A 72089-nucleotide genomic window follows, 5' to 3' on the forward strand; every position below is an offset into this window, starting at 1 on the left:
GAAAGGACAATTCTATTTTAAAGCCATGATGAAAGAGTTGAAGAAAATGGGGAGATGCAATTGGAGAGTTGGGCTATTTTTTTTGCTGGTGTAGTGGTGCTGACTCGATCGGAGATTTCAAGAAATGAGACCGAGCTTTAGGAAAGAACTCATAGAGGAGAGAACGACTTATGAGCATGAAGCGCCGAAGTCTTCCCATTTATAAAGTTGGGAGGATCACAAGTGGGATAAATGAAATGAACTCACCACATGCCAAGATATCGTGCATAGTTCCACGGCATTAATTTTGGGTATCTTCTTTCCCTAAACAAGCAAGTATAGATGTGAGCAATTGATGGAGTATATAATATATTGCTGGATGTATAAATGGGTTCTATTAATCCTCCTATGAACTGGATGTTTAGATGGATTTTTTTAACGCCGTGGAGGCCTAGAGGGATATTTTTTGCTGAAGAAGGCACACTATGAGGCAATTTTGCTTACAGATGGGTGAGAATCTAATAATAGATGTGTCGATGGTCACTATGGTTCTGTGAATTATGGAGCGTTGCTGTTCTGTACCAACGCGGTTGGCAGAACTATCACTGAGTGGAAGCAAAAGTTTGTTGCATGGTAGTTTGGATTCTTTGAACAATCGATACATGGTCGATAACGTCTACGGCATTCTTGTAACATAAACCTTCCTTCTTCTAATGTAAAGATACGCACTCTCCTGCGCATTCGCGAAAAAAAACTACTATGAGCTACGGAACTACTCGTACAAGGTTTTGTGTCGCAAGTTGCGACAAGTGAAACTGGAGAGCGCCAAATAGATTGCAGTCATCTACTGAAATTATTATTGAAAGTGCATGGCATCTTATAGAAGTCTTTAGCACGTCATTTTAGCTTTTGGGTTGGAGATACGTGACCAAAGATTTCCATTTTCTGTTTCCTCCTTGCGTTTTTCTGTAATTGTTTCCTCGTCCCTTTTATTTTGCTTTTCTTTCCCAAAGCATTCTACTACTTACATACTTCATCCGTCTCAAAATAAATCTACTCGTAAAATCCCAATAAGTCAAGCTTTAAAGTGAAGAATAACAGCATTTATGATACCAAATATGTAGATTATGAAAATATGTTTCTTGGTGTATCTAGTGATACGAATTTGATGAAATAAACGTTAGGTCCTTTTTTTCCTATAAATTTAGTTAAACTTAAAATAATGCATAGACGGCAACAGGCAACTATGTAGATCATCAGGCAGCTATAAAGAGCATCTTGATGTAGGACGATTCATGGACTCCAGGTACTTCTAGTTTTCCACAGTACTAACTACTAAATAATATTTCTATGTGGTCTTAGCAAATGTTTGATTTCTTAAGTTCTTTTTTTTTTCTTTTTCACTTTTCCTAGTTTGTTGCTACTAGATAGTAGAATGTACATTGTTGTTGCAAGCACGCTTTCTTTTTTACTCGACCAATATGGTTCCCAACTCAATGTGGTTCTAGATTGAGAATAGATTGAGTTTAAGTGTCGTTTTTCCTACAATTTGATTGACCAAAAGTCTAGAACCCTACACATTTATCTTATTGTAATCTTGTTCTAGATGAAAAATTGTTTTAGTTCTTTATTTAATGAAGGCTGTTTTAGTGAATTAATTTCATTATAAATTGCTTTACGATAGAACTGTCATGTCTGAATATTAATATAATGGACAAATTATCTGCTACAAACTGCATTCAAATTAACAGTGTATCACTTCATTATGGATGTTAAAAAGGCACCGTTTCATATCTTCTTATTGTAATATTGTCCTAGATGAAAAATTGTTTTAGTGATTTATTTAATGTAGACTGTTTTAGTGAACTAATTTCAGTACATTTTTCTTGTATGACAGAACTATCATATCTGAATATGAATATACTGGACAAATTATCTACTACAAACCCCATTCACATTATCACTTTATTATGGATATTAGAAAGGCATCCTGTATCTCATTATTTCTTTGTGTGTGGTACCTTTCAAATGCTAATCCTAGTAGGATTTTATTTGTTGTTAAGGTGGTTGTTTGATATGGTTCTGGTGTTGGTATTCAAAGGTTTATGGATACAAATAAACCTTGGCTATCTTTGTATTAGTGGACCTTTATATGATGACCTTTTTTGTTAGATATTACTCTGTAGTTACTTGAAAGGGAGCATATGGGTGTTCATCTGTAGAGTTTTCTTGTGAACAATATTTGATTTTGAGGATATATGATCAAGAAAGGCATAACATGATTGATAACATATTACAATTAATTATATCCATATATTTGATTTACTTTTTTGTTTTCTCCAATATTCAGTTTTGTTGACAAAAATAATTCCATAGATGATCTAGTTGGTGTCGTAGAGCACTGTGGTGGACCATTCATGAATGTTGGACTCTATGTCGCCTATGTCAGCACAAGAAAGATTGGAAATGTAACACCCCGGTGTTATGCCAGCATTTAGGCACTGCAAATCATGCATATCATGCATCATCAAGCATCCTAATCATACATGCCTAATCATGTAAATAATAACTGAAACCCTGCTTCGAAACATACGAAATATGCTTGTGAAACATGAATGTTGCATACACTTGTTTAGAGTTATTTTGCCCTAATTATACTTGCTAGGTTAGTAGAACTTGTTTGGCAATGATTGTAATCATCTAGAGTTATTTAGCATAATTTTTGGAGCAAAGTTTGTATTCAAATTATTGCCAAATTTTGCTTTAAAAATAATTCTCCAAAATTAGGGTTTTGAGTTAAAATTGACTTTAATTTTATAATTCAAAATCTAGATAGAATTGGACTTTGGTCATAAAAGCAAAGTTGTAGAGAATTAAATTCTAAGCAACTTTCATTTTTGGTACATTTTCAAAAGATGTCATTTTCTTGTTCAAAATGATATTTGAAAGCTGGTATTTGAATTTTTTTTAAAAATATAATTTGAAAAAGGTTTTTTTTTCCTTTCACGGGCTGTCGCCTCGTTTCTCGACCCACGGCCAAAGCCGGCCCGGCCTGCAGCAGCGCCCGCCTCCCGCGCCAGCCCACCTCGCCTCGGCCCAGCCCAGCCCCGCGCGCGTCTGGCTGCCTCCGCGCCGCGCCGCGCCCGTTCCCGCTCGCTGTTCCGACCACGCCAGAGCACGCCCGCCACGTGGCGGCCATGCGCCGGCAACACCCGCCGTGCATTGTAGCCAGCCTGCGTCCGCTCCCACGCGCCCGACTTCATCTGCCGAAGTCGCTACGCTCCTCTCCACTCAATCCCGCCCGCTCTCTCGCTCTCCTATGCTCGCCCCTCCTCTCGTCGCGGCAGAGCACAGCGCCGCAGTCGCTCTGCCGGCGACTTGCTCCTCCTCCCGCGCCTCACTCCTCGATTCCGCCCGCCAGCAGCTCCGCCTCACTCCCCGGCACCCAGTGCTCGTGGTTGTGGCGCCTTTGAGCCAAGGTAGAACCTTTGTGCGTGCTTCGCCGCCGTCAGCCATGGCGCCGCCGTGGAACTCATCCTTCCTCCCCTCCTCCACCCTTCCTAGCTGCCTGCTCAAGTTCAGTACTCGCTTGCGAACCCCGTGCGCTCGCCCGCTTGCCCTGAACCGGCCGGCAATGGCCGCCGGCCCGCTGGCAGAGCCGCGCCGCCGTGGCGTCTCGACGCCGGCGTGAACCCCCTTCGCCTCGGCCGAGCTGGGCCAAGTGGCCGTGGGCCGAAGCCCCGAGCCAGGACGCCGCACCCCCTTCGCTCGGTCTGAGCAGGCCGAGTGTGGCCGTGGGCCAGCTGGTTCCCACGGGCCGGCCCAGTAGGAGTAGGAAGATTTCGTTTCAGTTTTTCTTTTTATTATTTGGAAAGAGAAATGATTTAGAAAATGTTTGGATACTCAAATTTGCTCCAAATCTGTTGAAATAAATTTTTCTAGGTTCCTTGTCACCAGATCTACATGAGAAAATTTTTGCATGTCATTTTTGAGATACTTTTCTGTAGAACTTTATTTAATCCTTGATATTGCTGATAACTTAAAAAATGTGTAGAAAAACCTATAGGTTTCAAAAAAAATGATTTCCAAGTTTGTTAATCTTCTTATATAATGTACTTCCTAGGAAAAATATGTGTCATGCATGTGCTGTAGAAAAATTATGAGGTGTAGTTAAAGTACCTTTAATGGCTGATTTTTGTTATTTTTGCTAGAGAGCAAAATTTATATAAAACATGCATGTGATAATTTTTGTACAGTGGTTATTTGCTGTGTAGAACATAGGAAAAATATTTCCTCTATTGTTTGACATTTTTCACAATACAAAGTATTTTTTTATGTTCATAATCATGCCATAGCTTGTTATTTTTGTGTAGGATAATCCACTCATTCAAATACCATGAAAATCTGATGGTAGACTACTTAGGGTAGTACTGTGCTATGGTAATTTTCTAAGATTTTTCTAAGCAATAAAAATAAATGTTACTATTCAAACCTATTATTAATTAGGGTTTAATCAAGTGTTGCTTTATGTGTGATTAAGAAATTAGTGAAGCTTTGGTGTATCTTTGAAGCATTTAATAAGATGTGTTGACTTAGCATATTAGTAGTAGAAGAGGATGCAGTAGATGACATGTGCTTGTAGTATATGTTCTTGGATGATGTTGACTACCTTGCATTCAAGCATATCCATTGTATTCATCTCATCCGATGCACCGATTGCATAAGCACTTACGCACATTGCATCATACAGGATCGTAAACCGAGAACCCAGTCGTCATACCCGAGGAGCCTGAGGAGCAGCTCGAGGTGCAGCCACAGGAAGTGCCCGAAGCCGACGAGGAGGACGTTGAGGAACTTCCGGAGTGCCCCGATCACCGCCCAAGCTCCTTCGAGAGAGGCAAGCCCCGGAGCATTTTCTCCCGGTTTGCAATTATTAATTAAATGCTTTACTTTAATTGATGCATTACGTTCAGGAGTTATTTGCAACCGTTGCTGCATTATACCTTGTCTACCTTTGTTATACTATATCCTTGTTACCCTGGTATCCACAATCGAGTCAATGCTTAGCTGGCTTAGAACGGTAGAAGTCGGGTGATTTCCTGTCACCTGCGAGCTATAGGTGGTTAGCTGGATTTGCTTGGATAACTATGTAGTCATGATATAACTGAGTGTTAAATGAAGTTGAGACCGAACGGAGACTTACAGAGTTTTGGACTGTAGTGCTTTTCCGTCTGTGTCGATTAAGGACCGACCGTTGTTGGGCCTCGAGTCATGTTGAACGCATGCCTTACATTTAGCTGGCCGGATAAAGTACCTTCCGATCGTGAAGCTAGGAGATTATTTGGGCCGAGTAGATTGCCCACAGCGCACTGTGCCGGAGCAGGTGTGGTAGGACACGGGGGCGAGATGATAAGACCAAAGTGCAGTCGGTCGGCCTCCGGGTACATGTGGTTCATGGCAAACTCGAGTTTCCTGGATAGTTGACTCGGTGATCAATATCTCACTTTAGCGGGTGAGTAAGGTTTGTGTAAGGAATAAATCACCAGCTGGTTAGGAATCGATTCGAATCGCCATCGCTCCTGGATAGTGAGCACTTAACTTGAGTTACTTCATCGTAGTAATGTTAATGGAACACTTGGACAGTTATAATGAATATGACAATATGGAAGTTGTTAATGATCATTGGTTATCATTATTGGCTTAATCACATGTTTGCTCTAGTATAGGTGCCAATCTAGTCGACAGGTTATAAATAATTAATTTGGTAATAATGCTTTTGGAAAGGTTCTTGAAATGCTAAAAATGCTTCTTTTTGCAAATGAGTCAGCTACCCTACTATAAAGCACTTTATAATCCTTGGTGTCACTTATTTTTGGTTATGTCGGGTAAGTCTAGCTGAGTACTTTCTCGTACTCAGGATTTTATTCCCACTTGTTGCAGATGGGCAGATGTATTACGGCTACTGTATCAACTGCCTTTATCCTACGATGGGTGATGCTTAGGACCATGGGCATGGTCATTCCTTACGTCTCGTCTGATGCTTTTGTTGGAGATGATCATTAGCTGGCACTGTATTTGAAGTCCGTGTGAGTGTGTGTGGTTTGAACAAATGGCTTCCGCTACTTTTATTTGAACTCGTCTTGTAATAACTATGTTTAAACTCCGATGTATCTGTGATGCAAGCTTTTATGTAATATGTGATGGTGATCGCTAAACTTATTACAATCTTGGCTGGAATGGAAGTTGGTTTGAAATCCTTCGTGATTTCACGGACTACCGGGTTATACGGGCTTAAGTTTGCTAAATCGTCTGCTCTGGCGGATGATTTTCTTACTTAATTTCGTATAATTGGTCGGTTTCTGTTACAGCTGGTATCAGAGCATGGTTTAGCGTGTTACTGTTCACAAGTCTATTTAAAACAAAAAGGCATTTGAAAAATGTGATTTCCAAACTAAAAAGTGTGCCAGTGGTCATATCCTTTATGCCCAGTTAAGGACTTTATGTGGCTTAATTAAGTACTGACTTGGGGTTCTTGCATCATATTTCTCTTTCGTCGCTCATACGGCATGCTATTGTATGAGTGCCACTTGTTTGAGTGGTAATGTATAGATCATTTGCCTCTATGCCTCGGTAAGTGTGAGCTGTGAGAGCATGATCGGATACACCACCGATCTAGGGTGAATGTTTATATGATGCTGGAGTAATTACATATTCTACGCATGTTTTACAAAGGTACCTCATGTGTGGGTCTTCCGTCTATTGAGGCGATGCCGTCAATAGGACGATGGTTCGGGTAGTTACTACCGTTGTACACGTATCTGGGGATTCGTGTAGAGCGTGTAGATAAAATTTACTACTTTTATGCATTTATTGGGAATTGAGCTGAAATGAATCTTCTGTAGGTACATAACAACACTATCGTGTAGAACGTATTAGCTACGTATTTGAGAGATCATTTGTATGCCACCGAATTCATCGCTAGACTTATTTATTTCATAAGTTTGTGAGAACGTACGGCATGTACATACATCATATTACTTGTGCATTTCATTCATGTCATGCATTCCTCCCCTTATAAATTGATTATCTCATTTTGATAAAAGTTGTATCACCTAAAATGTGTTTCCCCGGGGTAATAAAAGAACTTTTGCTACAGATGGCCCGCACGAAGCAAATCGCCCGTATGTCCACCGGAGGAAGAGCACCTCGATGTCTGTTGGCCCTAAGGGAGCACCACACCACGGACACCTTCTTGAGCGAGTTTGGCATGCCGACCTTGCTTTGGAGAGTGCTCCATGATGTGGGGTACCCAGAGGGTCAAGAGCCGGTGTACTCTTGGAATGAGAGCCAGTTAGCAGAGGCTGGACTTTGTGACAGAACCGCCCAATTTATACAAGATCAAGTACGGTTGTCCCCGCTAACACGTTGACACATCCATACTTTCACTCATATAAACCCGGTAGTCCGCCGAGTGTCCCGAAAGACCTCGGTAAATCAACATCACAACCAAGATCGCGTGATTAAGCAAATACACATCACATACATTAGGTTGCAGCGGAAATAATATTACAAAGGGGTTAACAAATAATAGTACAAGTTTGGGTTTCAAAATCGCTTAGTGAAAACAACATAGCTTTCAAATGATTACATTAATATAAGTTCCAAATATATTGTTAGCATAGTGACATCATCCGACAAAAGCATATAGATGAGAAGTAAGTATAGAATCACCGAGCCCACCGGTGGTTAGCCACCATCATCAACAGGTCGAGAACATCACCTGCAACAAGGTGGGATAAACCCTGAGTACTCGAATGTACTCAGCCAGACTTACCCGTCGGAAACCAAAACAAATGACACCAAGGATCATGCAAGGCTTTCTTTAGTGGGCTAGCTGACTTGTTTGCGAAAAGCATAAGCTATCATGAAGCAACCATTTTAAATACTTTGCATCATCTTTATTATGGCCTATCCATCTAGGTAAGCACCTGTACTATAGCAATCACTTGATTAACCAATAACATCCAGTTACCAATTTAGATTTAGCATATCCCATACCATCCAGATAACCATCATTGTTCCATAATAATTACTACAATGAAGTAACTCGAGTCAAGTGCTCACTATCCAGGAGCGATGGCGATTCGAATCGATTCCTAACCAGCTGGTGATTTATTCCTTACACAAACCTCACTCACCCGCTAAAGTGAGATATTGATCACCGAGTCAACTTTCTAGGAATCTCGAGTTTGCCAGGAACCACATGTACCCAGGGGCCGACCGACTGCACTTTGGCCTTATCATCCCGCCCCCGTGTCCTACCACACCTGCTCCGGCACAGTGCGTTGCGGGCAATCTACTCGGCCCGAAAAATCTCCCAGCTTCGTGGTCGGAAGGTACTTTATCCGGCCAGCTAAATGTAAGGCATGCGTTCAACATGACTCGAGGCCCAACAACGGTCGGTCCTTAATCGACACAGACGGAAACTAACAGCACCCTAGAACCCTGTCTGGTTGCCTCCAACTTTTTCCGTCCGGTCTCCAATTATCCATCACACATGGTTAATTCCAGGATATCATTCTTTCCATAGCTAAATTCTTCCAGTAACCACCTATAATGTAGGTGACCGGATATCACCGATCGCTACCGGTCTAAGCAAGGCTAAGCAGTTATTCGATCCTGACCTAACAGGGTAAAAAGGTAATAAGGTAGGCAAGGATAGTAATAAATGCATCAACGGTTTCAATCAACTCCTATAACTTAATGCAACAATATATGACTCATATATAGAAAGAATTGCTTTTATAAATTAGGAGACTTATAATGCTCCGGGGCTTGCTTGGGAGCCGACACAAGTCAGTTCAGTTAGCTTGCACCATCCTGGTGACATCTCAGATCCTAGCACTCGCTTAGTCCTTCCATCTTCGGGACAGATCCATCGAACACCGTCTTCGGGTTTGGCTCCAACATCACGTCCTTCACGTGGTTCATCTAGTGTACCTAGATGAGATGCAATATGCAAGTGCATAAATATGAAGAATAGTACCATGAGGCACATCACAAAATAGCAAGCAAGACAAGCATAGTTTACACTAACACACTTAAGTACTTTGCGATGCTTAACTTAAACATCACACAATCTATCATGCTAAGATGGCAAAGAAGACGACAACACCAATCATGACACAAGTTTCCCAAGATCTCAAGTGCTCTAACTCAGTCATCATTCAAGGCATACGTCACACTTAACAATATACAAGCAAACACTATAATTAGAATCTACCAATTTCTGGACATGCAAACAGCAGCTACAAGATTTAGCTATAACTGGAGTTACACAAATCCAAATGACTTGCAAGAAGACATTATGGAAAGCTTATGAAATTTTCTACAATTCATCTTTAATCATCTTAGTATGATTCTCAAGTTAACTAAGTCAAATATATCCATTTACAGAAACTGGTCCACAATTGACAGAAAGCGGCCATTTCTGAAACCCAACTTTAAACAGCTATAACTCTTAAACTACTTGGCCAAATGACACCAAATTTTAATAGAAGCTAGATACATGAATTATCTACAACTTTTGTATAAACAAGTTTCACAACAAAGCACATTATCATGAAGAACTTTGCTAAGTTTCCAGATCTGTCCATAAACCACATCGGCAAGAAAATAATTATTAACTCACGTTGCAAACACATAATTGGGCAAGACCAACTTTACCAACATTTCACACATGACTAAAGAACACCAGAAAACCTAGTGTCCATGACCAAATAAATTCTTTTAATGCATTTCTTAATTTATTTTAGATAACAAGGTGACTTAATGAACATATACCAAAAGTGCACAATAACTTCTACAAAAATTACAGTGGCTCACATATCCTCTCAATAGTCTACTGTACAAATTTCACTTCATTTGGATATGTATAGCAACCTCTATGAAAAAGACAAGTTGCTAAAGCAAGAATTCATGTGAGAGCAAGATAAACCAATAACTCACTCATACTTCATCCAATACTCATGAAATTTTTACCACACATCAACTATCACATGAGTTTCATGCCACAAAAATTTCACTTCATTTGGAGCCCTAGATCTACAGTTATGAAAATAACAAATTCAACTAGCATTACAACCTTACTGCACAAATCTATTTTTACCGCAAAATATTTAAACTAAAACATGCCATATTATAGATCCACTGCATAGACAATTTCACAAGGATTCCAAAAAGTCTTCATTTACTATTTTACGAATTTCCTATGAATTACTATGAATTTCCAAAGATTCAGCAAATTACTACAAATAGGAGGTCCCTGATGGGATTTTGAACAGCAAATTACTACAAATAGGCACTATTCATCTGAGTCACTGACTTCGCAGTTAGAACCCTGACTTTCGTCGAATTTTTGTAGGAGGTCCCTGATGGGATTTTGAACAGGGAGGTCGTCGGGGCTCGCGGAATCCGGCCGGAGAGGCGGCAATTGATGGCGACGAGTAGTGGGGGAGCAACAGGGGGTCCTTACGCACCCGCCGGAGGCCTCGGCTCGGCCCGAGGTGGCCCACGGTGGCTTGGCCACGTGCGGGCGGCGGCTGCAGCGGCGGCGGCGATCTGAGCATGCAACACCGACGGCCAGGAGGCTCCGCGTGAGGTGGGAAAGGTGAAGGGAGCGGCGGTTGGAGTGAGCAGCAAGGCATGGCGCAGCAGAGGGGCAAGGCGGTGGTTGGGAGTTGGCAATGGCGGCCATGGCCATGGCGAGCAGCCGCGCGGCAACAGAGCGAGCAAGCGCGCAGAGGAAATGCACCAGGGAGGGCAAGAGCGAGGGAGGGAGGCAGGGAGACACCCGGGCGCTCGGTCTTGGAGCAGCAGGGCGTGAGGCGGCGCGTGGCACGGAGGTCGGACGCGCGGCGGCAATGAAACGCGCGCTCTGCTGCATGGCTGCCACGGCGCCCTTTCGTCGAACACGTGGTGAGCGTCACTGTGCCCGCCTTGGAGTCCGTTTTTGGGCCAGCTCTGCTCCGAACTGGGCTATGGGCCTTGAAGCAAAATTCTTCATCTTCTGATGCTCTACAAACTTGATTAAGGGTGCTCGGCCATTAGGCTGTTGGATTAGCAGATAATTAGTACTAAACTTGATAGTGTCAGTGATTTGACAGCGACAAGCAAACATCCAAAATTGATGGTCGAAATGAAATGCAACTGGTGCCATCTTCTTGTATGTTCTTCCCCCATCATGTAAGCTCCAACTTTTACATTTGGATCAACTGAAGTTGCTTAGCAAAATTTGGAGAACGCGGAATGCCAACGTCGTTGCTTAGCGAAATTCCAGACTTAGAATATTTCTAAGTGCTGAAATCAACAGCAAATTTGATCTTGTGACCTCGATTTGACTTGCTTCCAAGATGATCTAGCGCTTAGTCCAAAAACAAAGTTTGTTCTACATAATATGGACTACAACTTTTATTTAAGGTCCAACCTCAAAACTAGTATAGAACCTGTTGTTCTACTTTGACCAAAATAGGATCACGATGAAGCTTAAATTATCCTTTTTGATCCATTGGAGCATTTTCTTGGCATTTGCCCAACATGAACCTTTCATGACTTTTGTTGTAGAGTTCATCTAGAGTCATTTGGGCATGGTTGCAAAATTTGGTTGACGATCAAGAATTCCCTTCACTTTATAAAATAATTCAAGCAACGACATAACTCGTCATTTCATGTGACTTCTTGATTCCAAACTTCACGAAACTTTTCCATGAATCAATATAGGTGGTTATTGATGTGAGACATATGAAGATATTCCAATAACACCACCCAAGCATATATCTTGAAAAGGGGTCTATAGGCGAGCAAAGGTGCAATCTCCAAGTTTAGGTTAGGGCTCGTTTCTATAGGTTCGACCTTGACATCTTCATCATCACTTAATATACCATGTTTTAGCTCAAACCCATTGCTTAACTGGTGGCAAACACCTGGGGTGTTACAGCCCTCCCCCCTTAAAAGAATCGCGTCCCGAGATTCGATGCGAAAGACTTTTAAGGGAAGAGAAACATGTCATCCAGTTTCCAACATCAGCCATAGCTTTGGGCTACCTAGCTTCAAGCATAAGAGAGGCTAATTTGGTCAAGACACTTTCTGATACTTGTCCTTTGTAGTAAATTTTGTCTGAAGAATTTCCTTCGTTGGCCTTCATGATGTATTGTTACTTTGGGAGGAATCCAAGATAGCAATGTCCTACGTACTTCGTCCTCGATGTACAAAGAGTGATACAAACAGAGACTAAATACTTGTAGCATCTACTTCCCTAGTGGATACAACACATACCATATGGACTTTGCACTAGATCATAATCTTCTGAAGGATACTCGTTGCAATGGTTCCATGTGTGCAGTTCTCTTTCTCTGATAACAATATTGTATGGTCTGAGTCTGCCGAGTGAGTGGTAAACGTAATGGCTGACTCTGTCGGCTCAACGTTCTCGATGATCATTCCTTAGGGAGCCTTCGTATCCGAGTTGCAACAGTGATCTGGGTTGAATCTGATGCGACCTCTTGGGTAAAAACACATATAAGGTACCAAAGGCATGTCAGCATTGGAGAACCATTGATGTAGAAGGATGTTAGCGAGGCTTGGAGGACAACACAAGTTGCAAGTAATCACAAAACTAAGGACTAGTTTACTACCAAGCAGGTTGAGCACAATTTGCCTTCGTGGTGCAGTTGCACAGCAAGTTGGGTTGACTTGCATCGTAGCAAAACTAGCTTTCTTACTACGTTTGTCGTCGAGGCTTCCATTCTAAGGCCAATCAATATCTCAAAAACCATAATCCGAAAATCTATGGTTTAACACCCTTCCAATCTATTTTTGACTTGCAACGGCACAAGTTGACTTGTAGAACATCTTGACTGCTCAACTATTATCGATACGAGAGGACAAAGGTACGGCACAAACATGGGTGCAAGGAGTCTTGTCTAGGGCAGGGAGGGTTGTCTAACAGCGATACACCTACAAGTTGTAATTCCTTGGCATGAATTACAAACACAACCGTCTAATGCAAATGATGATCGCAGTCACAGCGAAATTGTAGATTCTATACCTTTTTGTTTGTTGTTCATAACTCACAATCTACAGCTCCCTTATGCATGAATTTTGGTAGGCATACAGATCCATGAGTCTTCTAAATACTCACCAAAATTCAACTCAAACGGACACCGTTTGACTATCCAAACAATTCATCTACCAAAACTGTTGTGTTCTGAAATGGCAGAAAACCGAGCCGACAAGATATCTCTTAAATCTGATGTTTTACTCAACCAATACTCAAACCAACTTAAGACATTGAAGGGCCCTAAGCAAGGAATGAGATCACTAAGTTTGGGGTCAATCCAACTTCATTTGAGTCACTAACCGTCGGCTTGAAGATAACCGGTTTAGTGTCACAAAATCTGGACAGATTTCGTGTCCTCTCTTTTCTTCGCCCCACACGTTGAGGTGTGTGTTTTGCACTCTAACTTTTCTCGTAGCAGCAGCAGTCTTTTCTCTAGCTGAGAATGGGGGCTAGAGTTTTCCTCACATGCTTCTCTGGTAATACTTTCCGCCGTTGATCTAGATACCAACTTGACGATGCGCAAGCATTGGACTGGTGGGCTATTTTTGTAGGGCACAATGCATACTCTCGTGGAGGGGTAGTCCTACATAATAAGGAAACGTCTCTGATTACCCTTCGGTGCTTCATCCCCTCGAATCTGGAACAATCCTTTGATAGCACCATATACATAATGATACAGACCGAAACTAGGGACGTGCTTTCTATAGCTCCTTACTTAGCTGATACAGCACCTTGCACTACCCATTTGATTGTCCAAGATGGAGTTGTCTTGATAGCACATTTGGAGAAGAAGTAGCACTTGCATTGCGGGGCCAGGTTTGCTATTTCCTTGATCAACATTGTTCTATGAGATCTGGCCTTCATAGTTACCAAATAGTCGTTACCTAACTGAAAACTAACTTTCCTACTGGTAACAACTCAGTTGTCCCTCAACACTAAAAAGGTTCCAAATCTTCACTCTTGACAATAAAAATTTGTGGTCGAAGCCTACAGATGGTCGCCATTGAAGTCAGCAGAAAAGGGGTCACACCAAAAAAAAAGGTTGGTTCGTCTATGTGATCCTTATGCACCTAAAGATTGAGAACTTGGACAGGAACTCATATATATCAGGTGACCTATTACAACACATAATCTCCTGGTCCATTTATCATCCGACTGATAACTTGTTCAACCTTAAGTGTGGTGCACCTTTCTGATCCAATGAAAATGACATAAGTTGCTCACTAGATGATCGACGTCATTATAGGGATCGTCAAGTAGAGTCACTTGTCTACCACCTCTTACAGTCTGATTATGTTCCTGTTAGTGACCTGTTCTTCAAAGGTTAACCATTGGACGACTTCACAAGGGAGTCCTATTGCATCTAGTTCGACATATATATCTCTTGACAATAAGGAGAGATAACCAAGGAAGAGCTCAAGTGAGAATAACATATCGGTGTAGTTCGGCAATGGATCATGACTAGAAACCTTGATACCAGCGTGTGCCGAGTAGCACAACCTTGCGTGCGCGCCCATAGGAGGCTCTCGGTTTCGTCACGGCACCGTAGATTGCTAATCGTGGCACCATTACTGAACATACAGCCCGCAAGAAATCTCACATGGCACAAATTGGGTTGCATAGGAGCAAGCACTATGCGAAGGAGGGATAGCAAACAAAGGTTGTCACAAGGTTAGGAGTCAACAAGCAGGGGATCTAAAGATTAAAACACAACGTAAGAGAGCATAGCTTAATTGCCAAAGACAACTGAGCAGGGGACTTCTTACCAAATTTTCATATACGTCTTGTGTCCACCAAGTGATTACCAAAACTTGGACGTGGTTCTAGGATAGCGCTCTTCAAAACTTGTATGCTTACCGAGGACAAAAGGGGTGATAACTATGGCACTAATTAGATAACAAGCATACATACCCACCACTTGGCTAAACTAGAGGACATTATAGGTTAAGCATGTAACCACAATTATTTCTAGCAAGGCTAAGCAAACACTTTTCTCAAGCACTTCCTATTCAAGCAACATGGAACGAGGCATTCTTATTTAACTCCACACAAGGAAGATAGTGCAATACATCGATCACAAGTTACTTAGTACTTAGAACAAAGGAAGGGAAGCATATTTATGCACAAGCACAATCATGATGCATGCTCGTCCTATTCGTCCTCACGAAATTGCCAGCCTAAGGTGGCAATCACGTTCTATGTCGGTGGCATAACACGTACTCTCTCGATATATAGCTAGTCGTCAGCTACATTCAATCTACGCATTCGTGGTTAGCGTACCTGCAGGCAAATTCATTGCAGCCCATCCCCACAAAGAGATAAATAAGCACATAATGAAAGCAGTAAACTAAGATACTTTCCATATATACATCCCCAGATATATATACTTCGGTATCCATAGCTACCCGGTAGATATACCCACAATTAAGTACCTTCATATATACATGTGTGTAACATGTAAATATTCCAGTAACCACAGCTAACTCTCCCCTAGACCGACAGTTGGACGGTCATACTCTCACAACTCACACTTACCTAGGCGTAGAGGCAATTGATCCATACATTACCATTCAAACGAATGGCATCCATACAATAGCACACCGTATGGACGACGAAAGTAAAATTTTCAATAAAGTACATCCCCCAAAGTTAGTACTTAGATAGCCACCTAATAGTCCTTAACTGAGCATAAAGGAAGATGTCGCTAGCATAGTTTTGCGAATAAGTTTTGACAAATTTGCTTGTAGCTGAAGTTTTAGTTAAAATAGACCTTTTAAAACCAAAACTTAGCTTTTAAAACTATGTACCTGACAGTATTATGCTTAATCTCGCTCTGATACTAGCTGTGACAGAACTGCCCAATTTATACAAGATCAAGTACGGTTGTCCCCGCTAACATGTTGACACATCCATACTTTCACTCATATAAACCCAGTAGTCCGCTGAGTGTCCCGAAAGACCTCGGAAAATCAACATCACAATCAAGATCGCGTGATTAAGCAAATACACATCACATACATCAGGTTGCAGCGGAAATAATATTACAAAGGGGTTAACAAATAATAGTACAAGTTTGGGTTTCAAAATCGCTTAGTGAAAACAACATAGCTTTCAAATGATTACATTAATATAAGTTCCAAATATATTGTTAGCATAGTGACATCATCCGACAAAAGCATATAGATGAGAAGTAAGTATAGAATCACCGAGCCCACCGGTGGTTAGCCACCATCATCAACAGGTCGAGAACATCACCTGCAACAAGGTGGGATAAACCCTGAGTACTCGAATGTACTTAGCCAGACTTACCCGTCGGAAACCAAAACAAATGACACCAAGGATCATGCAAGGCTTTCTTTAGTGGGCTAGCTGACTTGTTTGCGAAAAGCATAAGCTATCATGAAGCAACCATTTTAAATACTTTGCATCATCTTTATTATGGCCTATCCATCTAGGTAAGCACCTGTACTATAGCAATCACTTGATTAACCAATAACATCCAGTTACCAATTTAGATTTAGCATATCCCATACCATCCAGATAACCATCATTGTTCCATAATAATTACTACGATGAAGTAACTCGAGTCAAGTGCTCACTATCCAGGAGCGATGGCGATTCGAATCGATTCCTAACCAGCTGGTGATTTATTCCTTACACAAACCTCACTCACCCGCTAAAGTGAGATATTGATCACCGAGTCAACTTTCGAGGAATCTCGAGTTTGCCAGGAACCACATGTACCCGGGGGCCAACCGACTGCACTTTGGCCTTATCATCCCGCCCCCGTGTCCTACCACACCTGCTCCGGCACAGTGTGTTGCGGGCAATCTACTCGGCCCGAAAAATCTCCCAGCTTTGCGGTCGGAAGGTACTTTATCCGGCCAGCTAAATGTAAGGCATGCGTTCAACATGACTCGAGGCCCAACAACGGTCGGTCCTTAATTGACACAGACGGAAACTAACAGCACCCCAGAACCCTGTCTGGTTGCCTCCAACTTTTTCCGTCCGGTCTCCAATTATCCATCACACATGGTTAATTCCAGGATATCATTCTTTCCATAGCTAAATTCTTCCAGTAACCACCTATAATGTAGGTGACTGGATATCACCGATCGCTACCGGTCTAAGCAAGGCTAAGCAGTTATTCAATCCTGACCTAACAGGGTAAAAAGGTAATAAGGTAGGCAAGGATAGTAATAAATGCATCAACGGTTTCAATCAACTCCTACAACTTAATGCAACAATATATGACTCATATATAGAAAGAATTGCTTTTATAAATTAGGAGACTTATAATGCTCCGGGGCTTGCCTGGGAGCCGACACAAGTCAGTTCAGTTAGCTTGCACCATCCTGGTGACATCTCAGATCCTAGCACTCGCTTAGTCCTTCCATCTTCGGGACAGATCCATCGAACACCGTCTTCGGGTTTGGCTCCAACATCACGTCCTTCACGTGGTTCATCTAGCGTACCTAGATGAGATGTAATATGCAAGTGCATAAATATGAAGAATAGTACCATGAGGCACATCACAAAATAGCAAGCAAGACAAGCATAGTTTACACTAACACACTTAAGTACTTTGCGATGCTTAACTTAAACATCACACAATCTATCATGCTAAGATGGCAAAGAAGACGACAACACCAATCATGACACAAGTTTCCCAAGATCTCAAGTGCTCTAACTCAGTCATCATTCAAGGCATACGTCACACTTAACAATATACAAGCAAACACTATAATTAGAATCTACCAATTTCTGGACATGCAAACAGCAGCTACAAGATTTAGCTATAACTGGAGTTACACAAATCCAAATGACTTGCAAGAAGACATTATGGAAAGCTTATGAAATTTTCTACAATTCATCTTTAATCATCTTAGTATGATTCTCAAGTTAACTAAGTCAAATATATCCATTTACAGAAACTGGTCCACAATTGACAGAAAGCGGCCATTTCTGAAACCCAACTTTAAACAGCTATAACTCTTAAACTACTTGGCCAAATGACACCAAATTTTAATAGAAGCTAGATACATGAATTATCTACAACTTTTGTATAAACAAGTTTCACAACAAAGCACATTATCATGAAGAACTTTGCTAAGTTTCCAGATCTGTCCATAAACCACATCGGCAAGAAAATAATTATTAACTCACGTTGCAAACACATAATTGGGCAAGACCAACTTTACCAACATTTCACACATGACTAAAGAACACCAGAAAACCTAGTGTCCATGACCAAATAAATTCTTTTAATGCATTTCTTAATTTATTTTAGATAACAAGGTGACTTAATGAACATATACCAAAAGTGCACAATAACTTCTACAAAAATTACAGTGGCTCACATATCCTCTCAATAGTCTACTGTACAAATTTCACTTCATTTGGATATGTATAGCAACCTCTATGAAAAAGACAAGTTGCTAAAGCAAGAATTCATGTGAGAGCAAGATAAACCAATAACTCACTCATACTTCATCCAATACTCATGAAATTTTTACCACACATCAACTATCACATGAGTTTCATGCCACAAAAATTTCACTTCATTTGGAGCCCTAGATCTACAGTTATGAAAATAACAAATTCAACTAGCATTACAACCTTACTGCACAAATCTATTTTTACCGCAAAATATTTAAACTAAAACATGCCATATTATAGATCCACTGCATAGACAATTTCACAAGGATTCCAAAAAGTCTTCATTTACTATTTTACGAATTTCCTATGAATTACTATGAATTTCCAAAGATTCAGCAAATTACTACAAATAGGAGGTCCCTGATGGGATTTTGAACAGCAAATTACTACAAATAGGCACTATTCATCTGAGTCACTGACTTCGCAGTTAGAACCCTGACTTTCGTCGAATTTTTGTAGGAGGTCCCTGATGGGATTTTGAACAGGGAGGTCGTCGGGGCTCGCGGAATCCGGCCGGAGAGGCGGCAATTGATGGCGACGAGTAGTGGGGGAGCAACAGGGGGTCCTTACGCACCCGCCGGAGGCCTCGGCTCGGCCCGAGGTGGCCCACGGTGGCTTGGCCACGTGCGGGCGGCGGCTGCAGCGGCGGCGGCGATCTGAGCATGCAACACCGACGGCCAGGAGGCTCCGCGTGAGGTGGGAAAGGTGAAGGGAGCAGCGGTTGGAGTGAGCAGCAAGGCATGGCGCAGCAGAGGGGCAAGGCGGTGGTTGGGAGTTGGCAATGGCGGCCATGGCCATGGCGAGCAGCCACGCGGCAACAGAGCGAGCAAGCGCGTAGAGGAAATGCGCTAGGGAGGGCGAGAGCGAGGGAGGGAGGCAGGGAGACACCCGGGCGCTCGGTCTTGGAGCAGCAGGGCGTGAGGCGGCGCGTGGCACGGAGGTCGGACGCGCGGCGGCAATGAAACGCGCGCTCTGCTGCATGGCTGCCATGGCGCCCTTTCGTCGAACACGTGGTGAGCGTCACTGTGCCCGCCTTGGAGTCCGTTTTTAGGCCAGCTCTGCTCCGAACTGGGCTATGGGCCTTGAAGCAAAATTCTTCATCTTCTGATGCTCTACAAACTTGATTAAGGGTGCTCGGCCATTAGGCTGTTGGATTAGCAGATAATTAGTACTAAACTTGATAGTGTCAGTGATTTGACAGCGACAAGCAAACATCCAAAATTGATGGTCGAAATGAAATGCAACTGGTGCCATCTTCTTGTATGTTCTTCCCCATCATGTAAGCTCCAACTTTTACATTTGGATCAACTAAAGTTGCTTAGCAAAATTTGGAGAACGCGGAATGCCAACGTCGTTGCTTAGCGAAATTCCAGACTTAGAATATTTCTAAGTGCTGAAATCAGCAGCAAATTTGATCTTGTGACCTTGATTTGACTTGCTTCCAAGATGATCTAGCGCTTAGTCCAAAAACAAAGTTTGTTCTACATAATATGGACTACAACTTTCATTTAAGGTCCAACCTCAAAACTGGTATAGAACCTGTTGTTCTACTTTGACCAAAGTAGGATCACGATGAAGCTTAAATTATCCTTTTTGATCCATTGGAGCATTTTCTTGGCATTTGCCCAACATGAACCTTTCATGACTTTTGTTGTAGAGTTCATCTAGAGTCATTTGGGCATGGTTGGAAAATTTGGTTGACGATCGAGAATTCCCTTCACTTTATAAAATAATTCAAGCAACGACATAACTCGTCATTTCATGTGACTTCTTGATTCCAAACTTCACAAAACTTTTCCATGAATCAATATAGGTGGTTATTGATGTGAGACATACGAAGATATTCCAATAACACCACCCAAGCATATATCTTGAAAAGGGGTCTATAGGCGAGCAAAGGTGCAATCTCCAAGTTTAGGTTGGGGCTCGTTTCTATAGGTTCGACCTTGACAACTTCATCATCACTTAATATACCATGTTTTTGCTCAAACCCATTGCTTAACTGGTGGTAAACACCTGGGGTGTTACAGACTTGCAGTGGTAGAGATCACGGTTCCTGCTCTTGGTGATGCTCTTGATTGGGATGGTTGGCACTTAGAGTTTGAGGGTCGCACTCCTGCTGAGGGTGCAGAGGTAGCAGCCTTCCATGTCATCAGGGATATCATGAGTAGATTTCCCAATGAGCTTGCAGCGGCTCTAGCTGGCACTTTTCCTAGGGATGATCCTCGTGATGCTATTTGGGTTCAGTCTCAGGGAAGTGCCTTGGTTAGAGGTCCAGCTGAGGGATAGGCTAGCGACAATCAGGCTATGAGTGCTATGTTTGCCGCCATCAGAGCGTATAAGGGTCTTGAGAGTACCTACTAGACTTTAACTGGCTTGCATGGTCAGGATAAGCTCAAGGGGAGAAAGCAGAAGAAGAGACAGGCACGTGCTATAGCTAGTTTGTAGGAGCAGTTGACTGATATGAACTTACAGCGAGACCAGGCGATTGAGAGAGGTGATAGAGCTATGCAGCGGGTGCATACGTTGACTCAAGCCAACAACAATGTAGACCGCATGATTGGACAGTTGGTTCAGGAAAGGAATGAAGCCTGGGATGAGAGGGACCTTCTGCTGCAGAGGGTCGATGAGCTAGAGGAGTACAACGGCAACCTGCACGAGGAGTTTCACGCACTCTACAATAGGGTTGGCCCATATGCTCCTCCAGATGCCGCTGGCATGGACATCGACGACGACAATGAGGACAAGCCTATAGTTTCACCTGGGGGCGATGGTGACATCTCCGATCCCGACGATGGCCCCGAGGAGTAGGCTAGTTGCCTTGCGCTAGTATCTAGGTCCTATCACGATGACCTTTCTTTTGTTGGCATGTAACCTAATGTGTTTTGCTTCGAACTTATGAGACTTGGCATGTGGTTGGAACTTGATTAAGAATGCAATATCTGAACACATAAAAGTCTAGTGTATGTATGCTGGCAATTTGGTTGTATGGACGCGATGTTTGCTGTTGAAGTAATTTGATTAAGTGATGTTGTTTTAATTGGGATGCGATTATTGTGCCTCTGTTTTATTGTATGAATTTATTCTCTCTAGTAAATTCAGTACGGCATGATTTTTCCATCACTCGCGATTATTATAGCTTCACTCAATCATTACTTGTTGCTAAAATATGCAGATGACAAACACTCGCCGAACCATGTATGAGGCCACTGAGACCGGTGCTAACGGTGCGGGGACCGGTGGTGGTGGTGGAAACCACGGCAACAACAATGAGCCCCCCCATGAACCGCATTTGCCACCTCCTCCCCCGTTTACCCCCGAGATGTTCCTCGCACAGTTGCTCGGGAGTCAGCGCAACGCGGAACAATCCCAGAAGAACATGGAGGATTTTCTGCGTACCATCGCTAACAACGTTCAATGTGGTAACAATCAGGGTGGTGGCATTGGAGTGAACTAATATAGCAGCTTCAAAGATTTTATGGACACCAGGCCGCCAATATTCAAGGAAGCAATAGAGCCACTCGATGCTGAGGAATGGATCAACACCATGGAAGATAAATTTCGTGTGTTGAGGATGACTGGGGTGTTGAAAATGGAGTATGCTGCACTTCAGTTGCAAGGACCAGCGGGAATGTGGTGGAAGCACCATCGCACCACCTTCCCTCCAAATGCTCAGATTTCGTGGAGAGAGTTTGCTGAGGCCTTCCGTGGAGTTTATATTCCACCCGGGCTTACCAAAATGAAGTTGGGAGAGTTCTTGGTGTTGAATCAGGGCACCAAGACCGTGACGCAATATTTGCATGCCTTCAACAACTTGTGTCGTTATGCTCCCAACATGGTTGACACCGATGCTAAGAGAATAGCCAGTTTCAAGAGGGGACTCAATCCAAAAATGATGAAGCATGTGGGTACCAACAACCGCGTCAGATTCAATGACTTCATCAGTGACTGTCTGAAGCAGGAAAAGAACAACAACGCCATCACCACAGCTAAGACTCACAAGAGAGCCCTTGAGGGCGGTCTGTCCCAAGCAAGAGCACCTACGGGAGGTCATCCTCCATATCGTCCATCGGCATCTGGCGCTAGGTTTAGGCCACCTCAGCAGAGAAGTCAGAATTTCCGTGGACCCCAGAAGCCTTACAAGATGGCAGTACAGTCTAACAAAGCAGCCACAACCGCGGTACAAGGCAGTTCCAAGGGAGCTGTGGGATCTGCTGGGACAGTGAGGGGACCCTGCTATAACTGTGATCAACCCGGCCACTTCTCGAGGTTTTATCCTTATCCGCCCAAGAAGAAGCAGCAGACTTATAATGCTAGGGTGCATAGTACGACTGTGGATGAAATTCCTAAGGGAGAGCCCGTAACCGCTGGTAAGTTTCCTATCAACGAAAACCCTGCAGTTATTCTATTTGATTCTGGATCATCGCATTCTTTTATGAGTCAAGCATCTGCACAGAAACATGAATAACTATGCACAGAATTGGGTTATGGTTACCGTATAAGTTCAGCAGGGGCTGATGTTTTGACCAACCGGATGGTTCGAGGGGCAACCCTTGAATTAGGTAGCAGGAAGTTCCGAGTGAACTTGATAGTTATGCCTAAACTAGTTTTGGATGTCATTATAGGGATGAATTGGATGAAGGATTGGGGAGCAGTCATAGATACTGGAAGTCGAGTACTTACCCTTAAGGATCCCCTGGGTGAGGGTACTTTCCAAGTACCATTGCCTCGGAGAACAGACCTTATAAGTGTGACCTGTGCTACGGCAGTCATTCTTATTCATCAGATTCTGGTAGTGTGTGAGTTTCCGGATGTATTCTCGGATGAGCTACCTGGTCTTTCGCTGGATAGAGAGATTGAGTTTGGAATTGAGTTAATCCCCAGAACAGCTCTGATTTCAAGGAGACCCTATCGGATGCCTCCAGATGAATTAGCTGAGCTGAAGAGGCAACTAGAAGATTTATCGAAAAAGGGGTTTATCCGGCCAAGCAAGTCTGAATGGAGATGTCCCGCCTTGTTTCTGAAGAAGAAGAAAGAGGGCACGTTGAGAATGTGCGTAGATTACAGGCCACGTAACGCTGTAACCATCAAGAATAAGTATCCCTTGCCTCATATTGATGTTCTGTTTGACCAGTTAGCCAAGGCTAAGGTATTCTCAAAAATAGATTTGAGATCCGGTTATCATCAGATCAAGATTAGGCCACAAGATATACCAAAGACTGTATTTTCCACCAGATACGGGTTGTATGAGTATCTTGTCATGTCCTTTGGCTTGACAAATGCTCCTACATACTTTATGTTTCTGATGAATACAATTTTTATGCCAGAATTGGATAAGTTTGTGGTCGTGTTCATCGATGACATTCTTGTGTACTCTAAGAACAAGAAGGATCATGAAGAGCATCTAAAAATTGTCTTGACCAGACTTAGAGATCATCAACTGTATGCTAAGTTTAGCAAATGCGAATTTTGGTTGAAGAAAGTTCCTTTCCTTGGTCACATTCTGTCAGAAAATGGAGTTTCAGTCGATCCAAGTAAAGTGCAAGAGGTTATGGATTGGAAGGCACCGACCACAGTTCCTGAGATTAGAAGTTTCTTAGGACTAGCCGGTTACTACCATCGCTTTATACCAGATTTCTCAAAGATTGCCAAACCGATGACAAGTCTGCTACAGAAGGATCACAAGTTTGTGTGGACAGAGGAGTGTGAAGCAGCTTTCCACACTTTGCGGAAACTGTTGACCACTGCTCCTGTTCTCGCACAACCAGACATTGAAAAACCATTTGATGTGTTTTGCGACGCATCGAAAACTAGATTGGGCTGTGTTCTTATGCAAGAAAGGAGAGTCATTGCTTATGCCTCACGTCAATTGAGAAAGCACGAGGTCAACTATCCAACACATGATCTTGAACTTGCTGCAGTTGTGCATGCCCTAAAAATTTGGAGACATTATCTACTTGGTAATGTGTGTAACATTTTCACAGATCACAAGAGTCTCAAGTACATCTTTACCCAACCCGAGCTGAATATGAGACAGTGCAGATGGTTGGAATTGATCAAGGATTACAACTTGAATGTGCAATATAATCCTGGAAAAGCCAATATAGTGGCAGATGCTTTGAGCAAAAAGTCACATTCCTTGAATGTGCAGCCATTACTTGAAGATGGGTTCGATCTGATGCATCCTGCTGTGTTACATAGTATTCAGATTAGTTGCTCTTTGGAGAGTAAGATAATAGAAGGCCAGAAAACCGACAAGGGAATATTCCACATCAAAGAGAAAATAAAAGAGAAGCTGTCTCAGCACTTTAAAGTGGATGAACAGGGCGTGTTGTGGTTTGACGACCGTCTTGTGGTTCCCAAGGATCGAGAGCTTAGGAATAAACTCATGGATGAAGCTCACCTTTCTAAGCTATCTATCCATCCAGGAAGTAGTAAGATGTATCAAGAACTAAGACCTCGTTATTAGAGGACCAAAATGAAGAAAGAAATTACAGCATATGTTGCCAGATGTGACACATGTTGTAGAGTGAAAGCCATTCATATGAAACCTACCGGTATGTTGCAACCCTTGTCAGTCCCTAGTTGGAAGTGGGATGATATAAGTATGGATTTTATCTCGGGTTTGCCCACTACTCAAAAAGGACATGATTCGATTTGGGTGATTGTGGACCGTCTTACTAAGACCGCTCATCTCTTGCCTGTCAAAACAGAATATCGACCACCTCAATATGCCGAGAAGTATATCGTAGAAATTGTGAGGTTGCATGGTATACCAAGGACTATAGTATCTGATAGAGGGTCACAGTTCATGGCTCACTTTTGGGAACATTTACACAAAGGCTTGGGAACTAGTTTGATTCGTAGTACCGCTTATCATCCTCAGACAGATGGTCAGACTGAACGAGTGAATGCTGTTTTGGAGGATATGTTAAGAGCCTGCGTATTGTTTTCTAAGGGATCATGGGAGTCATGGTTACCATTAGCTGAGTTTTCTTATAATAATAGTTATCAAGAAAGCATCAAGATGGCTCCATTTGAAGCTTTGTATGGCAGAAAATGTAGAACACCATTGAATTGGGTCGAGCCTAGAGATAGAAGGTATTATGGCATTGACTTTGTAGAAGAAGCCGAGAAGAAAGTTCATATTATTCAGCAAAATATGAAGGCGGCCCAATCACGTCAGAAAAGTTATGCAGACAGAAGAAGGAGACCCCTTGTGTTTGAAGTTGGTGACTATGTTTATCTGAAGGTCACGCCAATGAAGAAGAAAAGGTTTGGAGTCCAAAGAAAGCTTGCCGCGAGATTTGTAGGACCATACAAGATCTTGGAAAAAGGGGTCCAGTAGCTTATAAGTTGGAGTTACCTGAGACAATGAGTACCGTCTTCCTAGTTTTCCATGTATCACATCTCAAAAAGTGTTTGCGTGTTCCGGAGAAAAGAATAGAACCTCGAGGCATCCAACTCAAATCAGATTTGGTGTACCATGAACAATCGGTCCGTGTGTTAGACACTAAAGAACGTACTACTCAGAATAGTGTGGTGAAAACATACAAGATACAGTGGAATCATCATGATGAGGGAGATGCAACTTAGGAAACGGGAGAATATCTACAAAAAGCTTATGAAGATTTTTATAACAAATGGTTCGTAACCCAAATCTCGGGACGAGATTTTTATAAGGGGGGAGGGCTGTAACACCCCGGTGTTATGCCAGCATTTAGGCACTGCAAATCATGCATATCATGCATCATCAAGCATCCTAATCATACATGCCTAATCATGTAAATAATAACTGAAACCCTGCTTCGAAACATACGAAACATGCTTGTGAAACATGAATGTTGTATACACTTGTTTAGAGTTATTTTGCCCTAATTATACTTGCTAGGTTAGTAGAACTTGTTTGGCAATGATTGTAATCATCTAGAGTTATTTAGCACAATTTTTGGAGCAAAGTCTGTATTCAAATTATTGCCAAATTTTGCTTTAAAAATAATTCTCCAAAATTAGGGTTTTGAGTTAAAATTGACTTTAATTTTATAATTTAAAATCTAGATAGAATTGGACTTTGGTCATAAAAGCAAAGTTGTAGAGAATTAAATTCTAAGCAATTTTTATTTTTGGTACATTTTTAAAAGATGTCATTTTCTTGCTCAAAATGATATTTGAAAGCTGGTATTTGAAAATTTCTTGAAAATATAATTTGAAAAAGGTTTTTTTTCCTTTCACGGGCCACCGCCTCGTTTCTCGGCCCACGTCCGAAGCCGGCCCGGCCTGCAGCAGCGCCCGCCTCCTGCGCCAGCCCACCTCGCCTCGGCCCAGCCCAGCCCCGCGCGCGTCTGGCTGCCTCCGCGCCGCGCCGCGCCCGTTCTCGCTCGCCGTTCCGACCACGCCAGAGCACGCCCGCCGCGTGGCGGCCCTGCGCCAGCAACACCCGCCGCGCGTCGCAGCTGGCCTGCGTCCGCTCTCACGCGCCCGCCTTCATCTGCCGAAGTCGCTGCGCTCCTCTCCACTCAATCCTGCCCGCTCTCTCGCTCTCCCGTGCTCGCCCCTCCTCTCGCCGTGGCAGAGCACAGCGCCGTAGTCGCTCCGCCGGTGACTTGCTCCTCCTCCCGCGCCTCACTCCTCAATTCTGCCCGCCAGCAGCTCCGCCTCACTCCCCGACACCCGGTGCTCATGGTTGTGGCGCCTTTGAGCCAAGGTAGAACCTTTGTGCGCGCTTCGCCGCCGTCAGCCATGGCGTCGTCGTGCTCGGCTGCCATGGAACTCATCCTTCCTCCCCTCCTCCACCCTTCCTAGCTGCCTGCTCAAGTTCGGCACTCACTTGCGAACCCCGTGCGCTCGCCCGCTTGCCCTGAACCGGCCGGCAATGGCCGCCGGCCCGCTGGCAGAGCCACGCTGCCGTGGCGTCTCGATATTGCTGATAACTTTTCTGTAGAACTTTATTTAATCCTTGATATTGCTGATAACTTGAAAAATGTGTAGAAAAACATATAGGTTTCAGAAAAATATGATTTCCAAGTTTGTTAATCTTCTTATGTAATGTACTTCCTAGGAAAAATATGTGTCATGCATGTGCTGTAGAAAAATTATGAGGTGTAGTTCAAGTACCTTTAATGGCTGATTTTTGTTATTTTTGCTAGAGAGCAAAATTTGTATAAAACATGCATGTGATAATTTTTGTACAGTGGTTATTTGCTGTGTAGAACATAGAAAAAATATTTCCTCTGTTGTTTGACATTTTTCACAGTACAAAGTATTTTTTTATGTTCATAATCATGTCATAGCTTGTTATTTTTGTGTAGGATAATCCACTCATTTAAATACCATAAAAATCTGATGGTAGACTACTTAGGGTAGTACTGTGCTATGGTAATTTTCTAAGATTTTTCTAAGCAATAAAAATAAATGTTACTATTCAAACCTATTATTAATTAGGGTTTAATCAAGTGTTGCTTTATGTGTGATTAAGAAATTAGTGAAGCTTTGGTGTATCTTTGAAGCATTTAATAAGATGTGTTGACTTAGCATATTAGTAGTAGAAGAGGATGCAGTAGATGACATGTGCTTGTAGTATATGTTCTTGGATGATGTTGACTACCTTGCATTCAAGCATATCCATTGTATTCATCTCATCCGATGCACCGATTGCATAAGCACTTACGCACATTGCATCATACAGGATCGTAAACCGAGAACCCAGTCGTCATACATGAGGAGCCCGAGGAGCAGCTCGAGGTGCAGCCGTAGGAAGTGCCCGAAGCCGACGAGGAGGACATTGAAGAACTTCCGGAGTGCCCCGATCACCGCCCGAGCTCCTTCGAGAGAGGCAAGCCCCGGAGCATTTTCTCCCGGTTTGCAATTATTAATTAAATGCTTTACTTTAATTGATGCATTACGTTCACGAGTTGTTTGCAACCGTTGCTGCATTATACCTTGTCTACCTTTGTTATACTATATCCTTGTTACCCTGGTATCCACAATCGAGTCAATGCTTAGCTGGCTTAGAACGGTAGAAGTCGGGTGATTTCCTGTCACCTGCGAGCTATAGGTGGTTAGCTGGATTTGCTTGGATAACTATGTAGTCATGATATAACTAAGTGTTAAATGAAGTTGAGACCGAACGGAGACTTACAGAGTTTTGGACTGTAGTGCTTTCCGTCTGTGTCGATTAAGGACCGACCGTTGTTGGGCCTCGAGTCATGTTGAACGCATGCCTTACATTTAGCTGGCCGGATAAAGTACCTTCCGACCGCGAAGCTAGGAGATTATTTAGGCCGAGTAGATTGCCCACAGCGCACTGTGCCGGAGCAGGTGTGGTAGGACACGGGGGCGAGATGATAAGACCAAAGTGCAGTCGGTCGGCCTCCGGGTACATGTGGTTCATGGCAAACTCGAGTTTCCTAGATAGTTGACTCGGTAATCAATATCTCACTTTAGCGGGTGAGTAAGGTTTGTGTAAGGAATAAATCACCAGCTGGTTAGGAATCGATTCGAATCGCCATCGCTCCTGGATAGTGAGCACTTAACTTGAGTTACTTCATCGTAGTAATGTTAATGGAACACTTGGACAGTTATAATGAATATGACAATATGGAAGTTGTTAATGATCATTGGTTATCATTATTGGCTTAATCACATGTTTGCTCTAGTATAGGTGCCAATCTAGTCGACAGGTTATAAATAATTAATTTGGTAATAATGCTTTTGGAAAGGTTCTTGAAATGCTAAAAATGCTTCTTTTTGCAAATGAGTCAGCTACCCTACTATAAAGCACTTTATAATCCTTGGTGTCACTTATTTTCGGTTATGTCGGGTAAGTCTAGCTGAGTACTTTCTCGTACTCAGGGTTTTATTCCCACTTGTTGCAGATGGGCAGATGTATTACGGCTACTGTATCAACTGCCTTTATCCTACGATGGGTGATGCTTAGGACCATGGGCATGGTCATTCCTTACGTCTCGTCTGATGCTTTTGTTGGAGATGATCATTAGATGGCACTGTATTTGAAGTCCGTGTGAGTGTGTGTGGTTTGAACAAATGGCTTCCGCTACTTTTATTTGAACTCGTCTTGTAATAACTATGTTTAAACTCTGATGTATCTGTGATGCAAGCTTTTATGTAATATGTGATGGTGATCGCTAAACTTATTACAATCTTGGCTGGAATAGAAGTTGGTTTGAAATCCTTCGTGATTTCACGGACTACCGGGTTATACGGGCTTAAGTTTGCTAAATCGTCTGCTCTGGCGGATGATTTTCTTACTTAATTTCGTATAATTGGTCGGTTCTGTTACAGGAAATCAGCAACAACAGAGCAACTGCTCTTCCTCATAGTTTTGTGCGGATGATAGTAACATCATAGAAGTCACCCTTCGAGAAGTTCTCAAGTGCAAGCCTTATGTTCTTTTCTACGAGAGGATGGAAGGCAAGATATGACAACTCATCGAAATAACTGTAATAAAACAAGCTGATTAGTGAGATTAGCTAGCATTCTTTAGATTGTCATTGATTTAGTTAGTGTACATGTAGGCTGTTGGTCATACCCATTTTTTTTAACAGGGCTTAAAGTTTCATTCAATCCTACAAAGTGAAGTCTTTGGCTGGCCTATTCATGCTGATTGATATCTTTTGTTTATTGTTAGAAAATTTTCGCCTTTTAGGATCAACCCATGAATGGAATGGGGACAGGTGGCTTGGTCAGACCGGTTAATTGGCCATACAGGCCCTGTTAGGTTGTGTTGGATGGTAGTTTTAAATGCTAATCATTTACATGCATTGTGGACAAGACATTGAATTTTTTTCCTGAAACTTTGAGCTTTGGTTGCAGCAACATTGTTTGCAACATGCTTTAAATAATCCCTGAGCTACAATTACTAGCTTATTGTTACCTACTCCCTCCGTTTCATTGAAAGCGTCGTTTTTTTACTTTTGGACTTCTTGTTTGACGGTTCGTCTTATCCAAATTTTTTATATAAATATTATTTATTTTGTTATGATTTATTTTATCATTAGAGATAATTTAATAAAGATTCATTTATTTTATTATTTGCATAAACAATTTGAATAAAACGAACGGTTAAACAAGAAGTCTAATAATAAAAACGATATTTTCAATGAGACAGAGGGAGTATAGTGGGTAGTCATGGAGGGAGCGGTCGAGCGGGTGTGGGTGCTGTTAGGATTAAGAGGTGGGATTTGGCTGATGGCACATCCAAAACCCGATACTAAAACTCGTTTCGGCCCCCATCAGGTCCGAAACCTGCGGGTTACAGGTCCAAACCAGCCTGACTGTCATCCGTTCTTTTCTCATGCGTCGTGCGGCCATGCCCAGTGCCCGTTTCGCACGGCGCCAGCTCAGCTCCTCTCCTGCGTAGGCATCAGCCATTACATCTTCTCCAAGAATTCCGTGTGGTGATTGAGCGCACCGTTGCCTTTGCGCATAAACAAGAGCGATGCAAGCTATGTTTATGCAAGTACATGTTCCCCAATTGTCCTTTACATATAACGCAGAGCAACACGTTCCTTAATATAATGATGGCCTCCTTCCTAGTTACAGTACTTCTAAGTTGTTTGGCAGCCGCCTGAGTACACCGTAGCACGATGAATATGAGGACATGAGCCTTGACGAGATCCTCTACACCTACAAACTTTCCGCAGCTTGCTGCTTGGAATTGGGCGCCACCCATAGCTCTGCGAACTTCACCTTGGAGATGCTCTCCAGCACCTCGTACGGCGTGATGTCCCCAGTCACCACCACCTTCTTGTTCTCCAAATCTACCTCGAACGACGTCACACCTGCGCAAAAAGACAAAACAGGTTAATCGAGGCTGTGTTTGGTTGGGTGAAATTTGAAAATTTGGCTACTGTAGTACTTTCGTTTTTATTTGGCAATTAGTATTCAATCATAGACTAATTAGACTCAAAACGTTTGTCTCGTGATTTTCCAACCAAACTGTGCAATTAGTTTTTTTTCATCTACATTTAATGCTCCATGCACGTATCGCAAGATTCGACGTGATGACTACTGTAGCACTTTTTTAAAAAAACTTTTTGGAACTAAACGGGCCTGAGACTTTGTTTTGTTTTTCCTTTTCTTGAGATTGAGAAGAGAGACATCGTCCTGGGGCAGGTGAGCTATGTATAGAGCCTGTTTGGTTCCACCCTCAAAAGTTATTGGCCTCTAAAGTTTAGTGATCCTTCTAAAATTTAGTGACTCCCTGTTTGGTTATAATGACTAAAAATGACTAAAGCAGTGACTAAAAGTGACTAAAGCAGCTATCCCATATACACTTTAGTCACTTTTAGCTATCCCTTGGTGACTAAAAGCCACTAAACTTTAGTAGGGTGTTTGACATTTTAGTGACTAAAGTTTAGTCAATAAATTTTAGGAGGGGTGAACAAAATAGACCCATAATACTCCTAGTAGTAGTACAGGCGTACAGCAGGGCCTAAGGCCTTTTTTTCAGAAAACAAACAGAGCAGGCAGCATCGACAAGTGTAACCGAAGCAGGAGCCAGAAATGTGCCCATTCCGCATTCCGGTGCAGTGCAGGAAAAGAAACGGCATTCTTTATGGCGCCCGGCAATGGGCCGTCGGAGTGGCGGAGGCCGTGCGCTCCTCTCGCTCACAGCACACCACACCACACCACCGAATCCTGGCCACCGACTGCCTGTCTCACGCAAAGTTTTCCTTTGCAGAATCCAGAAAAGGCAGGCACCACCACACAAGCAGCTGAGCCGGACATGCACATGTGCACAGTGCAAACATGTGCCGGGGCCCGGGGCGCCATGCCTGCCCAGTGCCCAGGCCCAGCCGATACGACACGACGCCAACTCACGGGCAGCCGGTGATCACTGGGAGCAACAAGGCGTTAGCGTGACGAATGACTGACGCTCTGCCAGGTCCCGGCATGTCTGCCGATCCATGTTCACTGTTCGGCGCGATCCAGCAACACCAGTACTCTAGTAGCAGTAGCTTGTTTAGTTTCACCTCAAATTTCCAAAAAGTGCTACAGTATCTATCACATCGAATGTTGAACAGTATCTATCCCATCGAATGTTGACGGCCCATGCATGGAGCATTAAATGTAGACGAAAAAAAAACTAATTGCACAGTTTGGTGGGAAATTGCGAGACAAACGTTTTAAGCCTAATTACTCAATGATTGAACACTAATTACCAAATAAAAACAAAAGTACTACAGTAGCCCCAAATTCCAACTTTCCGAAACTAAACACGCTGCTAAAACGATTTTTTTTTACGAGGAAATAGTAGTAAAATGATTGGGGCGTGCACAAAGGTCAACCACGGGGCCGCGTTTTTCTTGCTGCGTCTGGCGATCTTGACCCTGTTGGTGTCATGTCCCGTCGCTGCTCTTGCTCGGGATGCTTCTCAGGTCTGCAACTTTGTCCTCTCTGGACGGAGGAGACCCTGCTCGCATCCCAAGCCACACGCCTCATGTAGTAGCAGTACGTGCTATTCTATTCCCTACTGGCTACTGCTACTACTAAACCAAAAAATTTCAAGATTCTCCGTCACATCAAATCTTGCGGCACATGCATAGAGCATTAAATGTAAGTAAAAAAGAATAACTAATTGCATAGTTTGCCTGTAATTGGTGAGACGGATCTTTTAAGCCTAAATAGTCCATAATTGGACAATTTTTACCAAATACAAACGAAAGTGCTACAGTAGCCAAAGCTAAAAATTTTTGGAACTAAACGCGCCCTAAACCTAGGAAACGAGAAGGGAAAAACAACTGTTGCTCTATATAGGAGTGTACTCCTAGATGTGTGCCATTTTCCTCGCCCAAGACCCCAAGTGATGCAAAGTAACACGAAATGCGCGATGCAAGAACGCATCGAGTAGACTGCTTTGTTTTCTCGATGCGTTTCCTTGCCTCAGATTGGCATGCGTGGCCGGCCAGGAGAAACTGATCTCCGAGAATTAAGCACTGCTGATCTTACACTACTGAAGGCCGTCTCTTGAGGAAACTAGCACCAAGTGAACTAAACGTGAGAAAGTGTGACTGTTAGCTGTGTGCGATAGCCGATAAGTTGTACTATGAACCTGTAGGTTAGTAGATGAATGAATCTAGTATGAAATGATTCTGAACACAGATGGACAGACCCAAAAGTGGGCAAGGATAAGGATCAGTTGTCATACCGTCCATCTTGGAGATGTGCTTCTGGACTTTCTTGGCGCATCCATAGCAGTGCATGGACACCTTGAGCTCCACGGTCTGCATCAAACAGAGCACGCAGGACAGATGATCCATGCAACAGAGAGCATATTAATCACGGAAAGTTAAGCAAAAATGAGCAGAGGTTAACAACATGCTCTGCTGCAGTGCAGAGGTACGTATATATCTGAGACAGTCTCAAGGTAGATACTAGATAGATAGATGTCCGCGTACCTTTGGCTCCAGATGGAAAGCAAGAGTCTTGGCGGCTCCATCGACGAAATCCCTGAGCTTGACCAGCTCCTCCAGCTGGCTGCTCACCAGGGCCTTCCGCTCGTTGGCCTCGTCCTCGTCTTCTTCCTCCATGGAATGTATGCAGGCGCAGGCGTTGGAGCACAGGGAGAGCGAGAAGCAGTCGAGGACCTTGTCCAGGCCCAGCTTCGCCGTCCTCCCCATCCTCTCTCTTTCTTAGCTTTCTCTCTGCTGTCAGCCACTGAAGCTTCCAAGTTATATATAAACACCAGGAGGGCCTGCAGCGTTTGCGTTTCCCTCTCAAGATTGGCCGGGATCTACTGTCGATATGCACATCTAGCTAGCTCTCAAGCTCTGCGTGAGAAGAGACAAGTTTATATGCGAGGTGAGCAAGCAGCTAGCAGGCCGGCAAAGAGATCGAGGACGAGGAGCATATATGTAATGTAAGCAGGAGCGTTGAAGTGGTGTGTTGCTCAAAAGCTTGGAGTTGGAGGCAGCAGCTTCCAAGAAGTGAATTTAAATTTGGTTGGGTGCGTTCAGGACAGTCATGGACGCACCGGTTTGACGAGCAGACAAGATGGGAAGCTCTCCATGTGGCAATGTGCTAGCTTATTGGCACCGGTGGAATAATCATGCCTTCGAGAAACACATTTGCAATGTTATGTAGCTAGAAGATGTAACAAACACCAGAGAACACGTCGATACAAAAGCTTAGCAATATAATACACCCAATCATGCACCAATGAATAATGCCTGGCCTTTCGTTCGCTATTATTCAAGTAAGTTGCAGCAAATGAAACTTACTGGTACCACGTCAGGGCCGGCTCACAAGTTGCCACATACGTGCCTTTCACTTGTGCACATCAATGGATATGTAACAGGGGCGCAGTATAGGTTTGATATGTACTATTAGTGTGTGTGTGTCTATATATACATATATATATATACATATATATACATACATACATACATACATATATATATATATATATATGGGTGCATTTTATATACTCCCGGGAGTAGTTACTCCCATAATCAATAAATCACGTTGCGTATGCGTACATACTCATTTATCAGTTTGAGTATATTGACATACTAATATTAAGATACTCCAGATCTTTACTATGTGAATTTTTTTTCAAAAGAGCACATATTTTTTTAATATATTATATAATACTATGATAGTAACATATAAAATAAGTATAACCATATACTCTAAGTATATATACATACTTGTCATACATAGTACCATATGTGGTGTAGTATGATGATATACTTCATCTACATATACTTGGTCGGGCTACATACACCATAAATCTAGAGATATACACATGGGAGTAACTACTCTTTGGAAGTAGAAAATAATTTCCATATATATATATATATATATATATTAATTTTAACCTTTTTTGAATATAATTTTAAATCTAACACTGTCGTTTTTTTTTAACTAACACTTTTGGCCGCGCCTATTACCCTGGCACGGCTAAATGCCTGTGCCGCGCCATGCATGGTGGCGCGGCACATGGCTGACATGGCGCGGGCCGGCCGGGGAGGGGGGCGCTGACGTGGCGGGTCCTGACGCGCCACCGACCCTGGCGCGGCAGTGCCGCGCCCTGTTGCGTGGCGCGGCTGGACCAACCATACCGCACGAGCATCCACGCCACCTGGCCGCTGCGCCTGCCGCCGGCCCGGGCTACCTGGATGGTAGAATCGAAACGCATCGCGCCCGTATTTTGTTGAGTTTTTTTTACGGCCGAATAGAGAATTTGATAAGCCAATGATTAGTTTTTCGTCTTTAATAATACGGTTATGCACCATTTTAACTAATCAATTACAAAAAATTGCCACCGGTGTCCAGATACGCCGGGACTGCCGGTTCCCGAACGCAGGGTACTTAATCTCGCCGGTAGTGCTGCCACGACTCAACGAAACGAATAAGAAGCAAGTTGACAAGCTGTCACATAACATATTCATTGTTTTGACATAAGTTTGACATAACATAACCAAATAACCCCGTAAGTTTCGGATGCCAATATTCGTTTGACCTAAACAAACTAAGACCCAGGAGTGTAAGGATCCATCGGACGCCTCTGTCTCTTCGGATTTGTTGGCAACACATTGGGAGTGTAGCCAACGTCGGTATGATTGCGTCGACGGTGCGTACGGCTCGTATCCTGCAGGTATATGATACGCACGATTACTTATAATTCTTTATGATCGTTAGTTCATGGAGCATACGTATTGAAACAAACTATCTTTGTTAGTACCTGTGAGGCTCCTTGGGTGCCAAACGGGGCACCACCTAGCTGAGACATGCCGATTTCGTCCTGCGGTCATTCGTCCCACTAGCCGTGCTGTCCGTGGAAGCCCGGGGGTTCATCGTCATCGTCCTCCTCCTCGTCCTCGGTTGTAGGGTCCTTCCCAGCGCTATGATGTGGTGGTGTACGCACCGCGGAAGTGGCACCATACGTCATCGGCTGAGAAGAGCCTGCTGGTGTCCTCAAAGAGGCTGAAGACGTGCCACCCGACCGCGCGGGGAGTGGCGGTTCCTCGTAAGGAGTGTCCATGCAGCTCAACTTCTGAGCTAGCTTCCTGCAGCTCTTCTTCACCTTCTGCATAAATAGACGTTAAAGTTAGTTCATTAGCCAAACGTATATACAATAAAGACATATTTTCGAAACGGACAAGTTTATGTTTACCTCCACAAAAGCTACGAGAACGCCTGACCCCTGTCCTCTAGACTCCTGAAGCCGGAACGCTGCTTCGTTGGACAGCCTTGCCAATTGTGTCGCCTGGGTACAGAAACGCGGTTGGACAGTTTTAGTACACATACTTAATATCAAAAGGATAATAAATTGTACCATTCAAGTATCTTACCACGTATCTGTAAGGAAAATGGACCCTTGGCTCATTTACTTTGGATTTTGGTGTTTGATGACCAACACAACTAAATTGGACTAATGAATTTGCAAGTGTTTATTTTGTAGTTCAATAGGGTGCAAGACGTAACTTGGACGAAGGTGACGTGATGATCCGATGATCAACACCTTAAGAAAGACCTTAGAAGCACAAGAGAAGACCCAAAAGATCAAGCTGAGTCCAAGCATGAAGATTGAAACCAAACCGTATGCAAGATCGCGAAGAAATGAGCTCACTGTGGTGACCGGATGCAGGACCGGACGCTGGACAAGCGACCGGACGCTGGGCAAGTGGCTCGGCAGACAGGCGACCGGACGCTGGACCGGACCCTGGCGGCAACCGACCGGACGCAGGACAGCAGCGTCCGGTCGAGTACAGTAAGGTTCTAGAGCGGCACATCTGCGACCGGACGCGTCCGGTGGCAGGCGACCGGACGCTGGCCAGCGTCCGATCAGTAAACTGCCGGCTCAACGGTCGGGACGACCGGACGCGTCCGGTCAGGACGATTCCGCGTCTGGTCAGTAGCAGTTTCGCGGGAGTTCGACCCCAACAGCTACTTTCTCAGTGGGGCTTATAAATACAACCCTCAACCGGCCATTTGAAAGTGTGGAGCTGAGAAAACATACCAAGGGTGTTGATACACCATTTTAGTGATCTCCACATACATAGTGCTTAGTGTTTTATTAGGTGATTAGCATAAGTGCTTTGCGAAGTGCTTAGGTTGATTAGACTACCGCTTATGCACTTGCTCTAGGTGTTTGCCTAGTGTTTAGTGAGGTTTGCATACCTCTTGCCACCCCGTGCTTGCGAGCACAAGTGTTGTACATCGGAGGGGCTTGAAGTCTTGCGAGATCACACCAACCGCGCTTGTGGTGTGGCCGCCACCGTGTACCGGAGGGAACAAGGCCCGCGGCGTTTCGACCGGAAGCTTGATAGTGAAGACGGTGGGGAGCATCCGGGAGAGGCTTGCCGAGAGGCACATCGGAGACCCACTTGCGCGTGGGGAAGGCCCGAGGCTATCCACGGAGTTACCTAACTGGGAGCTTGGCCCTTGCGAGGGATTCCTTGCGAGGGGCTCCAACGAGGACTAGGGGGAAGCTTGCGCGCTTCTCGATACCTCGGTAAAAATACCGGAGTCGTCGACGGGAGTTTGCATATCTCTACCTTGCTCTTTAGCTTCCGCATTTACATTGATTACTTTATTACGTTTACGGTAGAGATAGCAACACACTAGCAAAACCATAGTTGCACATCTAGATAGTTTATCTATTTACATATGTTTTGCTTGGGTTAGAAAAAGAGGCCATAGTTTAGAGTAAGAATTTTAAGTTGCCTAATTCACCCCCCCCTCTTAGGCGTCACGGTCCCTTCAGTATCTTTGAAGCGGGGCTCTCTGTAGCTGTGTGTCCTCCCTAGTGGTGACGTCATACACATCTTCGATGACATCTTCCTCCGAGTCCTCGTCAATCGCCACGTCAGTGTATGGAGGCTTGATATGTGTTCTCGTAGACCTATGAAGCCACCACAGGTACTCATTGAAGGTGTGCTGGTCATGTGGAGGACCCACAAGGACCGCATGTGGTACCCTGATTTGCCACAAATGGATGTACGAGCTGTGTGTCACGCGCCAATCCTTGGTCTTGTACCTCTTCCTGCGGTCAAACCTGCAACAAAACGATATTAGTTGTACCAAACACACCTCTGAATTGTAGCATTGTTATTAATCGATAACGCACCCGTGCAATACTTGATTGGTGGAGTAAAGCGGTGGTGGGCAACCTGTCATTCTTCCAACTGTCTGCAGACCCGGATGGGTAAGTGAATCTCGACCACATGGAAGAAAATAAGAGGGACGTCGCAGCGATACTCGTGTGACTCGTCCCTAGTGACAGGACTCAGATAGTCCTGGAGCTCCGGAGAATCCCAAGGACACCAAAACACCTGAAATTTCATAATTGTATTAGGTTGTGATATAATATACATTGAAGAAGACACTGCTACGATAGTATAGAGAGCGTAACCTGGTGCCGTGTCAGGACATCGAGACCGTTCGTATACTCCCTGTACTTGCGCCACATATTTCCTCTAACTAACTGTGATTCCGTCCAGATATACATAGCTGTAGGGAGTGTATCATGCCCGTTCCATTGCTACATTGAACACGATAATAAATTAGCAACAAATAATCTCATCATATCTAACTGTCTGGAAGAATATAATGAATCGAAGTACTTACCGGTAAACCATTATTAAGGGGCCTCCCAACGGACAATCGTTCCCAACACCAAACCTGGAGTAGGTAGGAGCAACCCCCAAGGTTCACATGTCCTGAGGTGCGACGGCAGGCAACGCATAGCTGTCGACACGTCCATGCCAGGACTGCGTTGCCCCAGCTGTACCCCGCTATGTTCTCCCACGGCTGGCGAAGTGTGTCAAGGAAGATCCAGCTGATGGTGTTGCCCGAGGCGTCTGGGAAGAGGAAAGCACCAAGAAAGTGCCAGAGCCACACTCGAGCGAACCTGTCGATCTGTGCCTCCTCAGCTTGTGGGTCCAAGTACTCAAAGCGCTCTGTGATCCAGGACGATGAAACACCGGAACTTTTCCTGTAATTGATCAAAGAAAATGAGACCCGATGTCAGCTGTAAAGCAATGCAAGTATTAAATAGGCTTGAATTACTCACTTATTTTTCTTGAAAGCATCGCCATTCGGTGGAAGAAAACCAGTAAACTGAGCCACCAGCTCCCTCCAGTGATCGTTGTCAACTATGTCTGTCACTAGAAGTCCCCCCAACCGAAGGCCTAAAATAGCCTTGACGTCCTGCAACGTCAAGATCATCTCACCACAAGGTAGGTGGAACGTGTGGGTCTCAGGCCTCCACTTGTTATAAGAATAGAACGACTGTTAGTTGCCTCCAATTTATTACAAGAAAGTTTACGTACAAAGAATGCACTCGCTCCTGTCCACAGCTGCACTAAGTAGTGCTGGATCAAGGGGCGAAAGACCGTGGTTGACAACATGGACAAGGTCGAGGAAGCCGACACGCCGTATGTACGGCGTATAACGCTCGTCCCACTGATGCGCCCTGGTGTGAGTGCGGGACCTTAAAGGAGGCAAGGACACCTCTACGTCGTTGTCACTCAAGATGTGTGCTCGGTACTGGTCGTCGTACTCCACCTCTAGAATGGGGTACAACGGATACTGCGTGGGAGGAGCCATCCTATTACAAATTGATAAACAAAGCGTTAGAGTATTCAAATTAACAAAATTCAAGTTAACATTAGTAAGTTCACAAACAAATTCACTAACCTAACTAGCCTAAATCTCTAAACCCAAAATCCTAACTATACTAGATAATAAATACATAATCAATCCATATAAAACTTTGGTTCTAAAATTACAAGTAATCTCTCCGTCTCAAAATAAATACACATCTTACTTCTCGAGTAGTCAAATATGTTTAAGTTTGATCAAAACTAAATAAACGGTATCAATATTTCTATCTCCTAATAAGTTTATTACGAAAGTATACTCCATGCTTAATGTAATAGTACATATTATGTATCATAAATATTAGTACGCTATTATATAAATTTGGTCAAAGACACTAATAGTAGATACAAAAAATACTAACTATACTACATAATAATAAAAAAAAATATGAAATTGAGAGGGAGGTACATTAGGAGCGGGCGGCCTTGACGCGCCGGCGTTCGTGGCGCGGCCGGCTAGGGCGCTGCGCGTCGGGAGTGGCCGGGCGCGGCGTGGGCGAGCAGCCGAGGCCGGGCCGTGCGGGCGCGGCCAGGGCGAGGCGAGGCTGGGCGGGCGCGTGCGGCCGCAGGCAGGGGCGCTGGCGGCGGCTGGCGGCGGCGGCGGCGGCGTTCGGGCATCGGGCGGGCGGGCATGGCAGGCGTGCGGGCGGGGGGGCCGGGCTCGCGCGCGGGGTATATATCTGCTCCTGCCGCGCCACAGATCAGGGCGCGGCACTGCCACGCCATGGTCGGTGGCGAAGCAGGACCCGCCACGTCAGCGGCCCCCCGGTCGGCCCGCGCCACGTCAGCCCTGTGCCGCGCCACCATGCATGTCACGACATAGGCATTTGGTCGCGCCAGGGCAATAGGCGCGGCCAAAAGTGTTAGTTTAAAAAAAACGACAATGTTAGATTTAAAATTATATTCAAAAAAGGGTTAAAATTAAAAAAAAAATCCTACTAAGTTGCTGGCTATAAAATAACTTATTCTGTAGTCACATTGAATTACGATAATTACTATGTTAATTTACGAGATTACAGTAACTCCTTACTAAGTGGCTTACTATAACATTATGGTAAATATCTCCATGTGGCTTACTATCGTAAATATGTATTGACATTATCGTAAATTAATATATAAAATTATCGTAAATAGAGGTGGCTATAGAATAACTTATTTTATAACCGGCTACTGAATATACTCTCTCTCTCTCTCTCTCTCTCTCTCTCTATATATATATATATATATATATATATATATATATATATATATATGGATCTCTCATTTGGTGAGCCAGGAATACGTGTCAAGGTAAGCTGAGCAACAAGAAGGCGTACAAGTAAGAGGGCATCGATTTAATAACCATATATAAAAACTATATCCGCTTGGCCTTGCGCCGACGAGAGGACAGATCTCAAATTCGGTCGGGGAATATGAAATTCCCCGTATGTCGTGTAGCCTTCGAAGACGTACTGTATATATGTATGCCACAGCGGTTTCAGCCTCGATCGGTACGTCACTACTTTTGCAAGTGACGAAGACCGTTTGTTTAACCTTTAGGCGATATATATCAATATATATGCGTTGTACGTACGTAGTAAATTGTAACCAAACATCGAGTCATCAACTGATAAATATATGCCAGTTTGCCACCAAGACTCGTCTGGTCGATGCAAAGTATTTGCGGACTGTCCCTTGTTATTGCAGAGATACGCAACGTGAGTAGTGTTCTTTTGATTAATAATCATAATCGCACCATCACTCTTGTGCTGCTGTCACCTTTTGCATTGCTTGCCGAAAGTGCATTGCACTTGCACATCGGCTTCATGTGACAGGATCCGAATGCGCCTGCGTCCAATTACGACTGCCAATGACTAATCAATAGCTAGCCACCAGTGTCTTTCTTTGGCGCATTATCAGAAACGTTCCTCTTTGGTAAAAACAAGACACTGAGTATGTGTTTTTCCTTGCTTTCTTCTTGCAAATTCCCTTGCGTACTGACCGAGAAAGAAACAAAAATCTTAAACATGCCTATCTGTGGTGTCACTTATCACCCTTTACTTGCCGAAAGCGCGACGAGCACCCAGCTTCATGTGATAGGATCCGAATGTGCCCACATCCAATCCAATTAGGAACGGGGTCGAGTATGTAATCAATCAATAGCTAATGTTTGTAGTTACATGCGGCATCTCCGTCGCCCCAGCTTTGGTTAACAGTGGCGAGCGAATATGGTGGGCCTTTTGACGATTGAACTGTCTGCTCAAGGACGACGGGATGTGCCTGTGTGCATCTACTATCTATCTATTTGAAAGGTTATACGTAGGTGAGTGGCCAAGGGAAAGGGGGCAGACATGGCCGGTGGGCGCGGCACGGAATTATTGGATCAGCTGGACAGCGGCAGGCCATATGATGCCGTACGCTTGTCTTGCGAGGATTGGCTGGCTGCATGTCGGTCTCAGCAAATTGCAGCGCCGAGAGAGAGAAACGATCGAGGCAAATCAGGCAGAGACGTTAAGCACATTTTTACAGTCGGTCTATGCAAACGTGTGCTACAAAGGAAACACGAGACGTCTGAGACGCAATGCTTTTTTGCTTCTACAGTAGAAGTAGAACCATGGGATCGGACAACACATCCAAGACAGCCACAGGCGAGTGACGTGTGCCGACTGCCGAGCAATGTGCGGATGTGCCATTCATGCTTTTGTGCCCATACTAGTGGAAGAGAGACTGTTGTGACCCAGTGAGAAGCTAGGGGCGTTCTCTTCTTTGCCAAGAATAGCCATCCATTCAGCTTCCGCACGTCCAGGGCCTTCAGTACAAGAATCAAACTGTTCCATATGCGAGTAATCATGCATGGCGTCATGTTTCTACTGTTGCCGGCTGCTCATGGAGCTTGGAAATGGAAGGGGTATGCATGACTTGTACAGCCGATAGGATGCTGCATGTAGCCAGCTCACATGTTCAGGTGGCCTTCCTTGCCATGTACTGATGTACAGTCAGCAGCCACTAGCCAGAGGGCAACGTGAGGATGTTTCGCGGGTGGGGGTGTGGGGCGCCAAACCAATGGATGCTGGTTACTGGCTGTACATCAGTACATGGATGCTGAAGTGGGCACCCCGGCAACCCCCACCACTTCCGGCTGCTTCATTTACAGATAGTAATAGACTCAGCAGCATGAGAGGTTTTAGCTCTTTGCGCCGGGCATGAATTTGACAACAGACTGGCGCTCCAGCAACCTCCCCTGCTGCTCATAACAGAGCAACTAAAAACCCCTGAACGCGAATGGTAATACTAACACACTATCGACCGTACAAGAAAGCAGAACAGCTTTCGCAATTACTCCATTTATTTTAAATTGTAAGTCATTTTTACTTTAATTATCTTTTAACCAAGCTTACAGAAAAAAATATATAAACATCAAGATTTGTTAAATATACATGAAACAGCTACACTCATTCATTTATGAACGTTCGAGGCCATAATCTTATATTCCTTATAATCTAAAAAAATGTGAAATATATTGTAACAGTATATTTATTTGATATTGTAGATGTTAATATAGTTTCTATAAATTTGGCCAAGTTAAACAAGTTTGACTTAGGCCAAAACTAAAACGATTTACAATTTGAAATGGAGGGGTAACAGGTTATTTCAAAATTCTCACTAAACACACCTTCATGAGCAATTCAAAGCAGAAGTCGAAAGCAGAGGAGCTGAGCAAGAGATACCACAAGTAACCACTGAATAGCTGAGCAAGAGTTACCACAAATAACTACTGAAGAGCTGAGCAAGAGTTCCCACAAGTAAATGGGCAGAGATCCAAATCTACATATTTCCATAATTTATAAACAGATAGTATACTTTTTACTCTTTTTTTCTAGCAACCACTGAAGAACTGAAAGTGTCTAGAAAGAATGAGATTCTCATCAACCCGTGCAAATACGCAGCAACAAAATAAGGACACCGAAACGGCAAAACCAATGTGTAATGTTTATAATTTTTAAAAGAAAATTACCATATTCTGAGAAGTTCATATAAACCTGTCAAATTCCAAGCAAAGATTTCATCAAAAAAAAATCCCAAGCAAAGACTAAATCACATTCTGAAGTTCTGAAAGAGAGAAAAATTACCACAAATAGTGATCTTTCATTTTTCACTGTTGATGATTACTTTTTTAGCTTCCTGTCAACTCCACCATAACCTCCAAAGGAGGGCTTAAGTACCAACATTTCACTAATACAGTTTCTAAGCGGAATGCAAAAAACTACGAGGGGTACAACTCATGATCAGAAAACAAGTGTGCTTATCGTACCTGGTGAACGAGACATTAAAATCTGTAGCTTTACAAGGAAGCAGGACTTGGTCTTGGGAAAGAACTTACCATTCGGCAAAATGACAACAGACTGTCAATTCTGTACTGACAGATGGTTCAGTGAATCCATTTGAACTATAAAACTTTTCACAAGGCAAAGCTCATCTCTGAGTATCTGAAAAATTGTAAGTCATGTCAATCTTTGCACTGGTGTCAGCACATGGATCATAAACCTAATATATTCCAAAGATCTTTGAACTTACCTGCGAGTTCTGTTTTGAAGATTAACAAATTCATGACCTTTAACCTCTGCTGTAAATTGAGGAATCAGAAAAAGAAGACAACTGGAGATTTTGAATAAAGTAAGAATGACCATTTAAATAAAATAATTGTTTGAACACAAAGAGAAGAAAAGAGAAAAGGACATTAGTTGGTTCCACCTGCTATTTTTTGGTAAGTCAGTGACATAGGATCTTGGGAAGTCAGTGAAATAGGATCTTTCTTTACACCATGGTCACTGCAATGAAACGAAATAAACTTCAAATAATGGGCATGTATTCTTGCTTTTGCTGGGTCATATCATTAAGAACAAAACAAGTACTATCAATTCTAGAAAGCATATTATAATATAATTGGCAGGTAATGCATACATGGAAAAACACGGCTGTAATGGACTGGCAATGGGAACACAGCCTGAGGAAGTTAAGTCGAGAATCTTAAGTTGTTATTATCGGCATTAGCTACTAAACAAAGAGTTCTCAAAGAAAATACATATTGCGATCGTACTAAAGTAAACTAAAATATTTAGCATCAACCTAATCAAGGAACTAGGATATTTTCCAGTATCATGTTCAGAATTCAGAGGGTAAACTTAGTTAAAATATCATACAATACAACCAGCCATAAATACTTGACGCTTTGGATATATACCTACAAATATGTGAGTATGATACCTAAAACTGTAATACACAGGATAAAGCTTGAATTTACCTTGGCGATGCTAATGAAGATGCAAGTTCAGAATGTTGGAGACAATTACTACCAAAATAAGGTGGACTGATTGCTCCTTCCTGAACCCCAGTAGCACCAGTCAATATTGGCGACCTACTTTCACTAGAATAAACACAAAATAGGGGTCAGAGGTAAGTGCAGGACCATACAAGAAATAGGAGCGCGCAATCCAGTTATAATCAGTGCCACAGCTAAGTAGTAGTGCTGGTTATATATGAAGCGTCAGAACCAAAACGAGCCAGCTGAGTGCACCACTAAAGAAAATACCAATAAGAATTTGTCAATTACTCGAGCTGTTAAGAAAAGTAAAAAAGTTCCAAAAATAAAGGACACAGATCAAAACTAATGAATGCATAGTTCTTCCACAAGATTTATAGAAATTAAGTCATGAATACCAGGCCATTAGTCTGATTTCAGAATTGCCACCACATCGTTGATCCACAAATTCCGGCAGAACCATAGCATCAGAAGTGAAACCAGGTCCCCTAGGATGAAGGCCACTAAACAGCATAACTGCATGGTAAATGCAGTAAAACATTACCCTAAAGTGTTTGCAGAACTACAGCTTGAAACATACATGTGCAATTGAAAATGAAAGGATAGTGGGGGCAAAATGAAACAAAACTGCATATAGTTTAATGATACAGTTTTCCAACAGCTCAGGTAGGGTTAAAACTTGGTATCAGACTCATACTGGAATGGTTAAAATTAGTTCGTCTGTTGATACACACTCAAGTAGCAAAGTGGAAATCAAACCAATACTATTTTCACTTCCACTCAATCAAGTGCAAGTATCTGCACCATTAAGAAGAAAGGTCCTTCAAATGATTTGATTACTTGATAGTTCTATGGTATGCATATAACTCTATGTATAATAAATTGATAGACAAACCTGACAATTTTGCTGTAGTGTTACTGGCACCTGGGTCATCAAGCATTGAGCCTCTTGCTCCTGTATTGCCAAGAACAAGGCTACCACCATCAAGAAAATAAGTCCTCTCTGCTTCGTTCATATCATCATGCCCTGTTACTGCTGATACCACTACAGAACTGTTTGATTCAGGAGGTGCAGTGGCCTCACCATCACCAGATGAACTTACCAGTGTTGTTTGTGGATGAGATTGAATTTTGTTGGTACTCGTAACTTTCTGAACAAATATCTTAGTAGCCACCCTTGGTGTGGGTAGGATTGGTCGTTGAACTGATTTTTGCTGATAAACTGCATTACAAGGCTGAGTACAATGTCGTTGATCGGATGATCTAGAAGAGTAAAAGGGTGGTGGAGCTGAACTTATGTTTGATCCAAAGGTTTGCTTGCAAGGAAGGGTTTTTTCATGCTGCAAATGTGCCTTATGAACAGCTGACGAGAAGAGTTTATTGAACTGTTACACAACATGCTTTCTCTCTTTGCATAAAAGGTGATTCTCGATGGGGTGATCTAGTAGCAGAGTAAAAGGGTGGTGGAGCTGAACTTGTGTTTGAGCCAAAGATTTGCTTGCAAGGAAGGGTTTGATCAAGCTGCAAATGTGCCTTATGAACAGCTGACGAGAAGAGTTTATTGAATGTTACACAACGTGCTTTCTCTCTTTGCATAAAAGGTAATTCTCGATGGGGTGATCTAGTAGCAGAGTAAAAGGGTGGTGGAGTTGAACTTGTGTTTGATCCAAAGATTTGATTGTAAGGAAGGTTTTGTTCATGCTGCAAACTTGTTTGAGAGGAGTGCTTTTCCGCACCTGCATTGTACGAAACCTCTGCATCTTGTGATTTGGAATATGATTTCCTGAAACATAGGCAGCCTCACTATTAGTGCTAAATCCAGCTAACATTGTATTTTCAAAGGGCACAAAAGGAGAGAAGAAAATGGAACTCCACTTACGTATTATTTTGTGCTGAAGAGATTCTAGAAGTCGTCCAATGAGCTTGGTTGGTTCTAGAGCCTCTCTCTCTGTATATATTTCTTTCATCACTGTAGCCTTTAGCATTGCCATAATATGAATGAAATTGTGTCAGCTTTATGTTTTCAATGCTTTTGGTGTCATGGTAGGATTTGCATTCATGAAAATAATCATTGTCAACACTCTGCATGATACTTGCATTATCATGCTTATTATCATGGAAATTTATCTCATTAAACAGATCATGCGCCCAAACTGCCTCTTCTTTAGGATGCCATATCTTTTGACCACCAAAACTTTGCCTGAATCAATGGCATGGATATATTAGGAATCTAAAAAAACATGTGGGCTATTCTTTATAGTGAGTTTTGATGACAATGAATGGCAACTAAATGCCAAATTTATCTATTGAAACTCTCATGCAACCAGCCAAGCAGACCCTTGCCATGTGGGTTTCCTATCTACACAGTTGTAAACAATGTATCCTTACGACAGCGCAACTTATTCGGCAACGTCCTCCACAAGAGTAAATGGTATGCCCACTGTAAAGTGTAAAACATAAGAGTGTTTCCAGTAATATACGGTCACAATTTTGTAAACAACAGGTTTAATTTGAAAATCGAAGTTGCAACTACATCTCTTACCACTGCTTACTATATTATTTGGTTTGTACTACCACTCAGATAAACAAGGGAATAAGAAGCGATGAAACAAGGCGCAAAGTTTTAAACCTTTGGTAACGGTGGTTGCCGTCTTCCTGACCCTGAAAGCGATTGTCGTGCTGGTAGAAGTCGCCTGTCGTCGGCACGGAGTAGGGCTCACTGTCACTAGCCATCTTCACTTCCTCTCTTTTCATCGCCTCTTCATCCCCTTCCACTGCCGCTTCATCGTCCTCGTACTTCCCTTCGTCCGCCGCCAGAGACACCTCACCATTCACTACTCCAGTCTCTCCACCCCCAACTCCCGCCTCGGACTCCTCACGCACGTCCTCGTATTCCACATCCTCCTCCTCCTCCTCCTCCTCCTCATTGCCGTACACCTCCTCGTCGTCGTACAACTCGGCGGCGCCCTGCCCGCCGGAGTCGTCGGACTCGGAGCCAAACACCGTGGAAGGCGGCGGCGAACCCCTCCTGCTCCCACCGCCGCCCTCCTCGTCGTCGTCGCTCGCCGCCCCCGCGACGCCTCGCCGCGGAGAGGGGCCCGTCGTCGAGGAAGCTCTCGTACTCCTCCGTCGCCTCCTCGCTCGCCTTCTCCGCTTCGGTCATGGGTGGGATCGATCGAGGGTTTAGGCAATGGAACGAGAATGCTAGGGTTTATGCCAATCTGAAGGAATCTAGAAAGTTCCGATAGGTTCCCCGAGCTGCCGACTGACTCCCTGCTGATTTGCCGCCGCGCATTCGTTTGATCGCCCTTTTGGGCCTGTACGCTGGGAGTGCTGATTGATCGGATTGCTTTTCGCTGGGAGTAATCAGTAATCAGACACTGGTAGGTGGGTCCTACTCCTAGCGATGACAGTATAGTGGTCCTACTGGACAAAGAGCTCAGAGCAACTCCCCTAGATTCAATCCCCTTTCCCTGAAAAATGTCGTAGAGGAATGAGGTGAAAAAACTGCTCTAGCAGATTTCCTTTTTTAATCCCTTTCTATATCTTTTTTCTCAGTCCCTCGACATCCTTCAATCTCCCAAATAGAGAGGAGGAAGCAGTATTTTTTCTCAACTTCCTTTCCTTCCTCGTTGGAGCAAAGTTCCCTTATACTCCAAAAAATCTTTTCACAATCCTCTTTAGCTGCATGTAGAAAATTGGATATCCTCGATTTGGTAGAGATGCTCTTAGCCGAGGTAGTTTGTGTTGAGGATTCTCGATCATCGCTCAACTTTTTTGCCTAGGACACCCGCGACAATGATAGACAATTTACTCCTATAGAAATTCTATCTTTGATATAGTAAGGAACGTAGATTATTTGTTCAACCGTTATTTATAGTACAAATTCCTAAACACGTGTGGGGCTAGCATGTCAGTTCTTTTTAATATGCCCATGCCCATCTTCTATCTCATAGATTAGTCGCATCAAACACAGTAACAGCGAGGAGCGCTTCTCGTTGCGAATGGAAGAAGCCGGAGCCCTTTTCGTGTACAGTGACGGAGCATGAAAAAAAGTGGCTTCATCTTGGGGATCCGACTCTGGCACTGGAGCTGGAGCCGCGCGGGCGTAGCCCTCAAATGGGCTCAGCAATGTGACCGGTGGTCATGCCTCCTTGGGCGGATGAAAGAGGGAGAGTTGGGCAAATGACAAACATTTCATACTTTATAATAGTAGACGGTCATAGTAGCAGGCAGATGAAAAAGTCAGCTAGACGACACGGACATTTCGTACTTCACGGCGGTAGTGAGCCTGTTCGCTTGTTGGTTTCAGCCAGAGCTTATCAGTCAGCTAATAGTGTTTTTTTCTCACAACAAACCAGCACCAGCCTGGTTTGTCAGCGTAGAAACCAACCAGCGAACAGACCGAGTAAAAAATTAGTAGAAGATACAAGGAGGACGTGCCAATAGATTAGTATTTGGATTTTGGAATGTAATACCCTTTTAGCGATTCAACAGCCTATTCTTCTGCAATTGCAAACTGGTACAGGCAAATCTATGAGGTTCATTGTGACCTCCAAAGTCGAAAGCTATACTGGTTTATACACAAACGCTAGCTACCTATCCCCAGCCACCTCGCTATTTCCCTTGCAAGGACCTGAAGCTACAATTCAGCACATCCAAGCACCACAACTAACCACACCCCAATCCACCGCTCCTGGCTCTGAATCTTCTCTACCTGTGCTGCAAGGACTCCCGATGCTTGCCTGCCTGCCTGCCTGCTACTCAATATCTACATCTAATGAGCTATACCTCCTAAAAGACTGTCCCTGGACGCTAGCTATACTTCACCGTCTTCCTTGCTTCTAGATCTCTGGAGCGCGTACCGGCACGCCGTGATGGCGTCCTTCACCGTGAGGAACACCCACTCCTCCCCTAGTGATGTCCTTGATGTACCCAGACAGCACCAGCTTCTCTGTCACCTCCAGCCTGGGGTTCGTCAGCGCTATCTGCAATGAGCAACCATACATGTGTTAGTTTGTTACGAGTACTCATCAGTTCAGTGAATAAAATCTCGTTCTTTGGGGTAAAAATAGCTGGTTTGGAATGGTAACTGGTGATTACCCTGATCCCTTTACGATCAAGGCTCTTGTGAACCTCTACTAGCATCCCAATCCCCAGTGTTGTCGATTGAAGTCACACCTGCAATGTTCAGGCAAGTGTCACTAGGTGGACTGAACTTGCGTGGAAGAAAAAAAAACCTGAAATGGTAAAGGACATACCACCAAGATCAAGGACCACGTATTGCAAATCTTGCCCGTCAAGCTTGCTGGCGTTCTCCTCAGTCTTCCACCCATCTTAAAATCCTGTGATGCACGGCAGATCAGCATCTATCTCTTCACATGAAAAGAGAATGAATGATCTGTGGTACAGTACAGATGATGCACTGTGCATGCTCACCTTTCTCGCAAGTAACCTGCATTGACGAAATATATCGGAGACCCCAGCTGCAAAACGAGGACGTTGGGGATGTTCCTCGCGTTCGGGTAGTGCCTGACGTCGCGGAAGATCTCGCCTCCCGCGATGCTTCCGAGCTTGCAGGTGCTAGGTCTCGCCACATGCAGCAGTGCCCTGATCACTGACAAGCCCACCTGCACGTGCACAGGCACACATGAAAAGCGAACCACATCAACCACACCCCACTTCCTAGCAAGCAGAGTGAGTGCAGTGGCAGGGGGAATGAAGCTAGCAAAGCATACCGATGCACTGAGGCCGATGACCATGGTGAAGAAGATGACGCCGATGAAGGCGACCATGCAGATGCAGAAGTCGAACTTGTCCACCCGGTAGAGGTGGCAGAACTCCTTCACCTTGATGAGCCCGATCATGGCGACGACGATGATGGAGGAGAGCGCCACCAGCGGGGTGTACTTGAAGAGCGGGGCCAGGAACAGCAGCACCAGCATGATGCACACCGACATCACCACGTTGGACATCGGCGTCCGGCACCCGGCGTGGAAGTTCACCGCCGACTTGGAGAACGGCCCTGATGATTGGTCAGATCAGATTAGCATCGACGGGAACGCATTCAAGAGGCAGCAGCTAGCTGCTATATTGTTACCTGTGGTGAGGTAGCAAGAAGTGAAGGACCCGGCGATGTTCATGATGCCGAATGCGATCATCTCCTTGTTCCCGTCGATCTGCTCGTTCTTTATCAGCGCCAGGCTCCGCCCGACGGCGATTCCTTCCTGAGAGCCATCGAGACAGGCTGGTGGTGAGAAATACTTGCCGTGCGGCAAAAAAAAAGACATCCAGGTAAACAAGATTCCATGGCTGAGAGATGAGAGGAAACATGTTCGTACTGCCAGTGCCAGAATCCCAGACAAGAAACCTGCTTTCACGGCCGTATTGACGTGCTTGTCTGTAAACGTCAGCTGTGAAATAGACAGCGGGTTGATCCCTTTCTTCAGATCGCCAACCTGCGTCGTCGTGATCACAAAACAAGTAAGTTAGCCACAACAGTCACATATGCATCATGGACTGCTGCTGTCAAGTGTCAAGTCTGGTTCCGGCCATGGACGGGCTTACTATTGGGATGCCATGCTCGTTTCCTTTGACTAGGAAGGCGAAGATGCCGCCGATGACCACGACCATGAAAGGCGCAATGGCCGACACCCAGAACAAATTTGGCTTTTTCTTCCTCTGAAAAAGGTTGCTGAATCAGCTCGCAGACAAGGGGGAAAGTAATGTTACTTGACAATCAGGATTCGATACTTACCAAGTGCTTGCTTGACAACAAGAGCAGGAGGAAGCATATGCCAAGAACTGCACTCTGCCACTTCCACTGGACAAATGGAAAAGGAGACAGATTCAGACAGTTACATTTCAGGATCTTACACGTGCAGTTTCCACTCAAATCATATGGTCCTCAGAAAAGATAAAAGGAAACTTCTATACGTAAGCTTCCTGATGCGCATTATGGGCACGGATCATCACACTTTATCTGACTGACCTTAGCCAGTGCCATCAGATCCAAGTATATAGGGCGGTAGGGCCTGTTTGGTATAAACTTTAGAGCTCAAACAGGTGGCCCCCACCTCAGATTAGAGCTTAGATCTCAAAACTGAGCTAAAATGCTCTAAAGTTTCAGAGCCTTAAAGTTTAGAGAAGGAAATCCAAACATGCCCATATACATATGGAATAAGGCGATAAGAATTTGAAAACACTACAAGAAACAAGCATGATATGTCGGCATCTGCTCGGTGCACGCAAGAACTGCAAAGCTTGTGGGGTCTACTCATCAATGATTTGGGTTTTTTTTTTAAGAATGATTTGGGTCTTTTGTTAGTACTACAACATCCAGTCACGGGTAAAAAAACAGATACTGTGTGCTCGTCTCGTCTGTCATTGAGATATGCTCGTCTTGTTCTGAAAGTGTGTGTCCTGAGACAGTGGTTCAGTTTGAGAAAACTCTGGCTTTTTAAAGGAAAAAAAGGGGAAATACTAGTAACTATTTTACACTGGAAAATTGAGTTTGAGGGGCAGTGAATATTTTGCGCAAATAAAATATTTAGTATGTACGAAAAATTGAAGTTGTTTTTTTCCCTTGATTGATTGACTCTTACTCCTTGGAGAAGTTACTGTGAGCGGTTAAGAGCAACTTCCATCCACGGCACGTCTCATCACCTAGACAGTTACGCCTCTCAGCATGCGGTTCCATGCAAGTTTTAGCCCAATACATAGATACTTAGTAGTATACTCTTACTTCACAGTAAATGCATTACTCCCTCCGTTCTGAATCACTTTTTTTTGTTAAACTATTCTGGTTTCGAGCAGATTTATGCATTGGCATCTATAGTTTCATTAAGTACTCTATAGAATATGTATTATAGTGCATATATTTAAATTTATAGATATCAATATTTCTCTAATGTATATTGGCATTTGAATTTTTAACCCCAAGCGAAAAGAGGACGAAAATTGCCCAAAAGAACCGAGAAAATCAGGGAAGAAGAGAACTGAGAAGCAAAGGAGAAGCCAACTTCTACTCCTATGCTATGGAAATAATGAAAGGTGCGGAGGAGAAGAGAAATACGGCCGGAGTACTCCGTATGTGCATGATTGTCTCACACGACACTCACCTCGTGCCTGTAATGGAAGATGGAGCGCATGACGGAGATGAGGTCTGTCTTGGACGTGAAGTGCTTCATCCCCAGCATCCCCTTGAGCTGCTGCATAATGATGATCGCCGCCGTGCCGCCCATGAACCCGGTGATCGTCGACCGCGACAAGAAATCCACTATCAGCCCTAACCTTCACCAGACAAGACAAGCATGAAATTCGAGTTCTTATATCTAGTAAAATTTTCGGTTAGTTAACCAAATACTTAAGGCAAAAGCAAGTATATGTTATGGACCTGAAGACGCCTAGTGCGGTCTGGAAGACGCCGGTGAAGAAGGCGGCTGTGTAGAAGAGCTGCAGGTACAGCTGCGGGTTCTCTTCCGGCGGGACCTCCGTCTCGATGATGGACGCAAGCAGCAGCGACGCCGCCGCCACCGTGCCCACCGCCAGGTTGTTCGAGCTCCCGAACACCGCGTACAGCAGTGGCGGCACGAAACTGGAATCTAGTAGTACAAGACACCAAGAAGAATTAAATGTGAGCTGAAATCAATGCGCTTGCGGCGAACGTGTGCAGAGACGCACGTCCACGTCTATCGTCGTGATGACCGAGAAGGCGGACGTGCGTGCGGAAGAATTTAATCCAGAGAAAAGATGCATGGCACGCATACAGAGGCCGATGATGGGCGGGAGGTTGGCGAGCTTGGCGTAGCTGATGCCCTGCGGGATGGCGAGGCTGGCGATGGTGACGCCGGCGAGGAGGTCGTACTTGAACTTGCCGACGCTGTACCGCGGCGCCCACTCCAGGGCCGGCACGAAGTACTTGAGCGCGCCCCAGGCCCGCGCGGCGGGCGGGCGCGACCCGAAGCCCCGGAACGGGTCGTCGGGGAAGAACGTCTCCGCCAGGCCCGTCCGCACCGCCTGCACGAACGGCTGGCGCGCCGACAGGTTCACCTTGTGCTCCGCCGCCGCCGCGGCGCCGAGGGGGCGGTCGCCATCGCCGGCCGCCGCCGTCCCCATGCAGTCGGCGATCGTCGGCCTGGAGGGGGATCGGAGGGGCTGCTGGCCGGATCAGATCACGGGAGTGACGGATCGACGACGACGTACGCGGACGAAGGAACCGGGAGGGAGTGCCCTCCGTTGTGTGGTCAGTATCTTCTCCCACAATCTCCTCACGTATGCCTAAATTAAGCAGGTTTACTGGCGGCCTGGCGGGCAACGGTGAGGCGGTTTCGATTGGATTATCGCGACACGGGCCGAGTGCGCGCGGTTCGGGCGCTCTCGTCTCTTTCTTTCTCTCTGCTCGAGCCAGGTTGCTCGTGTTTCGTTTGCATGCGTGCAACCGATGAGGAGCGCATGGCGGTTTATATAGAGCACCAGGAAGCCGATTGGGAAGCGGAAGACGTGGGGGAGACGGGAGAGCGCGGCGGCGGGATGGGCAGGCAGTTCACGCTTTTGCGCGGATTGGCTCGAGCCCGGCTGGGGTGCTGGAATTGTGCATGTGATTGACGATGCCGGAACGATGAGTCCATGAGACAAGCCACGATTCGCCATTTCAGAGAGCATCGGCGAGATATTAGTCAAATCGTTTTCTAAGGTAAATTTAGTTATTATTAAAGGAAAAATGTCTCTAAACTCTGTAAAATGGTTCTTCAAATTTAGTAGCTCTCTATCTCATTTATTCGCTATTTATTTTTACATAGCCTACCTCACTAGTCATCCGGCCTCTTAGTTTTATAGAGTATGTTGGAGTACCCTAGTATTTTTTTTTTGTTAAATCTATTTTAGAGAGTAGTTAAATCAGTAAATTTGGCTAGTCTTTTTGGCTATTCTCTTGGAGATGCTCTAAAATATCGAATTGGAGGTGGTGAAACATAAGCAGTGGCCTTCTTTTACAAGCCGTTGGATGCTGCCGGCCGGCCGCCGGGCCACCGTTTGGATCAAACGCTCCTTTCTTCTAGGATTATATATATTCTTTTTTGTAGTAAATTGGGTAGGTGCTCTGCCTTTTTATAGCAGACATCGAGGAATATGTTCTTCTAGGAACATATATAGGAAGTGTCTAGCCAGCCCACTTGAGCGTTTTACCAGTGAAGAGCACTTGATTATTTCACTGTTCTTCTTCCTCCTCGCCCCTGCCGCCGTCGTGTTAGGGTTTCGCCAAAGCTCCGCGGCTGAGGCCCGGTGGCCTCCTTCTTCCGCTCCCTCCTCCCTCCTTCTTCCAAGGCGAGCTCCGACCATGGGCTCCCCCATCCCAACCTGGTCCGGCCGCCTTCGCCGCCGCCAGGACCCGAACGCCGCCCTGCCACCATCTCCACCACCTGGCCGGCCTGCCTCCCTCGATTTCCCCTTCTAAGGTCGCCGGATTTGGAGAAGAAGAGAGGGAGAGGCCGGAGAGAGAGAAGGCGCGCGGGCGAGGAGAAATCTAGTGTCCAACACTCAGTTGTTGGATAGCATTTCTCTATATATATGTTCTTTTTTCCTTTTCTCACCCTGGTAATGATTTCTTCTAAGAGGTGTATGATTCATTAGTAACTACTACTATGGTGGGAGAAGAAAATAGATGCTCGGCACTAGCTTCCAACTAAACATTATAGCTAACTAATTAGCTGAAAGTTAGCTAGCTAATTAATAGCTTCCAGCTAGATATTAACTGGCTAACTATTAGTTGCGAGACATTTGAAACTCTCAAAGTATATTCTCATTTTATTGCTTCCTAACCTCTCCAAGACATGTAAAGCCAAGTAAGTTTCATCTTGACTAAACCTATCGCTTTTGTCTTTTCTTAATTAAATAAAAATATTGCTATATCATCATACATGTTTATATAGCATCTTGTTGAAATGAAGATAAAAATTCCTATTGAGAATGGTCCAAGGCAATCCCAACCTTGAAACTGCAGGGTAGTTTCTATAGGTGCCACTTCACTAATAAATTATGGATATAAAATACTATTAAATATTTTCAGACATAATTTAATCAAGAAAAATACTTAGCAGATTTGTTAGGACATATATATGCATGCGTGATCTATTCACAACAGTAATCATACTCGATGAACATATTGATCATGACAAAAAGTGCTAAACTTCACAAACTCAGTGAGTACAGTAGTATACCTAGAGGCGGGACCTGTGCCAGAGACACCGACGTCATTTCCACTAGTCGACATAGTGGGTTGCTCGATGTCATGGACCTCAGTCGATGCAGGGAAATGTACGTCGTGCGGTCTCACAAACGGCCACCATAAAGTGGATGTTCACGAGGTTGTTGGGAAGAAGATGACGTTGAGCGGTCAACAAGAAGAAGACATCACAGAGCGCAGCATGACCACCACGAAGTAGAGGTTCCAGATCTATGACCGAGTACAGGAGCAGTCATGCGATGAAGTGCGCTCCCTAAAAAACTAATCACACGCACATCTGAGCAGGTGTCATAGATGAACGAGGAAACTAGAAAACAACAACAACGAAAGAATGGTGCACTAGATGTATGTTCGTCATACGTGAGGCTAAAGGCGAGCGCACCTTCTTTATAGAAAAGACACGGGAGGTGGAAGGAGAAGGGTAGAGCATAAACCTTGACACCTGAAGTGCGCATCAACCACCGGTAACCGCAGCCATAAATATGGGAGTTACTAGCAACTGCAGCCATAACTATGACCGTCACCAGTTCATCCATCAACCACAACCAATTCACCATTAATCAGTTGAAGTGGCACAACTACCCCATCTCGCGTCATGTTGTGACAGTGCAACCCAATCTAGCTCGGTCTACACGTGTGGCAAATCTTTTGTCTCACTTAAACTTCACTAAATTAAGGTCCACACAACAGTCATCTATTTAAGTTGACTACCTTTAGTCAAATTCCTATGTGGGACTGAGACTCTAATTCACATAGCATTTAATCTAAGCTTTAGAATTTATTTGATTTTTAAATGAACAAAATTAGGATAAGTCCGGATCAAACAACTACGCCACATAACCCATAAAGATATTCATGTGGGCTTCTTCTTTCTTTTCCCCGGTTCGCGCGTGGGCATCTTCTTCCTTTTCTCCGGTCCGCTCCTTGCCCAGGCCGACTCGTTCTTCTCTCTCTTCACTCATTGGATCCAAAAATGACGCAAGCACAGGGAGCATTGGTGGCCTACGGCATGGCTGCGAAGCAGCGACCACCGGCAGGCATGGTTGCGGATTGGAGCTCGGTGGGGGAGCACGCTCTGCGAGCAGGAGCCAGCGGCGTGGCACGCACTCGATGAACAGCGACCGCCGACGAGGCGTGCTTGTGGACCCACATGATCGGTCGTTTCTTTGTGCTTTGGTGTTCGAGCCAACACAGCTTCTCTTAAGAGAAACGATTTCCTCTAATTTTCTTCTCTTTTCTCATTTAATTCCATGCATATCCGCTGCCTATGTGGTAAGCTAATTAATGATAAAAACCAGTGGCTATGTCGCGTTGGAACTGCCCTAACAAGTCAACTTAGATTAGTCTGAGTAGATGTGTCATGAGAGTTTCATGAGCATTAAATAAGCTGCCAACTATTACAAATATACGACATAACACAATATTGATGAAGAGAGATATTATCGAAGTTTTATAGGATTGAAACAAGTTTTATAAGGATAAAACTAGTCTACACACTATTTCCAGACCTTATAAACCGGGACACTAAACTTTCATTGAGACTAACTTCCGACTGATATATTACGAGAAACTTTCGTCTATACCGATGTGAGAGGGAATTTGATAGCGGAAACTCTGCTGCAACGAATGTTTTAAGCGTTTTAGTACTTTAGTCCACTAAGGCATTGAGTCAGTAACAAACCTCTAAGGGCTAATTTGGAAGAAAGGAGAGGCACATCCAGTTATGAAAAAACCCTCCATTAAAAACTAAATAATTATTCAAATTATTTCTCGTGAATTTCTTACCTAAAAAGTTAAAAATCTCGAAGGGATTTGAGTTTTCAAATTAGCCCTAAGAGATGACAAAGTCGACGAGGAGTATGTATCAATCATGGACATCCCCCGTTCGATGCATCCATAGATGCACCGGTATGTATGTCTACTAGATCCATCCCTGTCAACCGCGAATAGAGATAAAGCACACCCACGGATACTTTGAGAAGTAGAGGATCGGTCACGCAGCTCGCGGGAAGCTTGTTCAACGCTGCTAGCTGCTCGCAGTACAGTTAGTAGGTTCAGCACTTCAGCTAGCTAGCCAATCAACTGACGCAGAGCTCGAATGATCATCCGCTGGCGGCGGCGGTGCAGCAAATCTGCGAAAGGCCCGAAACCATGGGCGTTACACAGCAGCTGTGTGGAAAACACGAAACACGCGCGCGTACCCAATGGTAAACGAAGTCCATGGGACTAGGAGCGCGAGCGACGCGGCTGGCGCGGTTGGTGAGCACGTCACAGGGGAGCAACCGAGCGAAAGGCGGTCGCCGGTCGGTCGTGTTGGGTTGGGCGGAGCCCACGCTTCCGCAGCCAGGCCCTCTGTCCCCACGAACACCGCCGCGCAGGCGCACCTGGCCGCCTCTCCCTCTGGTCCGCTGCCACCGCGCGCGCGGGGGCGTGGGCGTCCGCTTCTGGGGAAGTAGTTTTCGGAGGCAGGCGGATCGAGCCCGTGCAGAACCAACGCCGCGCGCGAGGCCGGTTGGCGGTAGTGGCCAACGGCACGACGCGCCCCAGTAATTGGTCGCTTTTTCACCGTGCCGCGACCCGCGAGACAAATGGTGGTGGCTGTGGTTCTCGAGTCTTTCGGACCGTTGGCTGGTTGTTTTCTGGGTTGATTTGGGTTGGCTGATGTTGGTTTGTTGTGAGAGGAAAACATAGTTGGCTGGCTGATTTGGGCTGGCTGAAACCAACGAACGAACAGACCGTTTGACGCTTTCACCAAGGAATTTGACAGCACGAGTACAGAGTGAGTGTGGAGTTTAGGTGCCGTGTGGTGTTCATTTCCAATTTCCAAGCATCTTCGGGCGTATCATGGAGGACGGCGACACCCGCGGCCATGTATATCAGCTGCAAGCCTGCAACAAATTCCGTTTGACTCTGCACAGTCTGTATCAACAAGCAGCCTGTTCGGTTGGCTGGTTCGTGAAGAAGTACTGCTGGCTAGTTTGTATGAGAGAAAAATACTATTTCGATTGAAAATTTACGATCGTTTACGACAAGCAACAACCAAATGAACAAGTTGAAGAGGGCTTTGAGAGTACTTGCATGCAAATGTGATTCAGAAGTCAGAGCTGCTCCCTCCGTTCGTAGAAACAACAGTACAGTTTCAGCTTTTCTGTGATCTATATTAGATTTAACCAAATCTACATAAAAATTGATATTTATAGTATCTGAATAATTATTATTGATACTACTTTTTTATAAATGTAGAAAAGTTTGACTAAGTCCAAACCTAAAACTACTAGCTTGACTGACTGCAGTCCACAAATACCATGCAATCTTGCCCCTGTGCCTAGTAGCAGCTGCACTGAAGTAGTATCCTTCATTCACTGAAATAGGGAAGCTTGGGCTGCTGCTTTTTCTACCAGTAGTATTAACAGGAAACAAGTGGTAAACTGCACTGTAATATTCAGATGTATCCAACAGAAAGCTTCGCCCCTGATCATGCACTTCTTTATAACCTCAACCTGAACAAATTCCTGGAAATTAAGGAATGTAACTTGTAACACTATAGTATCAATATCAACTATGCGATCTGCGTCGTAGTGCAATCAATGGTCTTGCACTATCTAAAATTTGACAAGATAATATGTCTAGTATCATGCTTAATCATGACACCCCTTCGTCACCTGAACCTGAATAAATTGGCTTCTGGTATCACAGAAAGCCGCTGTTTATTGTTGGAGTGATGATGCAGTTTCTCCCGGTCCGATGGAAAGAACTTGGCTCTCCAAAAGAAACGGGTTCCCAAATTCTTCTGCCCTGTGTCCTCTCGTTCCAAATGGAGCCATATATAATTGTTGAAAAATGGCTGTCCTTTTCGTTTCCCATCCAAGATTCAGCCACTCACGCAGAGCTCTTGCAAGATTATTAACCGCAGAAAAGATATCAGGCTAAACGGCTCTACTCTCTCCGACAGCAGCTGCAACTGCTGCTTTAGGATTGATAGGAAAAATGTTTCATGAAGCACTATATCCTCTCAAACAAGCCATTGCATGTCAGTTAATTGAATACAAACTGATCAAAATAATTCTTCCCAAACCTACATTTGCTCAAGATACAAGCATACGCGGCTCTGTTCGTTTCGCTGAAATTTGACTTATACAGATGCTTATGCTGATTTGTTGTGAGAGAAAAGCATTATTCGCTCGCTAAAAAGTACTGATGTAATAGCCCCGTCAACAAGAGAACTGCTCCATCCGTTCCAAGTTATAAGACATTTTAATATTTTTAGTCATAGATTTTGCTATGCACGTAGATATATGATATGTCTAGATACATATTAAAAGTTATGAATCTAGAAATACTAAAACGTCTTATAATTTGGACCGGAGTAAGTATTTCTAATGGTTAGTAGAAAGTTCAAATCATGGGGGGTATAGATACATAATACAAGTTATAAGTCTAGATACGTATTGTCTTCCAGTGGATGAGTCTAGGAGAGAAAAGCAAGAAAAGGAGAGAAATAGAGAAAAATGGCAGAGAAATCAAGAAGCACATGTTTCGACTGGCATATTTGCAAAATCAACGATTCTGTTGCCAAAACTGCGAAGCCTCGTCCGCATTGCGGCCACGTCGTGGCCCCGAGGAGATGCACAGGGGAAGGCTGGTCAGGTGGAATTTATTTTTAATTTTAACATTTTTTGAAAACTAATTTTAAATCTAACACTGCCTGTTTTTTTAAACTAATATTTTTTTGCCCCGTCTGTTGTCCTGGCGTGGCCAAATGCCTGTGCTGCGTCATGTATGGTGGCGCGGCAGAGGGCTGATGTGGCGGCGACTGGAATCCGCGATCGTTGACGTGGCAGGGCTCTGCCGCGCCACCGATCTTGGCGCGGTAGTGCCGCGCCACGGTGCATGGTGTGGCACGGCCAAATAAATATCGCGAGCGAGCCCGTCCGTTCGCACGCACGCCTGCCCGCCCGCCAGCCGCACGCGCCCCGCCGCCGTGCAGCGTCTGCTGCCAGCGCCCGCACGCGCCCGCGCCGGTCGCGCCCACGCCGCGTTCGCCCACTCCCCAAACAACGCCCACGTCGATTGCGCCACGAATACTGGCGCGTCAAGGCCGCCCGCTCCTAAGGTACCTCCCTCTCGATTTCAGGTTATTTTGATTATTATTGATTTAGGATAATTAGTGATTTAGAATAGTTAGAGTTTTATGATGGTTATTGTTTTATGATAGTTAGTGATTTATGATAGTTAGGTTAGTGAATTTGTTTGTGATTTATATAGGTAGTTTTTAGGTTTGAGATTGTGTGTTTTTAGTATAGTTAGGATTTTAGGTTTAGGGATTGATTATGTATTTATTATTTAGTTTATAGTTAGTTATTTAGTTAGGGATTTTGGGTATAGATACTAGTTTACAAATATCGGTATTTACTAGTGTGTGATATGTCGATTTTGATGACTTCATGAAGTTTCGTCAAATGCTTATATTCCTAGTAAAGTTATTTATGTTACTAGTGCGTGATATGATTGTTAATGTTACTTTGAATATATACATGTGCTTTCATATTGTGTTCGTATTGCATAACAAGTAGTTTAAATTTTGCAATGCTACATAATGTTAATTTGAACTTTATTAATTTAAATACTCTAACGCTTTGTTTATCAATTTATAACAGGATGACCCCTCCCACGCAGCACCCGTTGTACCCCACTCTTGAGGTGGAGGACGACGACCAGCACCGAGCACACATCTTGAGTGACAACGACGCAGAGGTGGCCTTGTCTACTTTGAGGCCCTGCACGCACACCAGGGCGCACTAGTGGGACGAGCGTTACACGCCGTACAAACGGCATGCCGACTTCCTCGAGCTTGTCCGTGTTGTCAACCACGGTCTTTCGCCCCTTGACCCAGCACTACTTATTGCAGCTGGTGCGAGTGCATTCTTTGTACATAAACTTTCTTGTAACAAATTTGAGGCAACTAACAGTCGTTATATTCTTATAACAGGTGGAGGCCTGAGACCCACACGTTCCACCTACCTTGTGGCGAGATGACATTGACCATACAGGACGTGAAGGCTATTTTTGACCTTCGGTTGGGGGGACTTCCAGTGACAGGGATAGTTGACAACGATCACTGGAGGGAGCTGGTGGCTCAGTTTACTGGCTTTCTTCCACCAGACGACGAGGCTTCTAAGAAATATAAGTGAGACATTCAAGCCTATTTAATACTTGCATTGCTTTCCTACAGCCATCGGGTCTCATTTTCTTTGGTCAATTTTAGAAAAAGTTCTGGTGTTTCGTCGTCTTGGATTATAGAGCGCTTTGATTACTTGAACCCACATGCTGAGGAGGCTCTGATCGACAGGTTCGCTCGAGTGTGGCTCTGGCACTTTCTTGGTGCTTTCTTTTTTCAAACGCCTCGGGCAACACTATCAGCTGGATCTTCCTTGACATACTATGCCAACCGTGGGAGAACATAGCGGCGTACAGCTGGAGCAGCGTAGTCCTGGCATGGACGTATCGACAGCTATGCGTTGCCTGCCGTCGCACCTCAGGGTATGCGAACCTTGGGGGTTGCTCGTACCTACTCTAGGTTTAGTGTTGGGAACGATGGCCCGTTGGGATGCCCCTTAATACTGGTTTACCGATAAGTACTTTGGTTCATTATATTCTTTGATATGGTTACATATGATGAGTTTATTAATGGTTAATTCATTATCGTGTTTAATGCAATAATGAAATGGGCAGGATACACTCCCTACAGCTCTGTTTATCTAGACGGAATCAGAGTTAGTTAGAGAGAATGCTAGCCGCAAGTATAGGAAGTACACGGACGGTCTCGATGTCCTGACACCAGCACCAGGTTACACTCTCTTTACTATCATACATGTGTCTTGTTCGATGTATACTATATCACAGCCTAACTCAATTACGAAATGTTCAGGTGCATTTGTGTCCTTGGGATGCTCCGGAGCTACAGTACTATCTCAGTCCTATCACTAGAGATGAGTCAGAGGAGTTTCGCTGCAATGCCCCTCTTATTTTCTTCCACGTGGTCGAGATTCACTTACCTGTCAGAGTCTGCAGACAGTTTGAAAGAATAACAGGCTGCCCACCACCGCTTTACTCCACCAACCAAGGATTGCACGGGTACGTTATCGATTAATAACAAAGATATAATTTAGAGGTATGTGTGGTACAACTAACATCATTTTATTGCAGGTATGGCCGCAGGAAGAGGTACAAGACCAAGGATTGGCGCGTGACACACAACGCGCACATCCACTTGTGGGAGACCAGAGAACAGCAGTCGGTCCATGCGGGTCCTCCACACGACCAGCACACCTCGATGAGTACCTACGGTGGCTTCACAGGTCTATGAGGACACATATCAAGCCCCCGTACACTGAGGAGGCGATTGACGAGGACTCGGAGGAAAATGTCATCGAAGATGTGTACGACATTACCACTAGGGAGGACACACAGCTATAGAGAGTCTCGCTTTAAAGATACGTGGTAAGATACTTGAATGGTATAATTTGTTATCCTTTTAGTATTAAGTATGTGTACTAAAACTGTTAAACCGCGTTTCTATACCCAGATGACACAATTATCAAGGATGTCCAACAAAGCAGCGTTCCGACTTCATGAGTCTAGAGGGCAGGAGCCAGGCGTTCTCGCGGCTTTTGTGGAGGTAAACATAAACTAGTCCGTTCTGAAAATGTTTCTTTACTGTATATGCATTTGAAAAATGCACTAACTTTAATGTCTATTTATGCAGAAGGTGAAAAAGAGCTGCAGGAAGTTAGCTCAGAAGCTAAGCTACATGGACACTCCTTATGAGAAACCGCCACAACCCGACGTGGTCGGGTGACACGTCTTCAACCTCTTTAAGGACATCAGACGGCTCTTCTCAGCCGATGACAGGTGCCACTTTCGCGGTGCGTACACCACCACATCATAGTGTTGAGAAGGACCTGCAACCGAGGACGACGATGACACGACCCCCGGGCTTCCGCAGACAGCACGCCCAGTGTGACGATTGGCCGCAGGATGAGATCGGCATGTCTCAGCTAGGTGGTGCTCCGCTTGGTACCCAAAGAGCCTCACAAGTACTAACAAAGGTAGTTTCTTTAAATACGTAGGCTACATGAACTAACGATCATAAAAAATTCTAAGTAATCGTGCATATCATATATTTGCAAGGTACGAGCCGTATGCATCGACGACGCGACCACATCGACTTTGGCTACACTCCCAATGTGTTGCCAACAAATCCGAAGATACAGAGACTTCTGAGGGATCCTTACACTCCTGGGTCTTAGTTTGTTAGGTCGAACTATTATTGGCGTTCGAACTTGCAGGCTTAGTTGTTATGTTATGTCGAACTTATGTCAAACCAATGAAAATGTTATGTGACAGCTTATCAACTTGCGTACGGACTTCATTATTTGCTTCATATTCGTTTCAATGCGTCGCGGCATCACTGCATGCGAAATTAAGTAGCAACTAGTTCAGAAACCGACAGTCCCGAGATATCTCGACGCCGGTGGCCAGCGTCTTGCGTGAGGGGTCGAGGAAGCTGGGGTCCATGATCACGTCGTCGCCGATCCTACAATATGGTGCGAAAAAACCAAATAAATAAGTTCCCTTAAAAAATATTCGTTTCAATTTGATCAGATTTTCGTAATCGATTAGTTAACATAGTGGTTAACCGTATTATGAAATATGGAAAAAAATCATTGGCTTATCAAATTCTCTATTCGGCCATGAAAAAAATCAACAAAAGACAGAAATAAATTCACTATTGATTTTACGTCAAGCAATATTTAGAATAACTACCACTATCGACGCAACACGTTCCGATTAAACCGTCCAGATACCGCCGGGCGGGCGGCGGGCGTGGCGGCCAGGCGGGCTTGCTGCTTGGGCAGGCGGGACTGGCCGCGGGATTTTATTCGACTATGTCGCGCCAAGGTCGGTGGCGCGGCAGGCCCTGCCACGTCAACGGTCAGCGAATCCGGTTGCCGCCACGTTAGCCCTCTGCCGCGCCACCATGCATGGCGTGGCACAGACATTTGGCCACGCCAAGGCAATAGGCCGCGGTCAAAAATGTTAGTTTAAAAAAAACAGACAGTGTTAGATTTAAAATTAGTTTTCAAAAAGTGTTAAAATTAAAAAAAATCACCAGGTGTTCAAGAAGAAGCTCGGCATCATGGAGGAGAAAGGAAACCCGACGGATGACATGTTGCTTAACTACTTCATGCTGTTCAGCGGGCCGCTCTCGGATCCGGTGATCAAGGCGATGGACAGCTCTGTGTGGCCTTGACGGTGGAGCGGAAGCCACCTGCTCAAAGGCTTAGGAGCCTTGATGCAAGTACCTGGGCTACATTTTTGTTATCCATGTTAAGCCTCTACCAACAGCCAATTTCCTTCAGTAGTGTCTTATTTCGTCGTCCTAGGGTCTGTTTGTAACCAAGGAATTCAAACGCGGGAATAGGAAAAAATACAGAAATAATGTATGATGGAAAAGTAAAAAAACTACGGGATTTCAAAACACAAGGAACAGAAATTTTAGACTGTTTGAAAACACAGGAATTTATAACATAGGAATTGTAACAGGTTAGGCAAATATGGGTACTAATACTATATTTAACCTCCACGTTTCCTACTATACAGGCTACAAATAACTAATCTACTCCACTCAGATGAGTTGAATGGCATGGCTGCCTCGGGCTTCAGCTCAGGAAACAAAAACCAGAGGTGGGAGCAGATGTTTATTTTTCTGTGAATCTCGTTTGCCGCTACAGTGTTTCAGAGGAAAGGAAACTACGCAACCTATGTTCCAAAACGCAATCACCGGGCATTCTATCCAGAGGAATGAAATCCTTCCAAAATTCCTATGAAAAAACTACGTTCCAAACACGCCCCTGTTATGTCGTCCCCAGTCTATTGTTGTCATCCACGAAGGCTGCAAGGGTGATGGGCCAGGGACCCAACATCCGGCCTGTTCGCTGGTTGGTTTCTGGGCTGGTTTGGGCTGGCTGGTGCTGGTTTTATGTGAAAGCAAAATACTGTTGGTTGGTTAGTTTGGGCTGGTTGAAACCTGGCGAGCGAACACATGGATCAACCTATGCGACCTCCACCACTATGGGCGTCGGCACAGCAGCTTTTGTCAATGTAAGGCAGTCTCCGTCCGAGGCGTCACTCCAACAGCACAGGCAGCCTCTTGGGGGCGGCCCCACTAGGAATGGCAGGTGCTCCTCCAGCCATCAAAAAAGAGGCGCCCAGGCTGAGACTTTGTATTTTGCTCTTTTTCTCATTTTCTGGCACCAAGTCCAGCTGCTATCTAATGGGTTCACAACCAACTCCTATGCCGAGAACCGAGCGTAGCTCGGGTGGCAAGGCCGGTGGCTGGGACCTTGCCGACCAGGGATCAAGCCCCATTGGCTGTGATTTTCTGGTGTCTCACCGGAGTTCGTCCCAAAATAACTATGTTGTCTCTCGCGCGTGGAACCACAAAGGGAATGTGAACGCACCTCGTCGTCTACGGATCCATGGACCCAGTGATCTCACAAAGGACGTGATCTTAGAATCTAGGTGTAGTTGTAGGATTTGTTTGTGTACTTGTGGTGTGGGGTGAGTGTGTGTGTTTGGCGTTGGTGTGTGTCAGTTCACGAACAGATACTACAGTTGTATCTAGATGAGAGGCGAAAAAAAAACCAACTCCTATGCCGCAACGCAACTGTAACATTCTTTGCTGGAACGTCAGAGGTCTTAACGACGTGGCGAGGCAAGATGCTGTGAGTCTACTGGTAAGAGACACGGCCTCCACCATCGTGTGTTTGCAGGAGACGAAGCTGCAAAATCTGGACCAAAGCGTCGTTAGGCTTACTATAGGGGCAAAGTTCACCAACACTTTTGCTGCCCTACCAGCCACACAAACGACAGGCGGCATTCTTATCGCGGTCAATGAGGACTATTTTCAGCTCCGACCACCAGCTATCGACACACGCGCGTGACTGCAACAATCACTATGAGAGCAGATGGAACCAAATGGCACATCACGGTTGTCTACGTCCCACAAGGAGACGCCGAGAAAATTACCATCCCCTTGCCCGGCCCATGGGAGGTGGCTTATCCTAGGAGATTTTAATCTCATCTACCAGGCGGAAAACAAAAATAACACCAATCTAAACCAACGCCTCATGGACTCCTTCAAAGCGGTGATCGATGATCTGAACCTGAAGAAGATAGGCCTTAATGGCCGCCGCTTCACTTGGAGCAACGAGCAAGACAATCCGACACAGACAAGAATCGACTGATTATTTTGCACCCCAGATTGGGAGTTAGCCTTCCCGACATGCTTTCTACACTCCTTGCCTTCTCTCATGTCTGATCACACTCCGCTGCTTCTTGCAAGGAGAGCTCGAGCACCACCACAACAGGACCTTCCGCTTCAAAAATTTCTGGGTCAAGGTGGATGGGTTCAAGGAATTAGTGGAACAAGTCTAGAATAAACCGGTCCACTCTATGCTACCCATCAAACGACTGCACATAAAACTAGCGCGAGTGGCAAAATGCATTAAGCGGTGGCGCAAGGAAAAGATCGGGGACACACGGTTGTAGCTAGTTATCATCAAAGAGGTCCTACTACAGCTCGAGGGCAGCGCAAGAAGTTAGGACACTCACCCAACAGGAGCTCAACCTGCGTCGACGTCTAAAAATCAGAAGCACCAGATTGGCGGCCATAGAAAAATATAGAATCAGACAACGCTCGAGGCTGACATACATCCGCAATGGAGATGTAAACACAATTTCTTCCATATTCGTGCTAGCATAAGATTGAGGAAGAACTATATCCATTATCTTGCACACAGATGAGAGGGTGGCGACTACACACAATGATAAAGAAAAATTATCATGGGCAACTTCTTAGGACACCTAGGCTCCCATACGTTGAAACCAGCAACGTTCAATTGGTCCACACTCGGATATGTTCCAAGAGATCTTTTGGCACTTGAGGGCCCCGTTCACAGAGGATGAGATCAAAGACACAATTAACTCCATGCCGTCTGACAAGGCGCCGAACCCAGATGGCTTCACAGGTGCCTTCTTCAGCCTGTTGGGACATTATCAAGGACGATGTTGCTGACGATGGTGAACAACCTGTACATGCTAAACTCCCAAGGTTTTGAGCTCCTAAATACGGCAAACATCATCTACTACTCCCCCAAAAAAGGGATGCCTTGCGAGTGTACAACTTTCCGCCCGATCAGTCTCATTCATAGCATAGCGAAGATTTTGCCAAGCTACTCGCAAACAAGATGGCACCGCTGCTGGACTCCTTGGTCTCAAAATACCAAAGTGCCTTCATTAAAAAGAGGGAGCATCCACGACAACTTCCTATATGTCCAAAACACAGTGCGGACAATGCAAAAGGGGAAGATGCCCGTGCTGTTCCTGAAACTTGACATACACAAGACTTTTGACACGGTGAACTGGAGCTACCTACTGGAGGTATTGCAGGCCTTAGGGTTCAGACCACGTGGCAGGAATGGGTTTCGATTCTCTTCCGCACGACATCGTTGAGAGTGCTACTAAATGGACAGCAGAGTCCAGCTTTTAGCCACAGGAGGGGGTTCGGCAAGGCGACCCTCTATCGCCAATGTTGTTCATACTTGCTATGGACCCGCTTCAAACGCCTGCTAGACATGGCAACACAGCAAGGCGACCTCACTGCTCTACCTCTAGCCACCACCAGGTGGAAAATCTCTATGTATGCTGATGATGTGGCCATCTTCATTAATCTAATCAAGGACGACCTGGACTCCATCACGATGATCCTTCATGAATTCGGCAGGGTATCAAGCTTACACATAAATCTACAAAAAGCTCAGTCCACCCGATCAGATGTCAGGACATCGATCTAGACCACGTGCTAGCCTCCTTTGTAGGGACAAGAGAATCCTTCCCATGCCGTTACTTGGGACAACAGTTCCACACAAGATCCATGCAGAAGGTCCATGTGCAGCCTCTCATTGAACGCATCGGGAAGAGGCTACCGGGTTGGAAGGGTAGAATGCTCAACAGAGCGGGCAAACTTACATTGGTCACCTCAGTACTCTCCTCAATGCCTACCTATTACCTCACTGTATTTCCACTGGCGGTATGGGCAAGAAAGAAAATTGACAAATTCTGAAGATCTTTCCTTTGGAAGGGAGATGAGAACGCAAATGGGGAGCATTGCTTGGTTAACTGGGCGACATCATGCATGCCAAAGGATTTGGGAGGGTTGGGGGTGCCAGATTTGGATAGATTTGGAAGAGCCTTGCGCCTACGTTGGCTGTGGCAGGAATGGGTACATGACTCCAAACCATGGGTGGGAACGGCACTGCTGTGGCAGAACCGCCTAATTTAATGCCTCACAGGAGTGCTTGTCTTCCATTAGACACTAAGCACTCGAGGGAGAACGCTAAATTACTCGATTCCGTCGGGCACACCCTAGGGGAGAACCCGAAAATCCACATTTTTGCCATCAGGATCACAAATGAGAGAATAAAGCTTACATCATTCGTAACCATTTCTTACATCACTTTTAATACAACATCAGAGTATAATATTTATTAATATGACAACGGAATGAAATCATATTATCAGAGTTATAAACAATTTACTTGAATAGCGGAATATAAATATGTGATCAGAGTTATAGCGGAAATAAACCTCTATTAATGACATGATGAAGTATTGATATATAAACTACGACAACAGATTATTAAACTTCCATTTATAAAAGTATTTGGTGAGAGTTATAAATAACAACTACGATCGCAGCGTAAAGGAAATCCTCGCTGAGCCCACCAGGAGGAATCCACACATAAAGGTCAGCTCTAGCATCCACCTGTCACCTGCAACAGGGGGAATAAACCCTGAGTACTCAATTGTACTCAGCAAGACTTACCCGATAGGAGAAAAGAAAAGACTCCAAGGATATGCAAGGCTATCTGGTTTGTGGGTTGCATTTGCAGAAAGCATTACTAAGCATGCGTCCTTATATTTGATTTTTAATAATAGCCGCATTGGTTCATTAACTAACCATTCTATGTAAGCACCTGTGCTACTTTCAAGAAAGTGGTAAGCAATCAGATTTCCTTTGTCCATCTTCCATCTTTCAATTCTTACTACGATGCTAAACCGTAGACAAGCCGTACCGGATAGCCCGGCGATTCGCGAATCAATGCCCCCAGCTGGGTACCCCGAAAACACACGCCCCGCTTGTACCCCGGGCACAAGCAGGGACTAACCCATCACTCTCCTGTCCCGGGTGTCCAGGTCCCCGTCCAAACTGGGACTCCAAGCCCCCCGCCCCTGAGTCCCGGACTCAGTGCGGCGCAAGGACCTCCTCCACCAAAATAAAACCCTGACAGTCGGTCCGGAAAGAGCCGGATCCGCGACAAGAGAGCAACAAGCTTTCCAAGCGCCCATACACAAGTATGTGCTCGGGATAATAAGTCTGTGACCTGCCTAGAGTCATATGCACGATCGGTCCTTAATCGACCAGACAGGGAGAAACGGTGTAACCAAGCTATGACCCGCCTCCGCGGCGACACAACTTCTTACACCCACCAATAACCAAACCATATCCCTGCCCGGTCACCATTTTCATATTTTCCAAGTGATAGTAATCCAATAATATATTTCCTATCTCTCGCGAGTGACAGGCAATCACTCGACTTCTACCGGAGTCCTATAGCATAGCAATCTACACGATCCTGTCATACTAGTAAGACTCATAGGATAAAGATATATTGCAAGTGGGTTTCATTCAACTCCTTAAAACTTAATGCACATATATAATTTAAACTGCAGAAAGGTAGGGGTTATGCACCGGGGCTTGCCTGGGAAAATATAATCAGAAGTTAGCTTTCCATCATGGCGACATGATCTCCAAAAGCACCATTCTTCCAGCAACTCCCGATGACTCCGTGATCCACCGACGTACCTATATGCTATGCATGCGATGAAATGCAAAGATGTAATTAATCAACTGAAATCGTGACTCGTATAAATACGCTTTACGCCGCTCAAGTTAACGAGCTAGATCTAACGACGACTGTACTTAGGCTACATACCCATGTTATCGAACAAGACGTTATTTCCCAACAACTGTTTTTAGTTATACAAACCAAGGTGTTTCTTTATTCGCAATAGGACATTATTATTTATCTAGCAACTAATTATTCTAGAGCTACAAATTATGGTGAGCAGCTAATATTGCTAGGAATCTACTGTAAAGATTTCAGACCCGATACTATTACCAATTGACCATAACAATTCCTACAAGTTTACCTTTTCACAATATTAAGTATCCCAAATTAATTATATAGCTCCTAAGAT

The 72089-nt window shown here is 44.5% G+C and overlaps 2 protein-coding genes and 1 pseudogene across 11 annotated transcripts; all 3 read right to left on the reverse strand.

The window, feature by feature from the left end:
* Positions 1-31034: 31034 nt before the first annotated feature.
* Positions 31035-34451, reverse strand: LOC136458871 (protein SODIUM POTASSIUM ROOT DEFECTIVE 2-like). The gene is made up of 3 exons (XM_066458779.1): positions 33955-34451; positions 33705-33780; positions 31035-31335 (listed from the first exon to the last, which is right to left on the reverse strand). The coding sequence occupies exons 1-3, from the start codon at positions 34174-34176 to the stop codon at positions 31181-31183; spliced, it is 453 nt and encodes a 150-aa protein (XP_066314876.1). The 5' UTR covers positions 34177-34451; the 3' UTR covers positions 31035-31180.
* Positions 34452-38159: 3708 nt separating this feature from the next.
* On the reverse strand, positions 38160-48762 carry LOC136458872 (serine/threonine-protein phosphatase 7 long form homolog). 10 transcript variants are annotated; one of them, XR_010760075.1, is made up of 15 exons: positions 48093-48762; positions 47343-47663; positions 46567-47246; positions 46359-46418; positions 45862-45979; positions 45446-45568; positions 44896-44972; positions 44719-44767; positions 44456-44630; positions 39835-40112; positions 39576-39712; positions 39131-39497; positions 38916-39044; positions 38631-38835; positions 38160-38558 (listed from the first exon to the last, which is right to left on the reverse strand). XR_010760075.1 is itself a non-coding variant. In XM_066458782.1 (8 exons), exons 3-8 carry the CDS (start codon positions 46477-46479, stop codon positions 44603-44605), a joined length of 516 nt encoding a protein of 171 aa, XP_066314879.1. In that variant the 5' UTR covers positions 46480-47246; positions 47343-47663; positions 48093-48762; the 3' UTR covers positions 43962-44602. The 10 variants fall into 10 exon arrangements, 3 of the variants coding, with proteins under 3 accessions (XP_066314877.1, XP_066314878.1, XP_066314879.1); XR_010760074.1 differs by having other exon boundaries at positions 46359-46466; XR_010760071.1 differs by having other exon boundaries at positions 46359-47246; positions 47343-47439.
* A 1141-nt stretch (positions 48763-49903) lies between these two features.
* LOC136458873 (probable sulfate transporter 3.5) lies at positions 49904-54717 on the reverse strand (annotated as a pseudogene).
* Between the last annotated feature and the right edge of the window lie 17372 nt (positions 54718-72089).

The sequence above is a fragment of the Miscanthus floridulus genome, chromosome 6, assembly GCF_019320115.1.
Source record: "Miscanthus floridulus cultivar M001 chromosome 6, ASM1932011v1, whole genome shotgun sequence".
Lineage (NCBI taxonomy): Eukaryota > Viridiplantae > Streptophyta > Magnoliopsida > Poales > Poaceae > Miscanthus > Miscanthus floridulus.

Coding starts and splice junctions, on each gene's coding strand:
- LOC136458872 (XM_066458780.1), bottom strand. CDS start 39,912: ATGTTGTCAACCACGGTCTTTCGCCCCTTGATCCAGCACTACTTAGTG. Junction 39,045..39,130: donor CCCTTAATAATGGTTTACCG/GTAAGTACTTCG, acceptor TGTTCAATGTAG/CAATGGAACGGGCATGATAC. Junction 38,836..38,915: donor ATGTCCTGACACGGCACCAG/GTTACGCTCTCT, acceptor ATGAAATTTCAG/GTGTTTTGGTGTCCTTGGGA.
- LOC136458871 (XM_066458779.1), bottom strand. CDS start 34,176: ATGGGGAGGACGGCGAAGCTGGGCCTGGACAAGGTCCTCGACTGCTTC. Junction 33,781..33,954: donor CTTTCCATCTGGAGCCAAAG/GTACGCGGACAT, acceptor TGTTTGATGCAG/ACCGTGGAGCTCAAGGTGTC. Junction 31,336..33,704: donor GCACATCTCCAAGATGGACG/GTATGACAACTG, acceptor CTTTTTGCGCAG/GTGTGACGTCGTTCGAGGTA.